The 62,311-nt window shown below is 35.5% G+C and overlaps 2 protein-coding genes and 2 pseudogenes across 2 annotated transcripts; 3 read left to right on the top strand and 1 right to left on the bottom strand.

Moving 5' to 3' along the window:
* The first annotated feature begins 30,963 nt into the window (after nt 1–30,963).
* Nucleotides 30,964–35,549, top strand: LOC116127524 (annotated as a pseudogene).
* Nucleotides 35,550–41,716: 6,167 nt separating this feature from the next.
* Nucleotides 41,717–45,008, top strand: LOC116127523 (annotated as a pseudogene).
* A 6,587-nt stretch (nt 45,009–51,595) lies between these two features.
* Nucleotides 51,596–54,736, top strand: LOC116127522 (COBRA-like protein 6). The gene is made up of 6 exons (XM_031413180.1): nt 51,596–51,656; nt 51,745–51,824; nt 52,304–52,754; nt 53,324–53,477; nt 53,563–53,826; nt 54,424–54,736. Exons 1-6 carry the CDS (start codon nt 51,596–51,598, stop codon nt 54,734–54,736), a joined length of 1,323 nt encoding a protein of 440 aa, XP_031269040.1.
* A 5,699-nt stretch (nt 54,737–60,435) lies between these two features.
* Nucleotides 60,436–61,855, bottom strand: LOC116127521 (phospholipase A1-IIbeta-like). Its single transcript, XM_031413179.1, has 2 exons — nt 61,169–61,855; nt 60,436–60,957 (listed from the first exon to the last, which is right to left on the bottom strand). Exons 1-2 carry the CDS (start codon nt 61,853–61,855, stop codon nt 60,697–60,699), a joined length of 948 nt encoding a protein of 315 aa, XP_031269039.1. The 3' UTR covers nt 60,436–60,696.
* Nucleotides 61,856–62,311: the final 456 nt, after the last annotated feature.

Raw genomic sequence — 62,311 nt, 5'->3', positions numbered from 1 at the left:
GGCAAGCAAGGAGTAATAGCTACACTGTCCACTGTTTTTGATAACCTTTACTTATGATGCCTTACTTTGTATAAAGAATGATTAAATGTATTAAAAGAAAATTGTGGGCCCATTTACTTTTGCTAATATAAATATATTTACGTGATGTATTTCTATACGTATCCTGGTACGAAACCAAACGAGACTAGAAGGAACATGGGAATTAGCACCATTCCTATGAGTGCTTTTGTCTCGAAGAGCCAACAAAGGGGCAGCCCTCTTTCTCTATCTCGGTCTCGGTTTAGCATCATCATATATGGCTTAGCCTAGTCTTGATGCCATTCAGGAAGTAACGGACACTTATCAAAAGTTCCTTGATGATGCTGATGGCATTTAATGCCTTATGTTAGCATCGATGACACTTGAGTTTATGGACGCTGCTGCCATTATTCTGCATCTCAATGAAATTTTCGAAAGAAATGCTCAACATGAGAGGTACAAGGTGTCGAGTGCGCTGTTTAGGAGCTGCATGACTAAAGGAACCCGAGTTGGCCCTCATGTGCTCAAGATGATCAAGCACATGGAGAGGATTGAGACTTTGGGGTTTGGGTTGGATGTAGACTTACAAGTGGATTTAATTCTGCAATCCTTACCTAATTCTTTTGCACTATCCATAATGAACTTCAACATGAACACATTGGTGAAATCCCTATCATAGCTTCTGAACATGCTAAGGACTACAGAGCAGGACATGAAAATGTCCAAGCCTGTTTTACTGGTTGGTACCAGTAAAGGGAAGGGTAAGGGAAAGGGAAAGGCCAAGGCCAAACCCAAGTCCAAACCTAAAGGACAGGATGCTCTTAGGCCTAAGAGTGGTGTTGGGAAGGGCAGGAAAGTAATTTGCTTCTATTGTGGCAACCTTGGCCACTGCAGGAAGCACTGCAAGGCTTTCCTCGCCAATAAGAAGAATCGAAGGCTTCAACTTCAGGTAAGTTCATGATTAAGATTAACTTCTCTCCTTCAACATCTTGGGTCATTGACACAGGATGTGGTACTCACATTTGCACTAATGTGCAGGGACTAAGGCAAAGTAGATCGCTCGCCAGGGGAGAAGTGGACCTACGAGTTGGAAATGGAGCACATGTTGTTGCATTGGCTATAGGAACTTACTGTTTATCTTTGCCTACAGGCTTGTTGTTGGAATTTCATAACTATCATTACGTACCTTCTATTTCCAAAAATATTATTTCAGTGTCTGCTTTGGATAATATAAGTTATCATTTTGAGATTTCTAATGGATTGTTGTCCTCTAGTTTGAATAGTATTCTATTTGGAATTGTAAGGTTATATAACGAGTTATATGTTCTTGATTTAAACAATAAGGATATTCTCAATATTGAAACCAAGAGAGCTAAACATAGCAATCAAAACTAGACATACCTCTGGCATTGTAGATTAGGTCATGTTAACCAGACTCGCATTACAAAACTTCAAAGGGATGAAGTTTTGAACCCTTTTGACATCCAGTCATTTGAGGTATGCGAATCATGCCTTTTAGGCAAGATGACCAATTCTCCTTTAACAGGACAAAGTGAAAGGGCTACTAAACTATTAGGCATCATCCATAGTGATGTATGTGGTCCACTAACAGTTGAAGCCAAAGGTGGATATTCATACTTCATTACATTTACTGATGATTTCAGTAGATATGGTTATGTCTACCTTATGAGACATAAATCTGAAGCCTTTGATAAATTCAAAGAATTCAGAAATGAAGTACAAAATATGTTGGGTAAAAGTATTAAGGCTCTTAGGTTAGATCGAGGAGGTGAATATTTAAGCTCAAGTTCTCTGGATACCTGAAGGAATGTGGGATAGTATAACAATTTACTCCTTCATACACACAACACAATGGAGTGTCTAAAAGGAGGAATAAGACCTTACTTGATATGGTTAGGTCCATGATGAGTTTTAGTGATCTACATGCATCATTCTAGGGTTATGCCCTAGATACTGCAACTCACATATTGAACCGTGTGCCGTCAAAGTCTATGGATAAGACTTCATATGAGCTATGGAGTGGGCGAGAGCCCAAATCGTCTTATCTAAGGATTTGGGGTTGTGAAGCTTATGTCAAGAAATTGACTTCGAATAAGCTACGCCCGAAATCCTGCAAATGTATATTTGTGAGATATCCTAAGTAGACCAGAGGATACTATTTCTACCATCCAGAAGCGCGTATAATTTTTATCGCTCGTACTGGTGTTTTCTTAGAAAAGAAAAATTTTCTAAGAAGTTCTAGTGGGAGAAAAGTAGAATTCGATGAAGTTCTAGTATCATAAGATACATTAGACGAAGGATGAGAAGATGTGCCACAAGAGATGGTTGAACATTGTGAGGAGGTTACTGCACAATTTGTGGATCAAAGTGAACCACCTCAAACAGGACATGAGCTACGTAGATATGGGAGAGTACGTCATAAGCCCGAGAGATATGGTTATCTCATTACTCAACATGGTGACGTACCGGTCTACCAAGACAATGAACCCAGAACCTACGAAGATGCTATATTGGATTTAGATTCTATTAAATGGCTTGAAGCCATGAAATCTAAGATGGGCTCCATGCACTAGAACCAAGTGTGGTTTCTAGTGGATCCACCTGAAGGGGTAAAACCCATAAGGTGTAAATGGGTCTTCAAGAAGAAGTCTGACAGGGATGGCAAGGTGCACACTTATAAGGCACTCCTAGTTGCCAAAGGTTTCAAACAAATTCATGGTATTGACTATGAAGAAACCTTTTTGCCAGTTACCATGATTAAATCCATTCGGATTATGCTTGCGATTGCTGCATATCATGACTATGAGATTTGGCAAATGGATGTCAAAATAGCTTTCCTGAACGGAAACCTCAAAGAGGATGTGTATATGACAGAACCTGATGGTTTTGTCCTTGATAGGCAAGTTGATAAGGTATGCAAGTTGTAGAGGTCCATTTATGGACTCAAGCAAGCTTCAAGGAGCTGGAACATTCGTTTCGATGAAGCTATAAGAGAATTCGGTTTCATCAAGAATTAAGATGAACCCTGTGTTTACAAGAAAGTGAGTAGGAGCACAGTGGCATTCCTAGTGTTGTATGTCGATGACATACTTTTGATAGGGAATGATATGCCAAACTCACAGTTGGTAAAGACTTGGTTATCCAAGTGCTTCTCCATAAAGGACTTAGGAGAAGTAGCCTAGAGTATGTACATTGACAAGGTACTGAAGAGGTTCAATATGGAAGAATCCAAGAAAGGATTTCTTTCGATGTCACATGGTGTCTATCTCTCTAAGGATATGTGTCCTAAAACAGAAGAAGAGAGAGATAGGATGAAAAGGATCCCATATGTCTCGGCAATTGATCCATTATGTATGCCATGTTGTGTACTTGGATTGATGTCTTATATGCATTAAGCACTTGTAGTAGATATCAATAGGATCTAGGTGAGCGTCGCTAGATGTCTTTCAAAAACATTCTTAAGTACTTAAAGAGGACTAAGGATATGTTCTTGGTTTATGGAGGGGAAGATGAGCTCACTATATGAGGATACAGTGATGCTACTTTCCAAATGGATAAGGATGATTATCATTTGCAATCTGGGCTTGTATTTTGTCTCAATCGGGCTGTAGTGAGCTAGAAAAGCTCCAAGCAAAGCACTGTAGCAGACTCTACAATAGAGGTTGAGTATATTGCATTATCCGATGTGGCCAAGGAGGTAGTCTGGATTAAGAAGTTCATCAGCAAACTTGGTGTGGTTTCAACGATTGTTGATCCGATAAACGTCTATTGTGACAACAATGTAGTAATAGCTCAAACAAAGGAACCACAGTCTCACCAGAAGTCCAAACATATACTCAGATGATTCCATCTCATTAGAGGAATGGTTAGAGGAAAGATGTGCAGATCAGTAAAGTGTATACTGATGACAACCTCGCAGATCCACTAACAAAGCCTTTGTCACACTAGAAGCATGAACAACACTTGAGGTCATTTGGTATTAAATGCATGAATGATCGGCTATAGTGCAAGTGGGAGATTGCAAGAGTAGGTGCCCTTGAGCCAATCAATTATTGTAGAATTGACTCTTTGTAATAATGATCATTGATCAATAAAAGACATTTTATTCTATATCATGTAAATTATATCTATATGTATTGATATATGTCCTTAGAATGGTAGAACCGTAATGAGGGTATCAACTATTTCAAATCTTGATAGTGAGAACCCCATAAGCACATATGGTGGCCATTCTAGAAAATGTCCATAGCCCCAGTATTATTCTAACCAAGGGCACAAATAATACAGTAAGGCTCTCATAGTGTTGAATGACCATGTCGAAAGGTAGTGACTGATTTCACTTGCCAAGGCTGTTCGTCGACAACCTGGTGCAACACATGGGTCCTTGTTGTAGGCAAGATCACTAGACTCTACTAAAGGATTCCATATAGATGGTAACCCCGGTGTTTGTGGAACAAATCCTCTAACGAATGGTGGTGCATGTGATCCTTAGACTTGAGATCACCAGAGCGCCTTGTGCACTGATTGGTGCAGTTTGACACTTGCCCAACGCAGTTTTATTCAAAGCTGTCAATAGGGTAAAGATTGGTTACATCGAGGAGTGTATCAAGACTATGCTGCATGGACAGAAGATTCATCACTTTCGGGTATGGGAGAAGTTATCTTACTACGCAATTCAGTAAATGGCAATGACACTAAAATTGTGGCCACGATGGGATTGAGTTGTTGCTCAATCTAATTTATTATTCCAGTCATTAGTCAAGTAACTGAATACAAACATATTGAGAGTAACTTAGGTTGACCTATTTTTGTACCTCTGTCTCGATGAGATAACAGATGATGAAAGGATTTAATTGCACGGTAACCATATCGTTGACAGGTAGCTATTTCACTGAATCCGAATCTATCGGGTGGCCATGATGCCTTACTGGGGGCCAGCTTGGTCTGTGTGTAGTAAGATGATTAATTGGTGTTAATCGCAATACTACTCATTGTTGGTATGATGAGGGGCCTAAGGGTCATATACATAGAAGACAATTTGTGCGAAGGGCATTTTTGCCTTTTAGGACGAAAGGGTATTTTGGTAATCTCATAATGCAGTTAGATTTGCTGAGGTTGTTGCCTGGATTTAATATTAAATTAAATCGGTGAGATTATAATTAAATATATGTACGCATATATTTAAATGAATTATTATTATTATTAAATGTTAATAGTTTTATAAATATATTAATTGATTTTAATTACAATAATAATAATTAAAATAAAATACAAATTGAGAGTGTTTGGACACAAGGGCTAATTTGGGTTGGAGCTCAATCCTAATCCCTAATGGGATTAGGGTTTTACACATGCACTATATAAGTGCATGTGTATTGAGAGAAAATAATCTTAGTTCATTTGTTCATTCATTTGATTGAAAAAAGGCAGCCTTCTCTCCTATTTTCTCTCTACTCTCATGCCACCCCTTTAGCACTTGAATCAAATTTTTTCTTTGATTCAAGTTGATTCTTGAAACCAAAGAGGATCTAGCAAATCATCTTTAGTTCTTCGGGTTATATTCGTGTGGACCACCGCTGGTTCGATTCTATTTTGAATCGGTAGTGAATCTGAGTCACAGACAAAGTGAAGGAGCCTCCAAACATGCGTACGATCTCTGATCCTTATCTTAATCATTTATATTTCTGCATAATTTTTTGATTTAATGCATTAACTATATAATCTGTACTCTGATCTTGGGTTTTAGCATAATCAATTTATCCTCTAAATTTTTGTTTTTTTCGCTGCATTGGGTAGATCGATTCCTAACATGAAAACCCTAATCCCTTTAGGGATAGGAATGGGCTCCAACCCAAAATAGCCCTTATGTCCAAACACTCTCAAATTGTATTTTATTTTAATTATTATTATTGTACTTAAAATCAATAATATATTTATCAAATATAGTAATATTTATTAATAATAATAATTCATTTAAATACATGCTTACATATATTTAAATATAATCTCACTGATTAACTTAATATTAAATCCAGGCAACAACTTCAGCAAATCTAATTGCACTGTGAGATTACCAAAATACTATTTCATCCTAAAAGATGAAATTGCCCCTTACACAAACTGATTCTTAAATTATCTTCTATGTGTATGACCAGTAGGCTCCTCATCATACCGGCAGTGAATAGTATCATAATTAACACCTATTAATCATCTCACTACACACAGACCAAGATTGGCCCCTAGCAAGGCATCATGGCCACCCGATAGATTCGAATTCAGCAAAATAGCTACCTGTCAACGATATGATTATCGTGCGATCAAATCCTTTCATCATCTGTTATCTCATCGAGACTAAGGTATAGAAATAGTGTCAACCTCAGTTATCCTCGATATGTTTGTATTCAGTTACTGGACCAATGACTGGAATAATTAGATTGAGCAACAACTTAATCCCACTATGATCACAGATTTAGTGTCATTGTCATTAATTGAATTACGCTGTGAGATAACTTCTCTCGTACCCAAGAGTGATGAATCCTCTATCGATCCACCATAGTCTTTATACACTCCTTAATGCAGCCAATCACTACCGTATTGACAACTCTGAATAGAACTACTTTAGGCTAGTGTCAAACTACACCAATTGGTGCACAAGGCGCTCTGGTAATCTCAAGTCTAAGGATCACATGCACCACCTTTCGTTAGAAGATTTGTTCCATAGACATTGGGGTTGCCATCCATATGGAATCCTTTAGTGGGCCATTCTAGTAAAATTGCTTACGGCAAGCACCCATATGTTTCATCAGGTTGTTAGCAAACAACCTTGACAAGTGAGATCAGTCACTACCTTTTGACAGAGTCATTCAATACTATGATAGCCTTGCCGTATTATCTGTGTCCTTGGTCAGAATAATACTGGGGCTACGAACATTACTAGTATGACCACCATATGTGATCATAGGGTTCTTACTATCAAGATTTGAAACACTTGATACCCTTGTCACTGTTCTACCATCCTAAGGACATATATCAATACATACAACTATTATTTACATGATATAGTAGATAATGCCTTTAATTTATTAATAAACATTATTATAAAGAGTCAATTCCACAATAATTGATTGGCTCTAGGGCACCTACTCCAACATCTTACATAACCCCATTAGTGATTTGATCCATCAGATTGCACAGATAAAAAGGTGGGGATTATGAGTTGGGTACTCTAAAATCTTCTTTTGCAACAACCCATATAGAGAAATATAAGCATGCTTCTCCAAAAGGGACTGATAATGTACACATGCTTTGAACATTAATTGCATGATTGTCTTACAAGTCAAAATGCAACTACTCTTACATAACTCATTAGTGATTTGATCCATCAGATTGCAAAGATAAAAGGGTTGGGATTATGAATTGGGCACTCTAAAATCTTCTTTTGCAATAACCCGTATAGAGAAATCTATACATGCTTCTCCAAAAGGGACCAATAAGGTACATTAGATGATGGACTTAAAATCACTAAGTGGCAAGTCTTTTCACAAAGATGGAGAACATGTTCAGTTCATATTTAAGATTTGGACTGCATGTTAACATATAAAAGACATTTTGTTTGATAAGTATATGCATGTATCTTTGAATGGTTGTTTTAATTGAAGAAAAGTCAAAATGATACTATCCTGTGATTGACATCAAGTTTGACACTTTTTCTCAAACATGAAAACTCCCAAGAGATTAGAATATCAAAGATATTTGTTTTTAATGATGTTCTGAATGTGAATGAAAATCAATTTTTTTCAAAGCTGTCTGAGTTGGAACGATCATGCCTAGTCAGTGGAATGATTATGTGTATTGAATTCATTGAGTCATTTTTTAAAAACCAACACACGACCGTGTTGAGCATCATGTACGACCGTGCATGAGTTGGATTGCTCCAACCCTAATCTTTAACATTAGTGGAACAATTGTGCCTGAAGGTTGCACGACCATGTTGCACGTTTTCTATATAAGCATCAACTTATTTTTCAATCAAAAAACATTTCAAAAACTCTCTAAACTCAAATTTTTTAACTCCAAATCACTCTAAAGTAATCCCAAATCACTCTACACGCAAACCAATCACCCAAACACCATAGTGACAACATGAAGAGAGAGAAATAGTAATGAATCAAAGTCAGAAGAGCTAAATTGGCCAAATGGAATTGTTTTCAAAGACTTTGAGCAGCAGAGAAGATTCGAAACCATGGAAGATAGTTGCATGTTCCTTGGTAGAGTTTCGATTGGGAAATATTAGAAAATCTAGAGTTGATTCAGCCGATTCTAGCATGGTAGATAACTTGAGTTGACAAAATTGGTTGGAATAAAAATGGATGGGTATGAGCATCTCGTTTATGAGTTCTTTAGTAGTCTTGAAGTTATTGAAAAGTATGATGGTGAAAATCCTCCTTATACCATGTCATTTAGATTGAAAAATTTAGAGTATAAAGTGTTAGAGTAGATGCCCTAGAGCCAATCAATTATTGTAGAATTGACTCTTTGAAATAATGTTCATTAATCAATAATAAAAGGGATTTTATTCTATATTGCGTAAATCATTATTATTGCAATATGTATTGATAAATGTCCTTAGAATGGTAGAACCGTGACGAGGGTATCAAGTGTTTCAAATCTTGATAGTGAGAACCCTATGAGCACATATGGTGGCCATTCTAGAAATGTTCGTAGCCCTAGTATTATTCTGAAGTGAGGGCACAGATAATACGGTAAGGCTATCATAGTGTTGAATGACCCTGTCAAAAGGCAATGACTGATCTCACTTGTCAAGCTTGTTTGGTGACAATCTGGTGCAACACATGGGTGCTTGCTGTAGGCGATTACACCGTAGCAAGTTCACTGGACTGACCCACCAGAGGATTCCATATGGATGGTAACCCCAGAGTCTATGGAACAAATCCTCTAATGATTGGTGGTGCATGTGATCCTTAGACTTGAGATCATCGAAGCGCTTTGTGCACCGATTGGTGTAGTTTGACATTAGCCTAACGTAGTTCTTTTCAGAGCTGTCAATACGATGGTGATTGGCTGCATCAAGGAGTGTATCAAGACTATGGTGGATTGACAGAGGATTCATCACTCCCAAGTATGGGAGAAGTTATCTCACGGTGCAATTTAGTATATGGCAATGATATTAAAACTGTGGCCATAGTGGGATTGAGTTGTTGCTTTATCCAGTTTATAATACGGTCATTAGTCTAGAAACTGAATACATAATATCGAGAGTAACCAAAGGTTGACACTATTTCTATGGCTTCGTCTCGTCGAGATAACGGATGATGAAAGGATCAAATTGTACGGTAACCATATCATTGACAGGTAGCTATTTTGCTGAATCCGAATCTATCGGGTGGCCATGATGCCTTGCTAGGGGCCAATCTTGGTTTATGTATTAGTGAGACGATTAATTGGTGTTAATCGCAATACTATACACTGCCGGTATGATGAGGAGCCTATGGGTCACACACATAGAAGATAATTTAAGAGCCAAGAAGAAAGAAGGGCGTTTTCGTCTTTTTAGGCGAAAGAGTATTTTGGTAATTTCACAGTGCAATTAAATTTGCTGAGGTTGTAGCCTTTATTTAATTTGTTAGAAAAATTAAATAAGTGAAATTACGTTTAAATATGTGTTCGCACATATTTAAATATATTATCATTATTGTTAAATGTTAATATTTATTAAATATATATTAATTGATTTTAATTGAGATAGTGATGGAAAATAAAATATCAAATTGGGAGTGTTTGGTAACATGGGGTGTTTGGGTTGGAGCCCAAGCCTATTCCATATGGGAATAGGGCAACTTGATTTACTATAAAAAGAAAAGTGTGTGTTAATTGAAAAACAAGAATTGATTTCTCTTTAAAACTAAAACACACAGCAGCCCCTCTCATTCTCTCCCATGGCAGAAACACTTTTAGCCTAAAATCAAATCAATTTGATTTCCTTTCTTCTTAATCTTAAAGCCAAAGAGGATCTAGCAAATCCCTCTCTTGTTCTTCTGTGATTGTCTTCGTGTGGACTACATGGGTTCGATCCTATACTTGGGTTGGTAGCAAAACGTTCAAAGACAAACGTGGTGGAGCCTCCAAACGTGCGTATGGTTCTAAACTCATGAATAACCTTTTGTACAGATTTTACTTTAATATAAATTATAAAATTATACCCTTGATCTTGGCTCATGTAAACGATCCTTATATTATATTTTTCATTGTTTCCGCTGCGTATATGGGACCGTTTGCTAACATGACCCACCAAAGGATTCCATATAGATGGTAACCCTAGTGTCTATGGAATAAATCCTCTAACAAATGGTGTTACATGTGATCCTTAGACTTGAGATCACCGGAGCACCTTGTGCACCGATTGGTGTAGTTTGACACTAGCCTAACACAGTTCTTTTCAGAGCTATCAATACGGTGGTGATTGGCTGCATCGAGGAGTGTATCAAGACTATGGTGGATAGACAGAGGATTCATCACTCCCGGGTACAGAAGAAGTTATCTCATGGTGTAATTCAGTATATGGCAATGACACTAAAACTATGACCACAGTGGGATTGAGTTGTTGCTCTATCCAGTTTATAATACAGGTCATTGGTCCAGAAACTGAATACATAATATCGAGAGTAACCGAAGGTTGACACTATTTCTATGCCTTCGTCTCGTCAAGATAACGGATGATGAAAGGATCGAATTGTACGGTAATCATATCGTTGACAGGTAGCTATTTTGCTGAATCTGAATCTATCAGGTGGCCATAATGCCTTGCTAGGGGCCAATCTTGGTCTATGTATTAGTGAGACGATTAATTGGTGTTAATCACGACACTATACACTGCCGGTATGATGAGGAGCCTATGGGTCACACACATATAAGATAATTTAAGAGCCAAGCAGAAAGACTGGCGTTTTCGTCTTTTTAGACGAAATGGTATTTTGGTGATTTTACAGTGTAATTAAATTTGTTGAGGTCGTAGCCTTTTATTTAATTTGTTAGAAAAATTAAATAAGTGAAATTACATTTAAATATGTGTTAGCATATATTAGCATATATTTAAATAACAAATATTTAAATAAATTATCATTATTGTTAAATGTTAATATATATATTAAATATATATTAATTGATTTTAATTGAAGATAATTATGAATTAAAATAAATATTTAATTGTGAGTGTTTGGAAACGTGGGGTGTTTGGGTTGGAGCCCAAGCCTATTCCATATGGGAATAGGGCAATTAAAAACAAAAAGTGTTAATTGAAAGTAAGTGATTTTTTCATTTTTCATTCATTGTAAAAGGAAAAGCTATAGCACCCAAAACATTCTCCCATGCCAGTATTGGTTTTTGCCTAAAATCAATTTCTCTTCATTTCTTCTTGATTCTTAAGGCTAAGGGGAATCTAGCAAATCCCTTCTTAGTTCTTTGTGATTGTCTTCGTGTGGACTACATCGGTTCGATCCTACACTTGGGTCGGTAGCAAAAACGTTCAAAGACAAATTTGGAGGAGTCTCCAAATGTGCGTATGGTTTCTTAAACTCTAGATTTATTTTCTGTAGATTTCTACTTTAATATAAACTGTAAAATTATACCTTTGATCTTGGCTCTTTGGAACGATCCTTGTATTATGATTTCTTGTTTTCCGCTGCGTATATGGATCGTTTCCTAACATAAAGTGACTCCTGTATTACTTGGTGAATGGTTAAGATGCAGTGCTAAAGGCCCAGTTGATTCTCTAACTCACTGATAGTGATGGATTCGATTTAACTAGGTGCATTTTGCTTGTTTATCTCCATGAAGGTTGATCCTCCTTAGCCTTAAGAATCAAGAAGAAATGAAGAGAAATTAATTTCGGGCAAAAACCAATACTGGTGTGGAAGAGTGTTTTGGGTGCAAATCCCTCGTTAGTTCTTTGTGATTGTCTTCGTGTGGACTACGTCGGTTCAATCCTACACTTAGGTCGGTAGCAAAAACATTCAAAGACAAATTTGGAGGAGCCTCCAAACATGCGTATAGTTTCTTAAACTCTAGATTTATTTTCTGTAGATTTCTACTTTAATATAAACTATAAAATTATACCTTTGATCTTGGCTCTTTGGAACGATCCTTGTATTATGATTTCTTGTTTTCCGCTACGTGTATGGATCATTTCCTAACATAAAGTGACTCCTATATTACTTGGTGAATGGTTAAGATGTAGTGCAAAAGGCCCAGTTGATCCTCCAACTCACTGATAGTGATGGATTCGACTTAACTATGTGCATTTTGCTTGTTCATCTCCATGAAGGTTGATAAATACCCTAGAGGCATAGTAAAGTAGTGCACTTAAAGATGCATAAGAGGACATGTAGTGTCCAACTCACTGATCTGAAAGTTACACTTAAGGACAGTGGTTGATATCATTGGATTGTGTAATCAGTTGTTGGCTTGATTTACATTTGAGTTTAATAGTTGTTGCTATTAGATCATGTAGATTAAAGTTTGTTGACCTACCTAATCATTCTATTTTAACTTGTTCACCCCTGTAACGATTGAAATAGAAATGATAGGATTTCGACCCACTAGGAAGACCAACTGGCCTTCCCGAGTTTAATAGTGAGGGCTATTGAGCTTCAATAAAATAGTAGGAGTGATTGATGAATACAAGGCCTTATTAATTAACATAGTATTAACTCTGTTTAAATTTTTCATTTATAGACTCACTTTCATTATGACTTCATCTACCCTATCACTACGATCAATCATTGACAAAGAAGTAGGTTCGATGGTACGAACTTCACTAACTGGTATCGAAATCTAAGGATTGTACTAAAGAAAAGAAAGAAGTTTTACACCATCAATGAACCTATTATAGAAGCGCCTAGACCTGAGGATACTTAGAAAGCAAGAGATGATTATAAAAAATATATCGATGATGCTGACATTGTTCAATGTATCATAATGGCATCATTGACACCTGATCTACAAGAGCAACATGAGAATTTGGATGTTGGTTACATCATCACAAATCTCAAGGAACTCTTCCAGAAGCGTGTAAGACAGGAGCATACGATGTGTCGAGGGCATTATATAGATGCCAAATGGTTGAGGGAGCCCTATTCAGCCCACATTAGTCAAGATGATTGGCTACATTCAAACGTTTGAGACTTTAGGATTCATCATGGATGTAGAACTGTCTATAGACCTTGTTCTGCAATCCTTGCCTGATTCATTATCCTAGTTCATATTAAACTTTAATATGAATTCTATGAAGAAGACTCTCTCAAATCTGCTGAGTATACCAAAGACAGCGGAGATGGACATGAAGAAGTCCAAACCAGTACTACTAGTTGCTACTGTACATGGAAATAGAAAGGGTAAACAAGGCAAAAGAAAGGTCAAGGCCAATCCTAAGTTTAAGCCTAAGACCTAAGATGTCCTCAAGCTTGCTGGAGACCTGAGCAAAAATGGAAGGGTTGTTTGCTTCCATTGTGGCAAGTCAGGCCACTAGAGGAAACATTGTAAGGCCTTTTTAGCAAGCAAGGAGAAGAATTATGCATCTTCTTTTAAAGGTATGTTTATGATTGAAATTAATCTTTCTCCTATTGGATCTTGGGTCATTGACATTGGATGTGGTTCTCATGTTTGCACTTCTCTGTAGGAACTACAGCAAAGTAGATTTCTTGGTCAGGGAGCAGTGGACCTATGAGTTAGAAATAGAGCGTGAGTTGCTACATTAGCTGTAGAGATTTATTATTTATCTTTGCCTTTGGGCCTTATATTAGAACTCTCAGATTGTTATTATGTTCCTTTAGTTTCTAGGAACATTATTTTTGTGTCCACTTAGACAATGTTACATATTAGTTTTTGATAACTAATGGGTCATTATCTTTTAGTTTGGGTTATATTCAATATGGAACTGCTGGATTGCATAATGGTTTGTATATTCAGATTTAAATAATAATGATATATTCAATCTTGAAAATAAGAAAACCAAGAATGATGGCTTTAATCAAATGTATCTATGGCATTGTAGGCTGGGTCATGTGAATCAGACTTGCATCGCAAACTCCATAAAGACAAAGTTTTGGACCCATTTGACTTCTAGTCTTATGAGGTATGCAAGTCATGGCTATTAGGCAAAATGACCAAGTCACCTTTTACTAGACACAGTGAAAAGGCAATGGAACTATTAAGCACCATCCATAGTGATGTATGTGGACCACTAACAGTACAAGCCAGAGGTGGATACTTTTACTTTATCACGTTTATTGATGACTTCAATAGATTTGGTTATGTCTATTTAATAAGACATAAATCTGAATCCTTTGACAAGTTTAAAGAATTCAGGAATGAAGTACAAAAGGATTGTGAGATAGTATTTCAACTCACACCTCCCTATACATCTCAAAACAATTGAGTGTCTGAAAGGAGGAACTATACCTTGTTGGATATGGTTCGACCTACGATGAGTTTTACAGATCTACCTACATCATTCTGAGGCTATGCGCTAGAGGCCACCACTTATACACTAAATTGTGTACCGTCTAAGTCTATAGAGATTGTTAGCATAGGTGTACTAAAGCCAATAATATTAGGACATTTGTAATAATATTATTGAATATCAATGAAGATATAACTTCTATATCATAGCATTCATTTATATATTCGTAGATATATTGATATATGTCCTAAGAAGTGTTGGCACGTGACGAGGGAATTAAGTGTTTTAAATCTTAATTATGAGAACTATGATCACATATGGTGACCATTCTCAAACTGTCCATAGCCCTATTATTAATCTGACGAAGGACACAGATTATACAGTAAGGCTATCATAGTATTGAATGACCCTACCAAAAGGTAGTGACAGTTCTCACATGTCAAGGTTGTTAAGTGACAACCTAGTGTGACGCATGGATGCTTATTAATGACAAGTTCACTAGATCGACCAACTGGAGGATTCCACACAAGATGGTAATACCAGTGTCTATGGAATATGTCCTCCAATGGATGGTGGTTCATGTGATCCCTCGACTTGAGATCACCAAAGTGTTGTGTGTAATTATTGGTGTAATTTGACACCAGCCTAATGTAATCCTATTTAAGGTTATCACTACAGTGGTTGTTAGTTACATCTAGAAGTACACTATGGCTATCATGGATCAATAAAGGATTCATCACTCTTGGTTACAAGAGAAATTATCTTGCTGAGATATTCGGTTAGGAACTACGATCGCAAAATCTGTGGCCATAATGGAATCGAGTTAGTACTCGAATCCAATTTATATGGTAGTTGATTCAACAACCGAATATAAACATATTCAGGTGAATTGACCAAAGTTGACACTATTTCTATATTTCAAACCTTGATGAGATAAATGATGGTGAAAGGATTTGAATTGCATAGTAACCATACAGTTGAAAGGTAGCTACTTCGCTGAATCTTTACTTGTTGGGTAATCATGATGTCTTGCTAGAGGCCAATCTTGATTGGTGTATGGAACACCGATTTGTTGTTTCTTAATTATAAATTCGGTCACTGCCAACATAATAAAGAGCCTATGGGTCACACACATTAAAGGCAGTCTTACTGAGAATGAAGATGGAAGGGTAATTTCGTCTTTTAGATGAAAGGGGTATTTTGGTAATTTTGCTGTGCGATTAAATTCGCTGAGGTCATTGCCTAAGTTCAATATTCGTACTAAATTAATTTTAGCAAAGTTATAAAGCATTAATATTAAATGAGGAATATATATATTTATATTTAACTGAAATAAATATAGTTTAAAATATAAATATTAAATAAAAATACCAAAAGGGAAATAAATAAATATGAAGATATTTTATTTATTAAATATTCCCATAGGGGAATGAGAATAATACTATTCCTATTTAACTTTAAGAATATTCCCTACTATAAAAGAAAGGGCTAAGGAGAAACAAAATAATAGTTCATTATTTTCTCCCAAACCAAAAAACCCTAGCTGCCCATTAGGTTTTGAGACAGGAATTCTTTCTCTCAATTGCATCTTCTCTCCTCTTGCAAGAACTCTAGCAAACTTCCTTGTATGTGGATTATCATCCCTGCCTTTGTGTGGACTTCTCAGGGCAATTCCATCTTGAATCAACTAGCAAAAAGTAAATCGAAGAACCCAAAGGAGCCTCCAAACGTAGGTAATATCAACAAACCTTGTATGTGTTGTTTATGTTCTAAAACGGATTGCATATATCAATCCTGATCGTGGGATTAACATGTTAATATTGAATAAATTTTTGTTATTTATTCTTCATGTTATTCAATAAAATCCTACATAGAGGCCCGTTGTATTCGCTAGGAATTTTTAGTAAGCCTGCCACCCTTTTCTATGTTTTTTTTTATTTTTTCCTAATGTAATTATAATTTGGTTATTAAATTTTCCTAATTTTTTCTTTTTACTAATCTTTTTTTGTTCTTTTTTATTTTTTAATTTTTTCTATTTTTTCCCTTGTTTTTAATGTATTATTGGAGAGTCCAAGATGAGGGGATGGGGAACAAAAATGATTGCCCCACATCTACCTTGTTCGCCAGAAGAGCCTACTTGAAAAAGGAACACAGTAGTTCTCGCATGAGGAATGGCACATTCACGTGCCCCACTGGAAATCTCATGGCTGCGAATGTACCTACCAACATCTTGGCATATACTAACCCTCGTTTATGGAGGGAAAGTACGGGTAATCTCTTATTTGGGTGGAGACTAATCCTCGTGGGAAAAGATCATGGAATCTTAGGACTCTACATCTTGATATGTCGTAACAAGTCAAGCAAGCCTCACATTCTACACATTCAACCCGATGAGTTCTTCTATAAGGAAGGCAATGCACTCACTCCTGTCACAAAGAACGAGACGCAAATCATCCACGTCCTTTTGGTAAGCTGCATGACCTGAAGCCATAGCATCCCTCAACTACACAAGCTCCTTTTTGTTGAAACCACAAAAAAACACACGAAATAAAATAAGAATAGAAAAGTAAAAAAGGACATTTGATTTACCCTAGTTTGTTTCATTTAAGGAACTACGTCCAACATTCAAATAGAGATTTTATTGAGTTTCGGAACTCTATAGCAATTACAAATCAATAATGAGGGCAGCTCACTCTCTCTAATTTCTTATAACCCTAGGTTTCTCACTATTACATTATATAACAGGAAAACCCTTCCCCATTTGGGCCTACCTAAATCTAACCTGGCCCAAGCCCAAAATTAGTAAAACAATAACAAGTCCAATTACTAATTGGACATACGGTGAAGGGGGCAGTTTTACAAGTCCAATTACTAATTGGACATACAGTGAAGGAGGCGCTGCCCCCTCTCCCCTTCCCATTCACTGGCAAGTGAAACCCATAAATGCATCTACGTAGGGGTCAAGACTATGCAAAGTATGAACCATATCCAACAATCTCCTACTTGGTGAATACTTGCAATCAATGCATGAGTCTTGCCAACTTCATTCTTCATCAAACCCATCTCAGAAGTACACCACTCGAACTTCGCTGTACTTACCACTTTGGTTAAGAAATTCGCACTATTAGTTGTTGTATCAAATTTTTCTAAGTAAACAACCTTTTATCAATCTTCTCTTTGATGAAGTGAAATTGGATATCAATGTGATTGGTATGCGAATGAAATGCCAGATTTTTAGCCAAAAATATGGTATTTTGACTATCACATCCTAACCTTACTGCTCCCTGCACAAAACCAAGCTCTATACACAATCTCTGAATCCAAATGGCTTCCCTTGTAGCATGAGTGAGGGCCATATGCTTTGCTTTTGTACATGATAAAGCAACTGTATTCTAACGTTTACTCATCTAGCTCATAACACCACCAAATAATGAATAAACAAACCCACTTGTGGACCTCCTATTTTCAATATCTCTAGCCCAATCGGCATCAACCACACCTTTAAGATCAAGAACTTTATTATTTTTAAAGTTCTCTCTTTTGCCATAGCACAATTGAAAGTTTGAAGCACCACAAAAGTAACGTAGTACTCTTTTGGCTGCTATCCAGTGCTCTTTCCCAAGATTAGACATATACTTACTTGAAACTCCCACTGCTTGGGAAACATCAGGTCTAGTCCATACCATTGCATACATCAAACTCCCCAATACACTTGCATATGGCACACGCTTTATTTCTTCAGCTTCCTCTTCTCTTTTGGGACACTTATCTATTGACAAATTAGACCCCAAAGCTAAAGGCTTGCAATCAGACATGTTGAATTTTCTCAATATTTTCTCAATGTACTCTCTTTGAGTTAACCAAAACTTTCATTTCTCACGATCCCTCTTTATTTGTATCCCCAAAATAAAGTTTGTTGGCCCTAGATCTTTCATGTCAAATTGTTTAGCCAACAATTGTTTCACAATGCCAATCATCTTCCTACTATTACAAATTAACAGCATATCATCAACATGTAAGGTCAAAATAATGAATTCAGAGCCTAACCTTTTTATGTATATGCAGTGATTAGCATTGCAGCATGAGAAACCAATCTGAAGAGCATATATGTCAAACTTTTGATACCACATCTGTGGTGATTGTTTCAGGCTGTAAAAGGATTTTTTTTTTTTTTAATTTACGCACGTACTCTTCTTTACCCTTCCCTTCAAAGCCCTCAGGTTGCTTCATAAATATTTCTTTCTCTAAATCTCCCTATAGAAAAGTTGTCTTCACATTTAGTTGATCAATTTCTAAATCATAGGCAGCAGCAATAGACAACACACATCTGATGGAATTTAATTTAGCAACCAGAGAGAAAAACTCACCATAATCAACTCCCTCTATCTATGAGTACCCTTTTGCAACCAAACGAGCCTTGTATTTTTCCACCTCTCCATTTGCATTAAACTTCCTCTTCAATATCTACTTGCAACCAATTTCCTTTCTATCCTTAGGCAATTTAACCAAATCCCAAGTTTTATTGCAATGCAGAGAACTCATTTCCTCTTTTAGTGCTTTCTCCCACTCAATTGCATCTTCCCAACTTCTTGCCTCATTAATGGTATAGGATCATCACTAACTGAATTTTCAGAGCATACAGAAAATGTGAATCTCTCAGGTGGCTTCCTAGCTCTAGTAGATCTTCTCAGAATTGGCTCAAGTGGGATATCATCTTCTGAATTAGACTCTACCACTTCATCCTCAACATCTTAATTGAATTGTTGAGCTTCAATTTCATCATTGTTAGAATCAAAATTTGACTCTTCTTGTGTGCACTCTAGTTGGTCTCTAACAACTCAAACTGAACTATCTCTGGTTGTTCAAACTCATGAATGGACTTGTCTTGACTAAGTTCTTTGAATACCACATCTCTTCTATACACAACACTCTTGGTTTCTAGATTCGACAACTTGTACCCTTTGACCCTATCTTTATATCCGATGAAAATACACTTTGTACTTTTACTATCCATCTTGCTTCTCTCTTCTTTTGGTACATGGACATATGCATCACACCCAAAAACTCTCACTTGAGACAGACTCGGTTTTCTTTGACACAAAGCCTCAAATGGTGTCTGATTTTGTAATGCTGATGACGGAGACCTGTTCTTTAAATAACTGATTTTGTAGCAACTGCTTCAACCCAGAAATCAACTGATAAACCAACACCACTTAGCATACTCCTTGCCTTCTCCATGAGTGACCTATTCAGACATTTTGCCACCCCATTCTATTGTGAGGTGTAAGGAGTTCTCTTCTGTCATACAATATCATTCTCCACACATAATTGATCAAACTTCTCCAAGCAAAATTTCTTATCATTGTCTGTCCTAAGAATCGTAATTTTTCTCTTTGTCTAATTCTCTATCATAGCTTAAACTCTTTGAATTTTTTGAACACTTTAGCTTCACTCTGCATGAAAAATATCCACGATTATCTCAAAAAACGTTAGTAAAAGAAACATAATAAGCAGAATTACTAAGAGACTTAACTAGAGCAGGTCCAAACACATCACTGTGGATTAAATTTAGGATCCCCTTTGCCCTTGCACCAGTTGTCTGAAAACTCACCTGATTCTATTTCCCTTGTAAGCAATGTTCACAGAACCTGAATCCCATAGAACAGTTGGGAACTCTTACAGCCATCTCCTTCATGGTAAGCACTTGTAACCCCTTTTCCCTAATATGCCCCAATCATTGATGCCACAACGTTGAGGTTTCATCTTTAGTGTTGGTCTTTTTCGTTACAAGGCTACTACTCCACTTACTTGGTATTGTACTTCCCTACAAATTGTATATGGTACCAGAACAAACACCTCGAGATATCACAATTGAACCCCAAGTCAACTTGCAAAAGCTTTTATCACAACTAAAATTAACACCAGCATTTTTCATTGCACTCACTAATATTAAATTTCTCTTTAAATCTAGAATGTGTTTCATGTCAGGGAGCATCTCCACTGTTCCATCATACATCTTCAGCTTCACCTTTCTAGGCCAACAACCTGAACTACAGAGTCATCTCCAAGCAGTACGTTTTCACCATTATATTGTTTATATTCATAAAACCAGTCTCTGTTTAATGTCATGTGAAATGAAGCACCAGTATAGATAATCCAAGCACTTTGATCTGTTTCTACAATACAAGACACAAAATACAAATCTCCAGGTTCTGTATCAACTTCTTTATTTTTCTAGTCAGAAGATAATGCTTTAGAATTCCTCTTCCCAACATTAGCAATCTTATTCTTACAATCGGTCTTGAAATGCCAGTCTTTCCACACTTCCAGCACCTTGCTCCTGACTTATCTCTACTCTTAGACCTCCATTTGGACTTACTCATATCATCAGCCTACTACTTTTATCAGTGCTCTGCCCTCTAACAACTAAAGCCTTCTTAGATGAACTATCCATGGACTATCGTCTAATTTCCTCAGACATTACAGTCTTAACAACACTCTGAAGTGACAGATCATTTGATCCACTACCAATAGCAACAATTAAGGTTTCCTAACAATCAGGTAATAAACATAAAAAAGTAATTGCTTTATCATCATCCATAAAATTTATAGCCACAGATAGCAACTACTCCATAAGAATGTTAAATGCATTTAAATGTGCCGAAAATCAATCACCTTCTTTCATCCGCAGATTATAAAATCTTTTTCGTAAAAACAGTTTGTTAACAAGTGACTTACTTTGATACAGAGATCCCAATTTGTCCCAAAGGCCTTTTGCGGCTGGTTCACCTAAGACATTCACCAACATAGAGTCAGCAAGACACATCCTGATCAAACCTCGTGCCTTTCGATCTTGACGATCCCATTTTGTTGCCTTTGTTGAGGACTCCTTACCTGTAGATGTTGTAGATTTATTGGCAGAAGTCGAAGACTTTACCACCTTTGGTTTTGGCTCTAAAATAACATGCCACAAATCTCTGTCCACGAGTTGATCCTCCATTTTCAGTTTCTATAGTTCAAAATTCTACCCTGCAAACTTTTCAATCTCTAAACATGCTTGACCAAATGCCATCCCCTTAGAAAACACATGAACCATTCTCAAACAAGGAAAGAATCCCAGTCATGAATCTTCGGCTCTGATACCAAATGTTGAAACCACAGCCAAACACATGAAATTAAATGAGAACAAAAAAGTAAAAAAGGAAACTTGATTTACCCTGGTTCATTCCAATTAAGGAGCTACATCTAACATTCAAATAGAGATTTTATTGAGTTTCAGAGCTCTACAGCAATTACAAATCAATAATGACGGCAGCTCAGTCTCTCTAATTTCTTGTAACCCTAGGTTTCTCACTATTACATTATATAATAGGAAAACCTTAGCCCAAATATTAATAAAACAATAACAAGTCCAATTACTAATTGGACTTATCGTGAAGGGGGTGATAGGCTTTTCGCAAGTGTACGAAATCGTGCAAGTAATAAAGCTCGAGTAAACGAGTGTCGAATCCCAAGAGAACTACTTACCAAGTACCAAACTAGTATATCTTATTGCTATTTGATGAAACATAATTTTAAGATTGAATTTAATGAAAAAGAATATAAACTAAAAACTAAATAAAAGCAGACTTTTATAAATGCTTTGGTAGAGAAATCAATATGACTAAACCTAGGGCACAGATTTCACACCAATTTAATCCTATGCATTGACAATTATTACTAACCTAATTAAGCTTATTCTAAAGGCCAAACTCCCTAATATTCCACTAACTTTCTCTCGAACAATTAGCGAATTAACCCTTAAGCAATAACCCAAAATATCTCTAAGTTGAATTTAGAAGCTAACAGATCATTAAGTTCTATGGAATTTACTAGAGCCTCATAGATCGCGATAACCTATCTCTAGCGTTCGCTCAATCTATGGCTTTATTACCTTAGACTAATCAGGTTTCATCTCTCGATCTCAACCCAACCCATAAAATTATTCAACTCTCAGGCCCTTAAGAATTGAAAGCATTATGCACAATAATAAAAATTAGAATTAAAAGCTCAATAAGAATTAACAACAATTTAAGTCAATACATATTCATAAAGTGGGCTACATCTTAGCCCTAGAAAAGAGATTTAGTTCATAAATACAGTAATAAAAACAACCATTGTATTAATAACATGAGTTCAGGAAAGAAAAATAGAAAAACTTCTATAATTTGTGAACGAGAATCATAAGAATTCTTATCTCCAAAGTAGTAGTTGTCCTTTCTCCTCCTTCTAATCTCCCTTAAAACTACTTAAAGACCCTTATTTATAGTACTAGGGTTTGGAGGTTACTTAGCAAAAAATTAAATGCCTTCACCCATTTAGATTCAGACTAGGAGAATGTAATAACTTAAACAGGCCCGTGACCCATCGTTGCGGCGATAAGAGCCATCACTGCAGTGATCATTCTTTCTATCCAATGAGTCCGTGATATTCAGAATTTGGTAAAGTCATAAACATAAACTTTGTAGCTATCTGAACAAGATTTCCAACTCCATAAGAATCGTCAAATTCTGATTCCTACAGCTCAAGTTATGATCCAAACAGCAAAGCATGCTCATCTTGAAGAATTTTCAGATTTTACGTTGTATCTTCAACGCGTCACAACTTTGTTGTTTCAACTCCGATTTTTGCACCATTTGTTCCTACTCATCATGAATTCCATCGACGTCATTCTTTTTTCTTCACATATTGGTTTGAACCTGAAAATACTCAAAATAAACCCGTGATCCCATAAAAGGTATTTATAAAATAATTAATTCAAATTCCACAATTTAAACACATTTTGCTACAAATAATCCAATTAAATCACTAACAAAATATATACTTTCAAGCTCTTATCAGCTCGAGCGGGACCCCCGAATGTGTCTGTGTAGGGGTCAAGACCATGCAATGTATGAATCATATCCAACACCTTTCTGCCCTCTGAAACTGTTCGAAAAGTGCAACCTGGCTCTAAGGATTGGGAACCACACTCGAAGGCCTAGCATGGTCAAGGCAACCCGGCCAGGACACAACCTCATCGTCGCGATCCAGAAATTGGCAGAAAGGAACCCTGCCACCACTACTGCGAGCACGAGAATGGCTAATAGAAGACATTTACATAAAAATTGAGTGCGGTCAGAAAAAGCACAAAATCACGAATAACAGCAACAAAGCCAGAAAAAAGTGTCATACCAACCTTACTGAGTGATCTCAAAAACTTTATAAAAAAACCATCAAAAAGGGAGAATAACAAGTATTTTGCCTAAAGAAGAAGAGAATGGAGAGGATGGTTATCCCAAATTGTAGCCACCGTATTTGTAGGCGGAAAAGAAAACCAATTGTTCACCCTCATTATTACCACCGTTTCCTAATGCTTGCAAAAGAGATACGGCCGCTGCTTCGTTCCTCCCACCCATACTCATTTCCAATGCACCCATACGCATAGGGAAAGGAGGCGGGCACACAATCATTTGTTGCACTGTCAAAACCCTAGCAAAAAGACTGCTGATGTGACCTATCCAAGTAGGGGGTGAGGTGCCAGGTAGGACATGTCACATGGGTACCGCGTAATTGGCAAAGGAATCATAGCTCGCGAAGGAATCAGAGCTTGCGAAACCTACACTCCCATCTGACGTTTCAAGTCGTTAAAGAAAAGTTTTTAAAGTCCAAAACGCCCTTTAAAAACTAGAGGGTTAATGTTATGCCTAATTTTCGGATGGTCAAATTTGTACCACGTGTCCCTAAAGTGCATCAAGGATAGACGACTAGGATCCACCCATGTGTCATCTTGTTTGCGCTTGGCTTCCTTTACAAGGTAATTACTGCCATAATTAAATATGGGTTAAGCTACCATTAGCATGGCCCGACCTGTCAAAAGAGTGGGGATTACTGATCTAGATCTTAATTAAGGGGATTATGCATGCAAGCGACCCTGTAATACCAAGCCCACTAATCTCATGGCCATCCCTTTGTAACCTCATTAGACCTGTGACACCCCGAAGTAATAAAACAATAGTGGATGTAGATTTGGTCCTCATGACCGTCGAACCACTATAAAATCTCTCTTGTTCTTTGCTTTGTTATGTTGCTTCGATGACCTTGCTGATTAATTATCTATGATCATGCGCACATCTTACTCAATTTCCTCTGGGGCCGGTTGAGCATCTCTGGTTGGTATGATTTATTGCATCAACACATAGGAACCACAAGGTACACAAAAAAAAAAAAAAAAAAAAAATTATTCTTGTCTTTATATTTATGCCATGTGAATTAACCATAAAAGATTCGTAAAGGATGGGTATTCCGCTGCAACCCTTTACAAACATTACAAAAAATATTGAAGCAATGAACTGTTTGTCCAAAACTTCGTGTCATTTGACTAAAAGTGCCAATTGTTTCTTCAAAATATTTTTTTCACCTTTTGAATTGTTACATTTAATTGATAAAAATCCTTTTAGGGACAGAGATGTGAGATGGGTCATTGCATCGCTTATTTAAATTATAGCATCCACATATCGTGCCTCTACTATATTAATTTTTTTAATATAAAAGAATATACTTTTTTCCATATGCTATTTTTATATTATTATTCACTTAATGATCCATTGACGCAGGAGATTTATCATTCATTTACCAAATTATTTATAGTAATTATCTTATTTAGAATTTATCTTTTAGATTATTTTTTTTTTTAATAATGATCAATTCATCAGATATTAGCATAATAATAATAATACTTTATCACTTGTTGATAATATTTCATCACTTCATGTAGTCTTTATCTTAAACTAATAATATTCTTAAAATCCCAAATTAAAGTTATAATAATAGATGGAAAATTTACAAGAGTAGTGCTATTTGGATCGGTTGATTCGGACCAAAAACTTTTCTGGGAAGGTAAATTTATAAACTTACCCTTTAATAAAATAAAATTATTTTTGGCTCCTAAACCCTGCTTTTTGGAGGAAAAACAATTTACACCATTGACATTATGAAAGGATGAGAGAGAAGTAATTATTACTTCAATATGTCCAACAAAAGAGGTTTGAAAATAGGAATTAATTTATTGAAAAGTTGGAAAGTAGGAATTAATTTATTGTAATAATTAAATTGGTTAAAAAAACAAAATATGTAAAGGTACCCGTTTTATCTCCCAAAGTTGAAAGTGTAACACCTTATTGCAAGTACATGTTTTTTTTCTTATGTTAGACCTTTATCACCCAAAGTTGCAAGTGTAATCCCTTGTTGCAAGTGTAAGAACCATTTGCAGCACATTGATTTTCAACACATTTTCATGCAAAGGCACACCCTTTTATCTCATTTTTGCCAACAAATGAATATGCTAGTTCATATTGTGATAAAATAGCTACTGAATAAAAATTGTTTTTGTAGTTGATCTTAATGTTGTGTGGATAAAATAGATAGAGCTAGATAAAAAAGGTTTTATGTATATTTATCTGAATGTTGTGTGGATAAAAAAGAGAAAGCTGGATAAAAAAATGTTTTCTGTATATTGATCTAAATGTTGCATGGATAAAATAGAGAAAGCAATTAAAAAAAAAAAAATGTTTTTTGCATATCAATGTTTTATTTATACGTATTCTGAATATTGATAACTACATATTTTTTTCTTAAATACTTTTATTCACCTTAAATCATGATTATATATATCTATATATACAATATTATGTGTACAGAGTCTCGTATCGAATGTTTTAATATATATTTATACAGGTAATCAAGTATAAAGTCTGGAATAGAATGAGTATACCATGTTAATTTTAAAAATGAATGAAAATATTAATATGTTTATTGATCTCTATTCAGAGAAGTGACGCATCCTTTTACATAGATAGTCGAAGGGTATCAAGGCAATGAATGGTGGGCTACAGGCTATGCGTTGCTCCACCACTGCATTATTCAAGTGTTCATATATTTATTGATCTCTATTCAAAGAATGTGTTAGTAATTGATCTCTAATAGGCAGTAGAAAAATTAAAATAAATCAAAAATCAATTACTATTATGCCAAGATCAGGAATCTTACGCATGTTTAGAGGCTTCTTCGAGTGTCTCTGATTTTATTTCGCTACCGATTCAATATAGAAACGCATGTACATTGATCAACACGAAGATAATCTGAAGAACCAACCATTGTTTTGCTAGAACAATGGGATGGCTTCAACAATATAGTTTTTTCAAAGAATCAAGAAGAGAAAAATATTTCTCTTCAGTCAATAAGTGGGGACGTGAGAGAGAGAGTAAAAAGGGTGGCTAGGGTTTTTAATTGAATAACATTATTTTTGTTTTAATTTTTAAGTTGCACTTATATAGTGCAACAATTAAAACCCTATTCAAATAAAGAATAGTCATGGGCTCCAACCCTAATTCATCCTTATGGCGTGCTATCGTAGGCACCCAGAATTAAAACCTAAAAATACACGTAGTAGTGTAAGTCAGGGTCGATCCCACGAAGAGTGTCTAGCTGAATTTGCTGTTATGTGAACAAGGCTGGGGGGTTCTGTGGTAAAACAGGAAAGGTTCTTAGCAAAGACCAAAAACAAAAACAGTTCAATTCGAAATCAATTAATATAACGAAACTTGGTCTCCGTCAACATCCACCATCGAAATCTTACAACTGATTATTGATGCGAAGTTAATCAATTCACACATTGAATAGCACCGTTGGAACTAATTTCCTATCTCTCCTAATTGTAATTAATCAGGAAACAAGCGATCCTAATAATCTTACCCTAAACAACCCTAGACAAGCGCTCAAGATTAATCTAGTGGCAGCCTTAAGAATTAGAGAGATCGATGAAGCTAAACAACACAAACACAAGCGGTTGTAATTAATTTAGTTGAATGTTCTTCATAAGGTATTAATTCCTGAAGCAGAAATTACTAACCCTAATTGCTTCGCAAGTTGGAGGGATCAAACAATTACGGATTTGATATCAAACTTAGCGGTAGATTTCAACAAATAATACACTAGTAGGCCTCCTAGTAATTAAATGCATCAATCATGAAATATGCATAGATAACATTCAATACTCACATGAAATTGAACACTAAAATAACATAGATTAGATCTCACAGTTGGTTGATTCGAGGTCTCCGTTTCCGACGACCAAGTCACAAAAGTTTAGCCGCTCATGGCCATCACAAAAGCTCAAAAAAGAAAGAAAATTCCAAGAGGAAAAGAGAGAGAGGCGTGGTCCCCTCAAACCTAATCTGACTCCCTTTTAAAATCCAATTTTAGAATTCGAATCTCATCACATCCTAAAAGAATATTCTATCCTAAAATAACATAATCTAATTAATTCTAATCAGAAATAAAATAAATAGAGCCTAATAAAAAGGAAAGTGGTGTTTCCAGCTGTAATTTTCGTGCAGCATGTATGTCTTAAAACGTGCAATAATAGACTGACTTGTATAACAAGTCGAATGCTCCAGGACGTCGGCAATGCAGGTGCGTCAACTTCAAGCTCAATTAAACCTTTATTCAGCCATATCTCTAAAAACTCAAAACATGAAAGTTGTAGATCTCTTTCTTAGCGTTCCACAGAATTTTGAATCATCTCAATCGGAGCTGGATGAGAGAATTATGCCCAGAATACGAAGCAGTGGCGAAACTGTCCGAATTCTCCTAATTAATTCCGTTTTTCATAAAACCTCCATTTGCTTCCTAAACCAAAAAAGTAATAATGAGTACAATTAGGAAACAAATCATAAAAAGACTAAACATTAAGGGGGTTAAATATGACATTTTGCATTCCATCACCTTGCAATGAACCACCCTTTAATTGGTATTTTAAATTTAATTAATAATAATATTATTATATAAAATCAATGAATTAAAATTAAATACAGGAAACAATCTCAGCAAATTTAATTGCATTATGAGATTACTAAAATACCTTTCATCTTAAAAGATGAAAATACCCCTTTCACAAATTGATTCTAAATTATCTTCTAAGTGTGTGATCGTATGCTCCTTGTCATATCGGCAGTGAGTAGTATCGTGATAACATGAATTAATTGTTTCACTATACACAGACCAAGATTGGCCCTAGCAAGGCATCATGGCCACCGATAGATTCAGATTCAGCGAAATAGCTACCTGTCAACGATATGATTACCGACAATCAAATTCTTTCATTATACGTATCTCATCGAGGCTGAGGTACAGAAATAGTGTCAACCTCAGTTATTCTCGATATCTTTGTATTCAGTTACTAGACTAATGATTGGATGCTACGACCGAGGGTATCCTCTATCTTGCCACCTTCGGGCTCAAGGGCTTTCCCACGCTGACAATAAAAAAGACCACAAAGCGAAACAAAGTCTAGAGGGTTCGAAGGAGGCGTGGTAGAGGACCAAGCTGACCATACCGTGGAAGTGTCCAGCGTGCGGGAAAGCCCTTGAGGAAGGCGGCGAGATAGAGGATAGCCTAGTGTGACAATGAAAAGGCACTTTTTATTGTCACGACCGAGGGCTATCTTTTATCGCCACCTTCAACTCAAAGGCTTTCCTCGCGCGTTAGATACGTCTAAGGTATTGTTCGCAAAAGTCCTTCTGGCCACGCCTTCTTCGGACCCTCACGGCTTTGTTTCACTTTTGGGATTTTTTCCACTTTGCAAATGCCTCCCCATGCTTGAACCTGGACTTATACCTTGGCCAAGTAACTGAGTACCATTGGGCTAAAGCCAAAGGTGGCGAGATAGAGGATAAGCCCCGGTCGTGACACAGGATAAATAAACTGGATTGAGCAACAACTCAATCTCATGTGGCCACAGATTTAGTGTCATTGCCATTTACTAAATTGCGCAGTGAGATAACTTCTCCCGTACTCAGAGTGTGAATTCTTTATTAATCCACCACAGTCTCAATAACATCCTCGATGAGCCAATCACTACCGTATTGATAGCTTTGCATAGAACTACGTTGGGCTAGTGTCAAACTACCTTAATCGGTGCACAAGGTGCTCTGGTAATCTAAAGTCTAAGGATCACATGCACACCATTCGTTAAAGGATTTATTCAATTGATACTGGGGTACCTGTTGAGATTCAAGCATTTTGGACATGGAAATAAAGAGAAAATGATGATCAGATGATGGACATAAGTAGAAAACAATAATTAAAACATGAATTATAATGTAAGAAAATGATAGAAAATTACAACTCTTTTGCTATTAAAGCTGATGTTGAAACTTGGAGTCTAGATTCTTCAAAGAGAATGAAGAAACTCAAAATGAAATCCACCCAAGCCAAAGATGAGAGAGGTCGAGAGAGTGAGAGAGAAAGTGAGAGACTGCTTTTGTTTCAATTGAATAAAATGGTATAATACTTAATTTATATACCATGGGCACAAAGTGTAATTTTAAATTGTTTGGGAAGGCCTCAAACAATTTAAAATTAACTTTGAATTAACATTTATGTCAAGTCCTTGGTTTCATGGTTAATTCATAATTAGACCAAATTTTAATTCCATTAAATATTCTAACCCTTTAGAATAAAACCATTAAACCAAGCACTTTTGCCCCCATCATTGAATCCAATTCAATAATAATATTAACAAAATCTATTACCCTTGGTTAGTGCTAGCTATCTATGGATAATCATTTCTCACCAACATTAATTCGGATGTAACCGTTTATGTAAATATCATTAATCTATTATGATATGTATTACTCTCACTCCTTAAGCTTGGTTTTATGTGAGACCATTTTGTTCACTGTGATCTAGTCGTGGGCCCAATATCTAATTTTGATATGTTTCGTTATAATTCTTTATAATCGAAACTCCCACTGATTATGGTAGACGTCTAGCAATGTTCCAAACCCTTAAACCACAATGAAGTGTAAACTCCAATGAACTCATTCTGGACGTACGTACTGTGTAGTCAAATCCCCGTTATCTAATCCCGATTAAGAATGGTTCATGATAGTCAAAACCTTTAACTTAATCTTTAATCGAATTGTCAATCGATACAATGGAACTCGTTAACATGAAACTACTTTCATCTGACATCATAATTCTTTGGCTAGAGATTTCCCTTTTCCAATGTTTATTGACATTCGTTGGGAACTCGAGATTGGACTATTTGAGTTAACGGATCCCATCTTGACCATCACTTGTCCTCATACATGAATAACATATGAACAAATCGGCTTATACACAGACATGACTAGTTGTGCTTATACATAATATGAACCAATGCATCCTATGTTGAATCCAACTGTGATGTCTCAGGTCTAAGGATCAGTGGTACACTAGTAGACCCTATGATGCATCATTGACCACATCCATGTGATTCATCGTAATCGGTCGTATTCGATAAACAGTTCACTAACCGTTTATCTATGTAATGCCTTAATGACATACCTCTTATAATCACCCACACTAATACCATCACATGATATTCAATGGAGACATTCAACATGTCTAGTATGCAATGTTATGCCCAATAACATTTTTTGCGTAGGGAATTCTTGATGATTTGATCTTCTGAAGATCCGTTCATCTGGACATTTCACATACAATATTAAATGTAATATAATATAAATGAAGCAAAAAATCAATTGTGAAATAAGAACACTTTCTTTTATTCATAATACATACAAAGATATAATGTCCTGAAACGACAATACGATTGGTTCCTAGGGCACACACTAACATTACCATTATATGGAATCCTTGGTAGGTCTGCCCAGTAAATTTGCCCACAGCGAACCTATGTGTTGTACCAACTTGTCGGCAAATAACCTTGACAAGTGAGATTAGTCACTATCTTTCGACAAGGTCTTTCAACACTGATAGTCTTACTGTAATATCTGTGTCCTTGGTTTGAATAAAACTGGGGCTACGGACATTTCTAGAATGACCATCATATGTGATCAAGGATTCTCACTATCAAGATTTGAAACACTTGATACCCTCAATTCTACCATCTAAGGATATATATCATTACATATAACTAGATTTACACGATATAGATGAATATGCCTTTTATTAATAAATAAAACATTATTACAAAGAGTCAAATTTAATAATTTGGTCTTTAGGGAACTTACTCTAACAAAATGTTCATAGATTTTGTGCAAGAGATTATTTTATCTATGCACAAACAACTTAAATTCAATTAAGCCAACCATTGTAATCCAAGTGTTAGTATTCGGTTGGTATGGTTTTCTTTATAATAAGTGCTAATTTTCAAAAGAAAAGCATTATTCATTGTTTGATTTCGAAGAGACTATGGAATCCGGAGCGAGAGCGAATAGGTATTGAAGCAATTTTCGGACATAAAGATATGTTGAAATTGATTTTATCACAAATGTCTTGATTATAATTAAACTTAAAATTGTTGGCATCAATAAAGTGTATAATAACTCTTACTATAATTAAATTAAAATATTGAATTTTGGTAACAATCCAATGTTTTGAACCTCTCATTGAAATTTTATTTTCACACTTATGATGAGAGAGAGATTGAATGAAATTTGAATTATTCTCTCTTTCACAATTAAATTATTTTTTTTACTTTCACAATTAATTATTTTTTTACTTTTTAATTACTAAGTCAAAATGTTTTATACATGAATCACTTATGAAAAGTCAAATATATATGTTTTATCCGATCAATTGATCCAAGTCCAACAAGCAATTTTGAATTTAAATAAAAAAATGTTGAAGTTTATGAAATTAATGGCCTGGCTGAAATCCAAACGGCACGCCCAAATGCCTGGCCATAGAAAACGCGTGTACTTTGAATAACAATAATTTTAATTAATACTCATTCTTAGCCAAATATGGCAAAATTCATGCAACAAATCACTTTTCTCTCTTTCCATTAATTATTTATATTTCAATTTCTTTTTCTTTTTTTTGCAGAAAGATATACTCTCTCACTCATCTTTTTCTTGTCTTTTTTCAGTTGAGTAAAAAACGAACAAAAGAAAAACAAAGCCTGCCACCTTTTCTAATTTCTTTCTTTCTTTTTTTTTTTTTTTTGTAAAAAATCATTGAGTTTTAATTGTTTAAGAAGATTTAAGAAGATTCTTGGATCAAAAGATCGATGAGAGTAGTTTTGGTTTGATCTTCTTTTATTCTGTGATCAGTCTATATCACCTTTATGTAAGTTTTTTTTTTTTTTCTTTTTTGATGTTGTAAATGTGTATTTGTAATATGTTTTTTTTTTTTTTTTTTTTTTTTTTTTTTTTTTTTTTTTTTTGGTGATTTGCAGATGGGTTTGATCCTTTGGACCTCATGCCAATTACTATTAAATGGGACTCATGCAATCATCCTGATGCCAGTGATGTAATTCTTCTCTCTTCTCTGCTCATTATTCTATCGTTATTATTCTTTTTCCCTTCTGTTCTGGATCATGAGAGGTCATATGCTGATAACAAATTATATTTTAAGATTTGGATTTGGATCATGAGAGGTTGGTGGCTATAAAGTTTATTTGACTTCCCTAATAATGGATTTTACGTATCCAAGGTAACGTTATTTCGGTATTAATCTTTAGAATAATTCTAAGTTGACTGAAAACATAATCTATGGTTAAAGACGAGAATAACGTTACAAACAACATCTACCTTTTCTTGTTTTGTTTTGGCTAGTTTTATTTCGAACCATTGTTCAGCACAGTCATTATTTAGAGGTATTAGTGACTTTTCCTCGTTAGGGATCAACCATGGAACTGGATCCTATCAAATGTTTGCCCAAATGGAGATAAGCAAACTTCAGTTTCATGACGCAAATTTGATAATATATGCAGGTAAGAGTATCTCTATTCAACTTCCAATTGTATCGCCATATCGATCAACCTGGCTGGAGAATGAGCTGGGATGGACGGCGATGAGGTGATATGGAATATGTGGGGAGCCGAGACGACGGAGCAAGGCAACCACAAAATTCAGCGGCACACAGCTGCCTTATTGCTGTGAAAAGAGCCCTGTGATTATGATCTTATGCCTGGAGCCCCTACAATTTGCAGACTGCCAATGTTGCAAAGGAGGTGTGTTGTCTTCAATGACACAGGACATTTCCAAGTTTGGTGCAAATTTTCAGATGAATGTTGCAGCTTCTACTAACTCTTCAGACTTTGTAATGCCTCATAATTTCACTCTTGGACTTCTGGTTATTCCTGTGGAGAGCCATTTGAGGTGCGCGCCGAGCAGTTTTTGTAGATGGAAGTCGAAGGCGAACGCAAGCTCTTAGTAAGACTCGTTTTTTCAATATCTGTGCCTTTTTGCAAGCTAGTTTCGCATTTGTGTAAACTGTAACACCGACGATTCTCGACATCCTAAGGTATAACGTAGAGTGGTTACTAGGCACTGATGTTGAACACAAGTCAATACACTAACTTATGAAGATGTAATTAACAATTAACTATATTATTTTTTCCTACTAATGTTTGCATTCTTTTACAAAATAGGACAAATAAATGTTTACTAACATTTACATCATGATTAGTGATATATTATAAATGAGTTTCTACTCCTGGTTTTGCAAAAATGCAAATATCCGCTGAGGGAAATCCTTCTTTCCTTGCAAACTAAGTTTCGCCTTTGCGTAAACTATAACACCAAAGATTCGACACTCTTGATGTATAACGTAGGTTGATTGTTAGGCTTATGAAGATGCATATAACAATTTCTGGTGATTTTTGCAGGACACATGGAATGTGACTTGTGCCTAACTCTCAATTCTAGCATCATCGAATCCAACATGCTGTGTTTCTCATCTGCATTCTATAATAACACCATTGTTCCTTGCCCCAAATGCAGCTGCAACTGCCAGATATCCCACACAAAATGTGGAAGTAATACTCCCTTTAGCTCCTTCATCCTCTACCATTTACCGAAACTTTCAGTTGAGAATTACTATCTTTCTGAACTGTCAGGCCCGGTGAAACACTTCTCTGCTGCGACAAAAACATGATCCGAATGAAGCGCCGCGCCCTAGTAATTTGCTCGGAGCACATGTGTCCAATTCGGTCCATGGCATGTAAAGCAGAGTTACAGAGAGTATGGAGAGCTAAAATGACAGTGACAAATCTGAATGTCATGAAAAAATATTCTAACTGGAACTTGGTGGTGTGCACCCAAATTTGGAAGAGTTAGCACAGGCTTTCAGCTTCAATTACAGGGCCCTTGATCAGTATGGTTATATAAGTAAGCTAGAAACAAAACCCTTTTGTTACTGGTAATACTCTGTCAATTTTATTATTCAAAAGAAATTTCTTCTGTAGCTGAAGATGCATTTTAATCCTGCTAGTAGCTCTTATTGCATTGTCAAATTTATAGGTTACTTATAGCACAAGTCTTGGTGGAAAGCTCTATTTGAGCATTTTAATATGTTCATCCTTGAGCGCAACTTTAGTATAATTAGAGCACAAAATTGTCAATAGGGGAATGTTATATGTAGTTGAGCAGTCGGGCATGTAATATTCTCTCTTGGAATCTCATTTGATTCCTTTCTAGAATGGTTAGACTTGTAGTTTCTTTTCACAAAGTTTGGTGTTCGAGCCTCCTCATGGGCATCTGCATGGCCAAATCCATTATTTTCCGTTTACCAAACAAAAAAGTAATAGTTTACAAAGAAAAAAAAAGTAATACTTTATCTTCCTGAAAGTTCGAGTATCATAAATGAGTTTTGGGTTATAGAAAGACTCGAATGTAAATGGAGTTTTACGAGACTATCTCTATTTCTCTTGCTATCATGTTTCTCAGATGGTACGGGGATGCTTTGGGGGATTGAGACTACAACGATGTGTTACTTCAAGCGGGTGATAAAGGGAATGTACAAAACAGAAATGATACTACACAAGATCCAGGGACAATCACTTTCCGAGAAGGATGGGCATCCTAGAAGAATTTTGTTCAATGGAGATGAATGTGTGATGCCTTTGCCAGATGATTACCCCAGGTGCCCAACAGTGGGCACTCTGCTTGGCAAGTTTTTGACATTTCTTTTGTCATTGTTGGTTCTTACAACTATTATTTGAAATGAGTTTCTCATTAGAGAATTTTTTTATACAGTGTAAGCAATTGTTTATTGATCATAAATTTTTGAATCTGTTAAATCTTGCTTAGGATTATAATGGTAAAATTAAAAGAAATAGGAACTTACTATTATCATTAACTAGCATGCATACACTCTTGAAACATTGAAAATACAGTTTTCTTTATATAAAACTCACACAGAGTTTAAGGAAAAATTTTGTCATACTTTTAATATGAATCGTAGATTCTATAATTAATATAACAAAATGTTGATAATTTTATCCAAAATCTTGTACTATATAAATTTAAATTAATCTTGGACACTCAATAGGACTGTTGTACAGAAATACTTCACTCCTGCTACATGATTGCAATTAATTGATTCCTAAATAAGATTTAAACACATACTTTTCTCTTTCATTATTTCATTTATATTTATAAGCATGTGTTTAATAAAGTTTAATGCTCCATGTTATGCAAACTTATGTCAAAGCTCTGGGGCAGTGAAATTGAGATTATGTAGGGGATAAAGACATTTTATGCCCATCTCTAGCATCATTTTATTAGATTCAAATTTCCACTTTAGGCTTTGTTATTTTATATATTTCATTTAATTGAAAATGTTATATTTTTTTACTTTTTCACTTAAGACTAGTTATCTCACTGATTTGTTTAATTATTACTGACAGTACTATCTCATCATTATTTATAATTACATCCCTACCCATTTAAATAAGCTTTTTAATTTTTTCTTGTACGTCAATATTTTTTACTTCAAAGTTTCATATATTTTCTTTTCAAAGTTTATGTTTTTATTATCGTTGAACTCGTAATCAAGTATATTAGTTCAACTAGAAATTGGTTTTAAATATGTTTTCTAAGTATTGAATTAATTGAAAAAAAAGGAAATATTGATTTTGATATATTAGTGCATATTTGTCAACTTATAGCTCTTTTTATTTGAACTAATAAAGCTTATAACGTTATTAGTAAACATATTATTTAATACGAAAGGGAATATATGTCAAAGTGATAATTTAAGATGTTTTTACACGCAAAAAACAAACAAATTAACACTTGTAATCGGACTTGAAAAAACAGAAGAAAAAAAGACATATATTATGATTAACTATTCAGATCTATTTATTTTATAAACCGATTCAGTTCTCTTCAACTTTCTAGATAAAAAATAATTAAAAAAAAAAAAAAAAAAAAAAAAACAAATGCCACCTCAGTTTTCTATAATGGTATGCCATCCAATTAATTAAACAACCCAACCAATCATCACTTGAATTGGGCTTTCAGGATATTTACCATGCCTAGAGCCTATATTGTATTTATATTAATTCAATATTATGTAATTTTCAGCATAATTAATTGAAAGTACCATTGGAGAGATTTAATTATTGGCTATCATTTACAGAGAAAGCTAGGTTTTATAGGTTTTTAGACCCACATTACCTTAAACATATTTCTTCTATTGTATAATATGTTAAGGAAATCAAAAAATATAACGATTTAAGGCGTGTATGAACATTTTCCTCAAAGTTTATTTGCCTCCACTCTAAGAATATTGCTAAAAGATTTGAGGCAAATTAACCTCCAGGATACAACAATAGTACAATTAGCAGTAAGAAACATGTATGAATGTAGGAAAAGGATAAAATTTGGGAAGAGAAAATTTAGAGACAATCGTAGAAGGAATCAGAGAGATTCAAAGCTGTGTCAGGATATAACTCATTGGTTCCATTATTACTATTTTACACAACCTTTCACATAGGTTATGACTCTTCATTGTACCTATTCAATCACCGTACATAGGTCATATACTTTAATTAAACCTCTTCAATAAGTCATTCATCAAATAAACTCTTTTATAAGGATGTGTGCTTTTATTCAAATAAAAGAGACTATCCTTTTTATTATGTCTTTTAAGTTCTCTTAATTTTAACACATAACATTACAATCTAATATTAATTATAACTAGTAGAAGTAACAATCCCCACTAGATTGTAACTGAAAGTTTTAAACCTTTTACCAAGTTGTTAAAACTTAAGCGGAATGGGTTTACTTGTTCATTTTGTGCTTTATGAGTTGTTTAAAAGATAATCAACATAAGTAAATCATCCATGACAGAAAATAAAGAACACGACTCATTTTTATATGGTTCGACAACTTGCCTACATTTATGGGACCAAAGTCCAGAAGAAACTAATCCACTATGAAATACTTATGTGTTCAAATACAAAGCTAAAAACAAGTATTAGTTGCAAAACACTCCCTGTTTAGTTAACACTTCAATCTTCACACTTTGGTTGAACATCAAGCCACCATAGCGAGCTTCGCTCTACAAGATCATATGGCTACCCTCTGAGCTCCTCTTGAGGTTCAATGCCAAAAGAGCACCTTAGCTTCAACAGCTTGAACTCGTCCAAGTAGCAACCATGGAACCACATTCCAGAAGATAACTCAACAAATAATAGTTAACAAGGTTATTTAAGCCTAACAAAGCATAATGAAACCTAGACCAAAACAAAAGAGCCTCAGCAAATATTCAAAGAAAGTACAGAGGTATATCCAAGCTTCGCAAATTGAAACACATTGACAAAGAGAATATATAGAAAACCAGCGCACGATGCTAGGGGACAAATTAAGCAGCCAACAAGTTCCTTTTTGGTTTTGCCTTTTTTAGGAAAGTTCACGCAAACTTTGTTGGGACCAAAGACAAGCAAAATGAATCTTCTGGTATGCCTTATGAAATAATGAAAAGTGTACTTAGACCATAAACACAAATCTTCATCAAGAATAAAATCGCATATTTGAATAAAAACGTAACATGTGTACATAAAATATCTAGCTAGGCTCATGTCATCATACAGACAATGAGGGTAGTGACACCAGAAAAACATGGAACGATTGTGCATAAACAAAGTGATGTCACGATATAAAAAATCAGTGTTACCACACTAAATTCATAATTTGACAAAAATACATACAATAGTGTTATATAAAATACATTCATAATGATATTTTCATGCATAATTGAAGGTATCTTTCGGTTTGGACCTTCAATTAGTAATAGTAATCAAGGTTTTAATGAAGTCACGTGTTGTCGTAGCATTGAAGAGAGTCTCCTTAATGTTAAAACCAAAAATACTTCCCACATAATCCTATCTTATTTCCTTGAGATGTTTTGTAATTCTTTTAGCATTACTATGGCCTTGTCCTTGATCCTGGTTTCATGAACATTTACAAAATAAACTTTTTCTAGAAGCGATACCACTTCAATGTTCAGTAGGTGAAGTTCCAATGACATAATGTCCCTGCTAGCTACTACTTTACACATCCAACGAATTATAATGAACTTCATTAAGAGTTTTATAACTTATTCTCTCAAACGTAGTAGTAAATACTGTCATCCTGGAATGGTTCTTTAATAAATATAGTGGTCTCACAATCACATATCAGTAATTTGTTATTACTGATTGAACTTTTCACTAGTGGTATTCTAGTTTAAAGTTGGGTTCCCATTGCGGGTGATATTCTAGTATGAAGGGTCTCAACCCTATTCTACCAGATGTGATCCTTATTAAATCTCTCAAGAGTTGTTTAGTCAATGGATCTGCCAAGTTATTACTTGACATTTATGATGTTAATAACACCATCCTTTACCAATTTTTTGACATATTCATGTTGAATGCTAATATGTCGAGGTTTTCCACTACACATTTTACTATATATTAAATAACATATTTCTCAGCCACTCAGCTTCGTTGTCTTACTGCCACTAGTGCTATAACCCAAATTTCATAGTAGAATGTGAAGTGCACTTTTGTTTCTTAGAAACCCATGAACGGCTTCTCCACCAATATTAAAAACCCATCCACTTGTGGATTTGTTGTCACTAGCACTAGTGATCCAACTAGCATCTATGTATCCCTCTAGTACTGCTGGAAAAGCAATATGAAATAAACCCAAACTAACAGTTCTTTTAAAGTAACCAACAACTTAACAATTGCTTTCCAGTGTTCTGTACTAGGATTACTAGTATATCTTGAAGCTCACATGCTGCAAATGTTATATTTGGCCTTGTACAATGCATAGCATACATCAAACTACCTATTGCACTTGCATATTCTAGTTTTGCAAATAATCTGCCACAATTTTCAAGTAATGTGATACGTGAATCATAAGGAGTACTTGCTTCTTTTATCTGCAAATGGATAAATTTAAAACCATTTTCTCTATATAATGAGACTGACTCAATGCATAACCCCCACTATGCTTTTTTCACTTAAATCCCCAAAATAGTATCTACTTCATTTTAATCTTTCATTTTAAAATTTGAAGTTAGATACTTTTTTGTCTCAATTATGCCTTCCAAGTTTGTTCCAAAAATTAGCATATCATCAACATGAAGGCAAACAATTATACTTTAAAATTTATTCTCTTGCTTGAATGAATTAGTTTTTATAGACTGGTCGCTGGGTAAGCTGGTTGGAGAATAATCAAGCCAAAAGAATTAGCAAGGGTGCCACAAATCTAGTTCTACACTAGAAAAATCAACTCAATGGAGGAGGAAGGATTGGGGAATAACATATGAACCAAATCGGCTTATACACCGACATGACTAGTCTTGTGCTTATACATATATGAACCATATGCATCCTATGTTGAATCCAACTGTGATGTCTCATCTAATCAGTGGTACACTATACCCCCTATGATGCATCATTGACCACATCCATGTGATTCATCGTAATCGGTCGTATTCGATAAACAGTTCACTAACCGTTTATCTATGCTAATGCCTTAATGACATACCTCTTATAATCACCCACACTAATACCATCACATGATTTCAATGGAGACATTCAACATGTCTAGTATGCAATGTTATTGCCCAATTAACATTTTTTGCGTAGGGAATCTTTGATGATTTGATCTTCTGAAGATCCGTGTCATCTGGACATTTCACATACAATATTAAATGTATATATATAAATGAAGCAAAAATCATATAGTGAAATAAGAACCTTTCTTTTATTCATAATACTTTCAAGATATATATTCCTGAAACCGACATACGATTGGTTCCTAGGGCACACACTAACATTACCATCTATATGGAATCCTTTGGTAGGTCTGCCCAGTAAATTGGCCCACAGCGAACACCTATGTGTTGTACCAACTTGTCGGCAAATAACCTTGACAAGTGAGATTAGTCACTATCTTTCGACAAGGTCTTTCAACACTATGATAGTCTTACTGTAATATCTGTGTCCTTGGTTTGAATAAAACTGGGGCTACGACATTTCTAGATGACCATCATATGTGATCATAGGATCCACTATCAAGATTTAAAAACTTGATACCCTCAATTCTACCATCCTAAATATATATCATTACTATAACTATGATTTACACGATATAGATGATATGCCTTTTATAATAAATACATTATTACAAAGAGTCAATTTATAATAATTGATGGCTTTAGGAACTTACTCTAACAAAATGTTCATAGATTTTGTGCAAGAGATTATTTTATCTATGCACAAACAACTTAAAATTCAATTACCAACCATTGAATCCAAGTGTTAGTATTTCGTTTGGTATGGTTTTCTTTATTATAAGTGCTAATTTTTCAAAGAAAGCAATTATTCATTGTTTGATTTCGAAGAGAACTATGGAATCGCGAAGCGAAATAAGGTATGGAAGCATTTTCGGCACAATAAAGATTGTTTGAAATTGAATTTTTATCACAAATGTCTTGATTATAATTAAACTTAAATGTGTCATCAATAAAGTGTATAATACTCTATCATATATTAATTAAAATATTGAATTTTGGTAACAAATCCAATGTTTGAACACACTCATTGAAATTTTATTTTCACACTTAATGATGAAGAGAGAATTGATGAAATTTGAAATTATTCTCTCTTTCACAATTAAATTATTTTTTTTACTTTCACAATTAAATTATTTTTTTACTTTTAATTTAACTAAGTCAAATATGTCTTTTTATACAATCACCTTATGAAAAGTCAAATATATCTGTTTTATCCAGATCAATTGCTCAAGTCCAACAAGCATTTTGATTATAAATAAAAATGTTGAAGTTTATGAAATTAATGGCCTGGCTGAAATCCAAACGGCACGCCCAATGCCTGGCCATAGAAACGCGTGTACTTTGAATAACAATTAATTTTAATTAATACTCATTCTTAGCCATATGGCAAAATTCATGCACACAATCAACTTTTCTCTCTTTCCATTAATTATTTATATTTCAATTTTCTTTTCTTTTTTTTGCAGAAAGATATACTCTCTCACTCACTTTTTCTTGTCTTTTTCAGTTGAGTAAAACGAACCAAAAGAAAAACAAAGCCTGCCACCTTTTCTAATTTCTTTCTTTCTTTTTTTTTTTTTTTGTAAAAAATCATTGAGTTTTAATTAGTTTAAGAAGATTTAGAAGATTCTTGGATCAAAAGATCGATGAGAGTAGTTTTGGTTTTGATCTTCTTTTATTCTGTGATCAGTTCTAATCACCTTTATGTAAGTTTTTTTTTTTTCTTTATTTTTTGATGTTGTAAATGTGTATTTGTTAATATGTTTTTTTTTTTTTTTTTTTTTTTTTTTTTTTTTTTTTTTTTTTTTTTTTGGTGATTTGCAGATGGGTTTGATCCTTTGGATCCTCATGCCAATATTACTATAAATGGGATCTCATGCAATCCACTCCTGATGCCAGTGATGTAATTCTCTCTCTCTTCTCTGCTTCATTATTCTATCGTTTATATTCTTTTTTCCCTTTCGTCTCTGGATCATAGAGGTCATATTGCTGATAACAAATTATATTTAAGATTTGGATTTGGATCATGAGAGGTTGGTGGCTATAAAGTTTATTTGACTTCCTAATTAATGGATTTTTACTGTATCCAAGGTAACGTTATTTCGGATTAATCTTTAGACTAATTCTAATTTGACTGAACCATACTATGGTTAAAGACGAGAATAACGTTACAAACAACATCTTAACCTTTTCTTGTTTTTGTTTTGGCTAGTTTTATTTCGAACCATTTTCAGCACGTCATTATCTTAGAGGTTATTAGTGACTTTTCCTCGTCTAGGGATCAACCATGGAACTGGATCCTATCAAATGTTTGCCCATTGGAGATAAGCAAACTTCAGTTTTCATGACGCAAATTTTGATAATAATATGCAGGTAAGAGTATCTCTATCAACTTCCAATTGTATCGCCATATCGATCAACCTGGCTGGAGAATGAGCTGGGATGGACCGCGATGAGGATATGGAATATGGGGGAGCCGAGACGACGGAGCAAGGCAACTCCACAAAATTCAGCGGCACACAGCTGCCTTGCGGTGAAAGAGCCCTGTGATTATTGATCTTATGCCTGGAGCCCCTTACAATTTGCAGACTGCCAATTGTTGCAAAGGAGGTGTGTTGTCTTCAATGACACAGGACATTCCAAGTTTGGTGCAATTTTCAGATGAATGTTGCAGCTTCTACTAACTCTTCAGACTTTGTAATGCCTCAAATTTCACTCTTGGACTTCCTGGTTATTCCTGTGGAGAGCCATTTGAGGTCGCGCCGAGCAAGTTTTTTGTAGATGGAATCAAGGCGAACGCACTCTTAGTAAGACTCGTTTTTTCAAATATTCTGTGCCTTTTCTTGCAAGCTAAGTTTTCGCATTTGTGGTAAACTGTAACACCGACGATTCTCGACACTCCTAAGGTATACGTAGAGTGGTACTAGGCACTGAATGTTGACACAATCAATACACTAACTTATGAAGATTTAATACAATTAACTAATTATTAGTTTTTTCCTACTAATGTTTGCTTCTTTTTACAAAATATGGACAAATAAATGTTTACTACCATTTACATCATGATTAGTGATTATATTATAATGAGTTTCTACTCCTGGTTTTGCAAAATCAAATATCCGCTGAGGGAAATCCTTCTTTCCTTGCAAACTAAGTTTCGCATTTGCGTAAACTATAACACCAAAGATCGACACTCTTTGATGTATAACGTAGGTTGATTGTTAGGCTTATGAAGATGCATATAACATTTTTCTGGTGTATTTTTGCAGGGACATGGAATGTACTTGTGCCTACTCTCAATCCTAGCATCATCGAATCCACAGCTGTGTTTCTCTATCTGCATTCTATAATACACCATTGTTCCTTGCCCCAAATGCACGTCAACTGCCAAGAATTATCCCACACAAATGTGTGAAGATTACTCCCTTTAGCTCCTTCATCCTCTACCATTTTACCGAAACTTTCAGTTGAGAATTTACTAATCTTTCTAACTGTCAGGCCGGTGAAACACCTTCTCTGCTGCGACAAAAACATGATCCGAATGAAGCGCCGCCGCTGTAGTAATTTGCTCGAGCACATGTGTCCAATTCGCGTCCATTGGCATGTAAAGCAGAGTTACAGAGAGTATTGGAGAGCTAAAATGACAGTGACAAATCTGAATGTCATGAAAATTATTCTAACTGGAACTTGGTGGTGTTGCACCCAAATTTGGAGAGTTTAGCACAGGCTTTCAGCTTCAATTACAGGGCCCTTGATCAGTATGGTTATATAAGTAAGCTAGAAACAAACCCTTTTGTTACTGGTAATACCTGTCAATTTTTATTATTCAAAAGAAATTTCTTCTGTAGCTGAAGATGCATTTTAATCCTGCTAGTAGCTCTTATTGCATTTGTCAAATTTATAGTTTACTTATAGCACAGTCATTGGTGGAAAGCTCTATTTTGAGCATTTTAATATGTTCATCCTTGATGCGCAACTTTAGTATAATTAGAACACAAAATTGTCAATAGGGGAATGTTATATGCTAGTTGAGCAGTCGGGCATGTAATATCTCTCTTGGAATCTCAAATTTGATTCCTTTCTAGAATGTTAGACTTGTAGTTTCTTTTCACAAAGTTTGGTGTTCGAGCCTCCTCATGGGCATCTGCATGGCCAATGCCATTTTTTCCGTTTCCCAACAAAAAAGTAATAGTTTATCAAAGAAAAAAAAAGTAATACTTTATCTTCCTGAAAGTTTCGAGTATCATAAATATTTTGGGTTATAGAAAGACTCGAAGTAAATGGGTTTTACGAGACTATCTCTATTTCTCTTGCTATCATGTTTCTTCAGATGATACGGGAGCTTTGGGGGTTCGAGACTACAACGATGTGTTACTTCAAGCGGGTGATAAAGGGATGTACAAAAAAAAATGATACTACACAAGATCCAGGACATTCACTTTCCAGAAGGATGGGCATTTCCTAGAAGAATTTGTTCAATGGAGATGAATGTGTGATGCCTTTGCCAGATGATTACCCCAGGCTGCCCAACATGGGGCACTCTGCATTGGCAAGTTTTTTGACATTTCTTTTGTCATTGTTGGTTCTTACAACTATTTTTGAATGAGTTTTCTCATTAGAGAATTTCATTTTATACAGTGTACCAATTATGTCTTATTGATCATAAATTTTTGAATCATGTTAAATCTTGCTTAGGATTATAAATGGTAAAATTTAAAAGAAAATAGGAACTTACTATTATCTTAACTAGCTGCATACATTCTCCTTGAAACATTGAAAATACAGTTTTCTTTATTATAAAACTCCACACAGAGTTTAAGGAAAATTATTGTCATACTTTTATTGAATCGTAGATTCTATAATTAATATAACAAAATGTTTGATAATATATATCCCAAATCTTGTCTCTATATAAATTTAAATTAATCTTTGGACACTCAATAGGACTGTTGTACAGAAATACTTCACTCCTGCTACATGATTGCAATTAATTGATTCCTAAATAAGATTTAAACACTACTTTTCTCTTTCATTTATTTCATTTATATTTCATAAGCATGTGTTTAATAAAGTTTATGCTCCATGTTGCAAACTTATGATCAAAGCTCTTGGGCATTTGAAATTGAGATTATTGTAGGGATAAAGACATTTTATCGCCATCTCTAGCATCATTTTATTAGATCTAAATTTCCACTTTAGCTTGTTTTATTTTATATATTTCATTAATTAAAATGTTATATTTTTTACTTTTTCACTTAATGACTAGTTCTCACTGATTTGTTTTAATTATCTTGACAGTACTATCCTCATCTATTTTATAATTACATCCCTACCCATTTAAATAAGCTTTTTAATTTTCTTCTTGTACGTCAATATTTTTTACTTCAAAGTTTCCAAATTTATTCTTTTCAAGTCTTATATTTTTTATCTTTAACTAATCAAGTATATAATTATTATCAAATAGATTGTTAATTAATAATGAACTGTAATAAATTATATAGAATAATATGATTAATAGTATGAAAAAAAAGGAAATATTGATTTTTATAATTTGTGCATATTTCACTTATTGCTCTTTTATTATGAACTAATAAAGCTTATAACGTTATTTAAGTAACTATTATTTAATACGAAAGGGACATATATGTCAAAGTGATAATTTAAGATGTTTTTACACGCAAAAAACCACAATTAACACTTGTAATCGGACTATGAAAACAGAAGAAAAAAAAGAACATATCATTTATGATTAACTACGATCTATTTATTTTAAACCGATTCAGTTTCTCTTCAACTTTCTAGATAAAAAAATAATTAAAAAAAAAAAAAAAAAAAAAAAACCAAATGCCACCTCAGTTTTCTATATGTATGCCATCCATTAATTAAACTAACCCAACCAATTCTCACTTGAATTGGGCTTTCAGGATATTTACCATGCCTAGAGCCTATATTGTATTTATATTAATTCAATATTATAATTTTTAGCATAATTAATTGAAAGTACCATTGGAGAGATTTAATTATTGGCTATCATTTACAGAGAAAGCTAGGTTTTATAGGTTTTAGACCCACATTACCTTAAACATATTTCTTCTATTGTAAATATGTTAGGAAATCAAAAAATATAACGATTTAAGGCGTGTATGAACATTTCCCTCAAAGTTTTATTTGCCTCCACTCTAAGAATTTGCTAAAAAGATTTGAGGCAAATTACCTCAGGATACAACAATAGTACAATAGCAGTAAGAAACTGTATGAATGTAGGAGAAAGGATAAAATTTGGGAGAGAAATTTAGAGACAATCGTAGAAGGAATCAGAGAGATTCAAAGCTGTGTCGGAATAAACTCTATTGTTCTATTTATACTATTTTACACAACCTTTCACATAGGTTATGACTCTTCATTGTACCTATTCATCACCGTACATAGGTCATATACTTTAATTAAACCCTTCAATAAGTCATTCATCAATAAACTCTTTTATAGGATGTGTGCTTTTATTCAATAAAAGAGACTATCCTTTTTATTATGTCTTTTAAGTTCTCTTAATTTTACACATAACATTACAATCTAATATTAATTATAACTAGTAGAAGTAACAATCCCCACTAGATTGTAACTGAAAGTTTTACCTTTTACCAAGTTGTTAAAACTAAGCGAATGGGTTTACTTGTTCATTTTGTGCTTTATGAGTTGTTTCAAAAAGGGGGTTAAATATGACATTTTGCATTCCCATCACCTTGCAATGAACCACCCTTTAATTGGTATTTTAAATTTTAATTAATAATAATTATTATTATTATTAAAATCAATGAATTAAAAATTAAATACAGGAAACAATCTCAGCAAATTTAATTGCATTATGAGATTACTAAAATACCCTTTCATCTTAAAAGATGAAAATACCCCTTTCACAAATTGATTCTTAAATTATCTTCTAAGTGTGTGATTCGTATGCTCCTTGTCATATCGGCAGTGAGTAGTATCGTGATTAACATGAATTAATTGTTTCACTATACACAGACCAAGATTGGCCCCTAGCAAGGCATCATGGCCACCCGATAGATTCAGATTCAGCGAAATAGCTACCTGTCAACGATATGATTACCGAGCAATCAAATTCTTTCATTATACGTTATCTCATCGAGGCTGAGGTACAGAAATAGTGTCAACCTCAGTTATTCTCGATATCTTTGTATTCAGTTACTAGACTAATGATTGGATGTCACGACCGAGGGCTATCCTCTATCTTGCCACCTTCGGGCTCAAGGGCTTTCCCCCACGCTGGACAATAAAAAAGACCACAAAGCGAAACAAAGTCATGAGGGTTCGAAGGAGGCGTGGCTAGAAGGACCCATAGCTGACAATACCGTGGACGTGTCCAGCGTGCGGGGAAAGCCCTTGAGCCGAAGGCGGCGAGATAGAGGATAGTCCCTAGTCGTGACAATGAAAAGGCACCTTTTTATTGTCACGACCGAGGGCTATCTTTTATCTCGCCACCTTCAACTCAAAGGCTTTCCTCGCGCGTTAGATACGTCTAAGGTATTGTTCGCAATAAGTCCTTCTGGCCACGCCTTCTTCGGACCCTCACGGCTTTGTTTCACTTTGTGGTATTTTTTCCACTTTGCAAATGCCTCCCCCATGACTTGAACCTTGGACTTATACCTTGGCCAAGTAACATGAGTACCATTGGGCTAAAGCCAAAGGTGGCGAGATAGAGGATAAGCCCCGGTCGTGACACAGGATAAATAAACTGGATTGAGCAACAACTCAATCTCACTGTGGCCACAGATTTAGTGTCATTGCCATTTACTAAATTGCGCAGTGAGATAACTTCTCCCGTACTCAGGAGTGATGAATTCTTTATTAATCCACCACAGTCTCAATACACTCCTCGATGTAGCCAATCACTACCGTATTGATAGCTTTGCATAGAACTACGTTGGGCTAGTGTCAAACTACCTTAATCGGTGCACAAGGTGCTCTGGTAATCTAAAGTCTAAGGATCACATGCACCACCATTCGTTAAAGGATTTATTCAATTGATACTGGGGTTACCTGTTGAGATTCAAGCATTTTGGACATGGAAATAAAGAGAAAATGATGATCAAGATGATGGACATAAGGTAGAAAACAAATAATTAAAACATGAACTTATTAATGTAAGAAAATGATAGAAAATTACAAACTCTTTTTGCTATTAAAAGCTTGATGTTGAAACTTGGAGTCTAGATTCTTCAAAAGAGAATGAAGAAACTCAAAATGAAATCCACCCAAGCCAAAGATGAGAGAGAGTCGAGAGAGTGAGAGAGAAAGTGAGAGACTGCTTTTTGTTTCAATTGAATTAAAATGGTATAATACTTAATTTATATACCATGGGCACAAAGTGTAATTTTAAATTGTTTTGGGAAGGCCTCAAACAATTTAAAATTAACTTTAGAATTAACATTTATGTCAAGTCCTTGGTTTCATGGTTAATTCATAATTAGACCAAATTTTAATTCCATTAAATATTCTAACCCTTTAGAATAAAACCATTAAACCAATGCACTTTTGCCCCCATCATTGAATCCAATTCAATAATAATATTTAACAAATCCTTATTACCCTTGGTTAGTGCTAGCTATCTATGGATAATCATTTCTCACCAATACATTAATTCGGATGTAACCGTTTATGTCCAAATATCATTAATCTAATTAATGATATGTATTACTCTCACTCCTTAAGCTTGGTTTTATGTGAGACCATTTTGGTTCACTGTGATCTAGTCGTGGGCCCAATATCTAATTTTGATATGTTTCGTTATAATTCTTTATAATCGAAACTCCCACTGATTATGGTAGACGTCTAGCAATGTTCCATAACCCTTAAACCACAATGAAGTGTAAACTCCAATGAACTCATTCTGATCGTACGTACTGTGTAGTCAAATCCCTCCGTTATCTAATCCCGATTAAGAATGGTTCATGATATGTCAAAACCTTTAACTTAATCTTTAATCGAATTGTCAATCGATACAATGGAACTCGTTAACATGAAACTACTTTTCATCTGACATTCATTATACTTTGGCTAGAGATTTCCCTTTTCCAATGTTTATTGACATTCGTCTGGGAACTCGAGATTGGACTATTTTGAGTTAACGGATCCCATCTTGACCATCACTTGTCCTCATACATGAATAACATATGACCAAATCGGCTTATTACACAAGACATGACTAGTCTTGTGCTTATACATAATATGAACCATATGCATCCTATGTTGAATCCAACTGTGATGTCTCAGGTCTAAGGATCAGTGGTACACTAGTACGACCCTATGATGCATCATTGACCACATCCATGTGATTCATCGTAATCGGTCGTATTCGATAAACAGTTCACTAACCGTTTATCTATGCTAATGCCTTAATGACATACCTCTTATAATCACCCACACTAATACCATCACATGATATTCAATGGAGACATTCAACATGTCTAGTATGCAATGTTATTGCCCAATTAACATTTTTTGCGTAGGGAATTCTTTGATGATTTGATCTTCTGAAGATCCGTGTCATCTGGACATTTCACATACAATATTAAATGTAATATAATATAAATGAAGCAAAAAATCAATATGTGAAATAAGAACACTTTCTTTTATTCATAATACATTTACAAGATATAATGTCCTGAAACCGACAATACGATTGGTTCCTAGGGCACACACTAACATTACCATCTATATGGAATCCTTTGGTAGGTCTGCCCAGTAAATTTGCCCACAGCGAACACCTATGTGTTGTACCAACTTGTCGGCAAATAACCTTGACAAGTGAGATTAGTCACTATCTTTCGACAAGGTCTTTCAACACTATGATAGTCTTACTGTAATATCTGTGTCCTTGGTTTGAATAAAACTGGGGCTACGGACATTTCTAGAATGACCATCATATGTGATCATAGGATTCTCACTATCAAGATTTGAAACACTTGATACCCTCAATTCTACCATCCTAAGGATATATATCATTACATATAACTATGATTTACACGATATAGATGAATATGCCTTTTATTAATAAATAAACATTATTACAAAGAGTCAAATTTATAATAATTGATTGGCTTTAGGGAACTTACTCTAACAAAATGTTCATAGATTTTGTGCAAGAGATTATTTTATCTATGCACAAACAACTTAAAATTCAATTAAGCCAACCATTGTAATCCAAGTGTTAGTATTTCGTTTGGTATGGTTTTCTTTATTAATAAGTGCTAATTTTTCAAAAGAAAAGCATTATTCATTGTTTGATTTCGAAGAGAACTATGGAATCCGGAGAGCGAAATAAGGTATTGGAAGCAATTTTCGGCACAATAAAGATATTGTTTGAAATTGAATTTTTATCACAAATGTCTTGATTATAATTAAACTTAAAATTGTTGGCATCAATAAAGTGTATAATAACTCTTATCATATAATTAAATTAAAATATTGAATTTTGGTAACAAATCCAATGTTTTGAACACATCTCATTGAAATTTTATTTTCACACTTAATGATGAGAGAGAGAATTGAATGAAATTTGAAATTATTCTCTCTTTCACAATTAAATTATTTTTTTTACTTTCACAATTAAATTATTTTTTTTACTTTTTAATTTAACTAAGTCAAATATGTCTTTTTATACATGAATCACCTTATGAAAAGTCAAATATATCATGTTTTATCCAGATCAATTGATCCAAGTCCAACAAGCAATTTTGAATTTATAAATAAAAAAATGTTGAAGTTTATGAAATTAATGGCCTGGCTGAAATCCAAACGGCACGCCCAAATGCCTGGCCATAGAAAACGCGTGTACTTTGAATAACAATTAATTTTAATTAATACTCTTAATTGAATATGCAGACTCATTCTTAGCCAAATATGGCAAAATTCATGCAACAAACCAACTTTTCTCTCTTTCCATTAATTATTTATATTTCAATTTTCTTTTCTTTTTTTTGCAGACAAATATACTCTATCACTCATCTTTTTCTTGTCTCTTTTCAGTTGAGTAAAGCGAACCAAAAGAAAAACAAAGCCTGCCACCTTTTCTAATTTCTTTCTTTTTTTTTTTTTTTGTAAAAAATCATTGAGTTTTAATTAGTTTAAGAAGATTTAAAGAGAACCCGTTTATGTTCTTGGATCAAAAGATCGATGAGAGTAGTTTTGGTTTTGATCTTCTTTTATTCTGTGATCAGTTCTATATCACCTACATGTAAGATTTTTTTTTCCTTTATTTTTTGATGTTGTAAATGTATATTTGTTAATATGGTTTTGAATTATTTTTTTTTGGTGATTTGCAGATGGGTTTGATCCTTTGGATCCTCATGCCAATATTACTATTAAATGGGATCTTATGCAATCCACTCCTGATGCCAGTGATGTAATTCTCTCTCTTTTTCTTCTTCATTATTCTATCGTTTATTATTCTTTTTTCCCTTTCTGTCTCTGGATCATGAGAGGTCATATTGCTGATAACAAATTATATTTTAAGATTTGGATTTGGATCATGAGAGGTTGGTGGCTATAAAGTTTATTTGACTTCCCTAATTAATGGATTTTTACTGTATCCAAGGTAACGTTATTTCGGTATTAATCTTTAGACTAATTCTAAGTTGACTGAACCATAATCTATGGTTAAAGACGAGAATAACGTTACAAACAACATCTTAACCTTTTCTTGTTTTTGTTTTGGCTAGTTTTATTTCGAACCATTGTTCAGCACGTCATTATCTTAGAGGTATTAGTGACTTTTCCTCGTCTAGGGATCAACCATGGAACTGGATCCTATCAAATGTTTGCCCAAATTGGAGATAAGCAAACTTCAGTTTTCATGACGCAAATTTTGATAATAATATGCAGGTAAGAGTATCTCTATTCAACTACCAATTGTATCGCCATATCGATCAACCTGGCTGGAGAATGAGCTGGGATTGGACCGGCGATGAGGTGATATGGAATATGTGGGGAGCCGAGACGACGGAGCAAGGCAACTGCACAAAATTCAGCGGCACACAGCTGCCTTATTGCTGTGAAAAGAGCCCTGTGATTATTGATCTTATGCCTGGAGCCCCTTACAATTTGCAGACTGCCAATTGTTGCAAAGGAGGTGTGTTGTCTTCAATGACACAGGACATTTCCAAGTTTGGTGCAAATTTTCAGATGAATGTTGCAGCTTCTACTAACTCTTCAGACTTTGTAATGCCTCATAATTTCACTCTTGGACTTCCTGGTTATTCCTGTGGAGAGCCATTTGAGGTCGCGCCGAGCAAGTTTTTTGTAGATGGAAGTCGAAGGCGAACGCAAGCTCTTAGTAAGACTCGTTTTTTCAAATATTCTGTGCCTTTTCTTGCAAGCTAAGTTTTCGCATTTGTGTAAACTGTAACACCGATGATTCTCCACACTCCTAAGGTATAACGTAGAGTGGTTACTAGGCACTGAATGTTGAACACAAGTCAATACACTAACTTATGAAGATGTAATTAACAATTAACTAATTATTAGTTTTTTCCTACTAATGTTTGCATTCTTTTTACAAAATATGGACAAATAAATGTTTTCTACACATTTACATAATGATTAATGATTCTATAATAAATAGGTTTTGCAAAAATACAAACATCCGCAGAAGGAAATTCTTCTTTTCTTGCAAACTAATTATCGCATTTCTGTAAACTATAACACCAAAGATTCGACACTCTTTGATGTATAACGTAGAGTGATAGTTAGGCTTCTGAAGATGCAATTAGCAGTAGACTCATCGTTAGGACTTTCCTAAAGATGTCTGTCTGTAATAGAGGTTTTATTCCTAATTTAGATAAACAGAGACGTCCGCAAAAGAGAATTCTTTCTTTATAACATATTTCTGGTGTATTTTTGCAGGGACATGGAATGTGACTTGTGCCTACTCTCAATTCCTAGCATCATCGAATCCAACATGCTGTGTTTCTCTATCTGCATTTTATAGTAACACCATTGTTCCTTGCCCCAAATGCAGCTGCAACTGCCAAGAATTATCCCACACAAAATGTGTGAAGTAATTACTCCTTTTAGCTCCTTCATCCTCTACCATTTTACAGAAACTTTCAGTTGAGAATTTACTAATCTTTCTGAACTGTCAGGCCCGGTGAAACACCTTCTCTGCTGCGACAAAAACATGATCCGAATGAAGCGCCGCCGCCTGTAGTAATTTGCTCGGAGCACATGTGTCCAATTCGCGTCCATTGGCATGTGAAACAGAGTTACAAAGAGTATTGGAGAGTTAAAATGACAGTGACAAATCTGAATGTCATGAAAAATTATTCTAACTGGAACTTGGTGGTGTTGCACCCAAATTTGGAGAGTTTAGCACAGGCTTTCAGCTTCAATTACAGGGCCCTTGATCAGTATGGTTATATAAGTAAGCTAGAAACAAAACCCTTTTGTTACTGGTAATACTCTGTCAATTTTTATTATTCAAAAGAAATTTCTTCTGTAGCTGAAGATGCATTTTAATCCTGCTAGTAGCTCTTATTGCATTTGTCAAATTTATAGTTTTTTGTCAAATTTATAGTTTACTTATAGCACAAGTCATTGGTGGAAAGCTCTATTTTGAGCATTTTAATATGTTCATCCTTGATGCGCAACTTTAGTATAATTAGAAGCACAAAATTGTCAATAGGGGAATGTTATATGCTAGTTGAAGTCGGGCATGTAATATTCTCTCTTGGAATCTCAAATTTGATTCCTTTCTAGAATGGTTAGACTTGTAGTTTCTTTTCACAAAGTTTGGTGTTCGAGCCTCCTCATGGGCATCTGCATGGCCAAATGCCATTATTTTCCGTTTACCAAAGAAAATAAAGTAATAGCTTATCAAAGAAAACAAAAAAAGTAATAGTTTATCTTCCTGAAAGTTTCGAGTATCATAAATGAGTTTTGGGTTATAGAAAGATTCGAATATAATTGGATTTTTACGAGATATCTCTATTTCTCTTACTTGCTAGCTATCATGTTTCTTCAGATGATACGGGGATGCTTTGGGGGATTCGAGACTACAACGATGTGTTACTTCAAGCGGGTGATAAAGGGAATGTACAAACAGAAATGATACTACACAAAGATCCAGGGACATTCACTTTCCGAGAAGGATGGGCATTTCCTAGAAGAATTTTGTTCAATGGAGATGAATGTGTGATGCCTTTGCCAGATGATTACCCTAGGCTGCCCAACGGTGGGCATTCTGCATTGGCAAGTTCTTTCACATATCTTTTGTCATTGTTGGTTCTTACAACTATTNAAGAGTCACGTTACGGGTGACTTGCTCCCGTCAGGGCAACACGCACACGTCAGATCTGCAAAGTAATATGGAGCTCACACGCGTCCATTCCTCTGTAGCAAGTCGTGCGAAATCAGCTTGGAAAAAGGAAAATGGGACGTAATGCCGGATTACACCCTGACAACCACACCAACCCATGGATTTAATGATGATTACACGCTCCAATTTGATATAAAACAAAGAAGACCCCTCCATTAAGGGGATTCGGCCATTTTGTACAAAAAACGACTCTCTCTCTCTCTTGTAAAAGAAAACACTTACTTTTCATAACTTTTGGTACGTCAGTGCGCTTCGCGACCTGACCCACACTAATATCAATACAACTCAGTGGACGTAGGACTTGCTACCTTAGCATCCGAACCACTTTAAAAAGTTTGCTCTGCATTTATTTCATTTCAGATTTCCATTATCACGTGCATTAATTCATCAAAGAGCAAAACCCACGTGACAATTGGTTGGTGCCGAAAACGAGCATCAACAATATTTTCCACTATTTTTCTATGAAATGTATAATTTTTATTTCATAATACAGTATACAGAGTGTGTATATTTGTCAACGGCGGTAAATATTCACATAGGCTGACAGGCAAATATGTTTAACAAAGACTAGCTATAGTATTAGTAGCTGAGTAGTTGCGGTAACTAGTACCCGGTAAAGGTAGTAGCTAGGAATTGAATTAGAACGTGACAAACTAGATAAACAAAGTCATCAATTTTTATTTTATTCATCTCACCACACAAGGCAGCAGTTTTTGAAGATGATAACTAATTAATGAAAGAAAGGAAACAAAATTTAATATTATTATGACTGATGTAGTTTTTTTTGAAAAGGTAAATTTCATAAAGAAAATTAATTATACAAAAACTAGAGACATACCCCCAAAAGAGGTTTAAAGAAGACCAGAGTAAGTATTGTTGGCGTGAGTTGTATATTAAAGGAATTAGAGTAGTTATAGGAAGTTGGATGGAAAGAAATTATCTCCTTCATACGGTTAGCGTAATTATAGGAGAAAAATCTGTATAGAAAATATATCTTGATATATACTTATAAAACAGAATTGTAATAGTAATAAAAATATAATTGATAGAGAACTTTTTGACATGGTATCAGAGCCTAACCCTGGTACCCACCTACCCTAAACTTCCCATCCCTCACCTTGCCCGTCAAACTCTGATACAGAACCCCCGATTGGTGAGTCTCATTCCGATTCTCTCTTCTCTGACTTCACGGCTAAGATGACCGAAGCTCTCACCAAAGTCCAAACCCCAACCATGACCACCGAACCCTCTGCTGCTCCGATCGGCATCAAATTGAATGAAACCAACTATGCTCTCTGGTCCCAAGTTGTCGAGATGTATATCTCTGGCAAAAACAAGTTGGGATATATCAATAGTGATATTCCACAACCATCTTCGACATATCTAACATTTCGCAAATGGTGTACGGACAATGCCATTGTCAAAGGTTGGTTGATAAACTCCATGGATCCCTCCTTGATAGGGAATTTCATTCGGTTTCCTACGGCTAAGTTGGTGTGGGATTCCATTGCTATCACTTACTTCAATGGTAATGACACATCTCAGGTCTATGATCTTCGACATCAAGTGACGCGGTTGAAACAGGCTAGAGGCTCCCTTGAGAAATACTATAATGACCTCCAAGGCTTATGGCGTGAGATTGACTTCCGACGGCCTAATCCTATGGAGTGTGCTGTTGATATCCAACATTATAATCTTATCCTTCAAGAAGACATAGTATATGTTTTCTTGGATGGTCTGGATGATCGACTCAATAAGATCCGGGGTGACGTGTTGCAGTTGTGCCCATTCCCTACCGTGAAGCAAGCATATGCCCATGTCCGCCGTGAAGCCCTACGTCAATCTGTTATGATCACTGGTAGTGTAAATGGTGTATCTGGTGCTGTTCTCGCCACCAACGGACCCAGACTTGGTTCCTCTGCCCACCCTCCTACCATGCACAATGGCAAGCATAAATCTCGTGCATCTTCATACTGTTTAAAGTGCTTTCATTGTGGCAATTCGAGACACACTTGTGACACTTGCTTTAAACTGCATGGGTATCCTAATTGGTGGAATGATCTCTAGGCTAAGAAGGGTCGTGACCTTGGCACTAAGGATGTAGGCTCTGGTCAAACAACCGTGGTTACTGCCGAACCTCAACTCTCCTTCACACCATAGATGACACTGGTTCCAGACTCAGGTAACTCTGGTTTTGCTTGTTATACTTCGACTAATGATGCTAATAGTGGTGCATGGCTCTTGGACTCCGGCGCCATTGACCATATGACGTTTTCTGCTATAGATTTCATCACGACTTTCCTACCAAAACGCACGAATATTGCCAATGCTAATGGCGTTACCTCTCCGATCACTGGAGTGGGCACTGTGGCCTTATCTCCTATGTTACAGCTGCATAACACTTTACTTGTTCCATCTTTATCTCATAAGCTTCTCTCCGTGAGCCAACTAACCTCTGATCTTAACTGCATGATGTTAATGTATCCTACTTTCTGTCTTCTCCAGGACATTCTAACGAAGGAGATCATTGGGCGTGGTACTAAGAGCGGGGGACTCTACTATATGGAAGACGTGAGTGTGGGCCAAGCACATCATACGCATCATTCTCTTGGTGTCAAAGAAAATGAACTTTGGCTTTGGCACCATCGGTTAGGACATCCAGATTTATTTTCTCAGTTGAATAATTTTGATTTTCAATGTGAAACTTACATATTAGCAAAAAGTCATAGGGCTTCTTTTCCATTAAGTTTGAATAAAAAAGATATTCCATTTGCTTTGATCCACTCTGATGTGTGGGGTCCTTCCCCAATTACTACTGTATCTGGCTTCAGATGGTTTGTGTAGTTTGTTGATGACTGCACTCGCATGGCTTCGCTGTATTTGCCCAAACATAAAGATGAAGTACTCGGTGTGTTTAAATCATTCCATGCTACGGTGCAAACACAATTTTCTGCTAAGCTTCAGGTCCTTCGATCGGATAATGGTGGTGAATATGTCAATCACCAATTTCGTGAGTACTTTCAACAACATGGCATTTTTCACGAGACTTCATGCCCTCAAACCCCTAAAAAAAACGGCATTGCTGAGCGGAAAAACCACCATGTTCTTGAAACCGCTCGAGCTCTCTTAATTGGTTCCTATGCTCCTAATCGATTTTGGGCTAACATCGTCACCACTGCCGTTCATTTGCTCAACCGGATGCCCTCTAAGTTGTTGGATTTTAGAACTCCATTACAAGCCCTCTCAGGCTACACTCTGGTGCTTGCAGTCTTGATGCTTCCTCCACGTGTATTTGGGTGCGTAATGTATGTCCATCTCCATAAAAACCAATGGACTAAGCTAGACCCTTGTGCTCGTCGATGTTTTTTTCTAGGCTATACTTTTCATCAAAAAGGTTATAGATGCTATGATTCTACTTCTGGTCGCACCTATATTACTATGGATGTCACCTTCATGGAAATCGAAATATTTTTTCCACCCACTTCTCCTCTTCAGGGGGAGACTAGACAAGAAGAGTAGAATTGGATGGAATTAAATTGGCCGAACTTATTTGAAACGCATGTGGAACCAAGGCAAACAGAACATATCTCTTCAGCTAATGAAAACTTATCTGAAACGCATGTGGAACCAAGACGAACAGAACATATCTCTTCGGGGTGAACATAACATATCTCTTCGGCTAATGAAAACTTATCTGAAATGCATGTAGAACCAAGGCGAACATAACATATCTCTTCAGCTACTGAACACCATGAAAATGATCACGAAGTGCATGTTTCTTCCCCTTCTACAGAACCCGAAGACCCAACTCCTAAGAACGATCTTGAGGTAATCCCCTTTAACACAAATATTGTGACATCTCCTATTAGTTATGTTAGGCAAAATCGTGGCAAGCCCCCAAGCCGCTACTCACCATACATTGAGGAAAGAAGATCAAGATACCCTATTGCCAATTATGTGTCCACAAAGGAGTTGAATGATCCTCTCAAGACATTTGTGCATAGCCTGTCTGTGTGTCATGTTCCAACATGGGTGGAGGAAGCCTTAGAAGACCCGAAATGGACTTAGGCAATCAAAGATGAAATGGAGACACTAATAAAGAACAAGACATGGAACCTAGTGCCATTACCGGAAGGAAAAAGAATAGTGGGGTGCAAGTGGGTGTTTTCCATTAAACACAAAGCTGACGGATCTATAGAAAGATACAAGACAAGACTCGTGGCAAAAGGGTACACTCAAACATATGGTATAGACTATCAAGATATTTTCTCACCAGTAGCAAAATTAAATACTGTTAGAGTGTTGCTATCTCTTGTAGCAAATTTAGGATGGCCACTACATCAGTTAGACGTGAAAAATGTCTTTCTTCATGGTGAGCTTGAAGAAAAGGTTTATATGGACATCCCTCCAGGCTACTCAATGACCACAGGAACTAATGAGGTGTGTAAGTTACAACGAGCCTTGTATGGGTTAAAACAATGACCACGAGCTTGGTTCGGGCGATTTAGCTTGGCAATGAAGAAGTACGGTTTCCAACAGAGCAATGCAGACCACACCTTGAAGAAATCTCACAGCTCCAACGGCAGTTGGCTAGCGAATTCAAAATGAAGAATCTAGGTGGGCTCAAGTATTTCCTTGGGATAGAAGTTGCTAGATCACCCCAAGGCATATTTTTATCCCAAAGAAAATATATCCTAGATTTATTATCTGAAGTTAGATTGTTGGAATGCAAACCAATGGATACCCTAATTGTCCAAAATCATAAACTTGGGGTATATTCGAACCAGAAACCAACTGACAAGGGAAGATATCAACAATTAGTTGGAAAACTAATTTATCTCTCTCATACTCATCCAGATATTGCTTATGCTGTGAGTGTAGTGAGTCAATTTATGCATTGTCCAAGTGAAGAACACATGGAGGCTGTAATTCGGATACTAAAGTACTTGAAGTCTTCTCCAGGAAAAGGGCTCATGTTTTCTAAGAATGATCATGTGGAAGTTGATGGCTATACCGATGTAGATTGGGTTGGGAACATCTCTGATAGGAAGTCAACGTCAGGGTATTTCACATTTGTAGGTGGAAACCTTGTGACATGGAGAAGCAAGAAACAAAAGGTGTGGCACTCTCGAGTGCAGAGACAGAGTTTCGTGGGATGGTCAAAGGGTTGTGTGAGCTCCTTTGGTTGAAAAGACTATTATTTGAGATTGGTTTTGCTCCCAAGTTTGAAATGAACCTCTTTTGTGACAATAAAGCTGCTATAGACATTTCACACAATCCGGTTCAGCATGATCGAACCAAGCACGCAGAGGCTGATCGACACTTCATCAAACATAACCTAGAGAATAATATAATCCAATTCCCATTTGTCAAATTTGAGGACCAGCTTGCAGATATACTTACCAAAGTCGTGTCCAGCAAAGACTTCCACAACTCACTGATCAAGTTGCGCATGAAGGATCCGTATGCATCAACTTGAGGGGGAGTGTTGGCGTGAGTTGTATATTAAAGGAATTAGAGTAGTTATAGGAAATTGGATGGAAAGAAATTATCTCCTTCATACAGTTAGCGTAATTATAAGAGAAAAATCTGTATAGAAAATATATCCTGATATGTACTTATAAAACAGAATTGTAACAGGAATAAAAATATAATTAATAGAGAACTTTTTAGACATATGGATGGGAACAAACGCCCAAAAGAAAGCATGCAAGCTCCAAACAAAAGAAAGAGATGGGCATAGACGCTTTAGTAAAGCTCGCAGGCTCAAACTAAACAGAGAAGAGAAAACGGGCATCGGCACTCGACAAGAGTGCACAGACTCGGAACAAACAAGACGAATTGATTATTAATAATTTGCATATTATCACATGAAAGTTCATTGAAACCTTTAATTATTGGATTACAGTCTCTTGGGGTGGAACAAATTATCCGTGGATCCCAAGCGAGTGGCGTTGACATAATCTTGGGTAGAATGAGCTGATATACCGGGGGCTATCAGTCCGATTACTCTAAACACTCTGAGTAACCCTCCTTCTTTATAGTCCGGGCCCTTTGTGAGCCATAAAGTAAAGCTTCTTATCAGCTCCCAAACTGCATTCATCATCATGATTATTGTCTCCAATGGTGAGAAGTAGTTCTTATTTGGAGCTTCTGCAACTACCTGCATGCGTACGTTAAAAGCACCTTTCAATGTTTGAGTCTCGCATTGATGAGTTAATCTAAGATTAATTTGACACATGTTTAGATATTTTAAGATTAGAAAAAAAACCTATTTTAAACTTACTTGCACTCATTAATTATTGAATAATTTTAAAGTTTGGTGCAGTTAATAATATTCATTTTAATGTGATGGTGATATTGAAAATACATACCTTTCCCTGATAGAAGCTGTTGTAGTAGATGCACTGCCCAAAGTGTTTGAACATTAGCTCAGAGTTATCAAAAGGCAACCTAGGCACAATATCATAACTGTAAACAAACCTAATGTAATTAACGGCGTTCTCTTTTAACTTCTTTTTCATGAACTCAACAAACTTTTCATCTCCTACCCTGGGTTGCCCAAATGTGTAAACACCCTCTAATCTCTCCAATAACTCTGTCTCCTCATGCAATGCCAAAATCGCTGCAAAGAGAATAGCCAACGCACCGCCTAAACTGTGGCCTGTCACTATGTATTTTGCTCTGTCATTTTTGCTTAAAAGTTCTTTTAACATATCCCTGATCGCATAGTATGCTAAGGGCGCAGGGCGGTTATCCTTTTCCTTATCGATATCTTTGGGCCAACCTTTGACCTTTAGTAAACCTAGAGCCTTCATGAAACCACCATGAATCTTGCCTATGCCATCGATCTCATACCAAGAGAGATCAAAGTCAGAACTCCATGCGTCTGCATCAAAAGTTTCAGTACCTCTAAAGGACACAACAATAGTATCCTGGCCAGACTCATTTTTATCAGAAAGCATAAAGGCTTGTGTCGTGGCTTTTTCTTGAAAATCTGCCATATTAAATTGAANAACTTGGACCCCCTGAAACTCGAAAAACTGATTTTTGCATCCCATAACTATGAAAACTACCAAGAACACCCCCTGTCCATTTTATGATTTATTAATAACTTGACCTAGTTGTGAAAGGTCAAGATTGCCCCTTCCTGACCTAGCATAAAATATTACGCGATGGCAGAAATTTTTGTGCTACTCACGTTATTTAAGCTAGGTGTGAAAGGTAATTTCATACCTTTTCCAACCCAGCATAGAGAACCACGTGAGTAGTACTGTAAAAGCTTTTGTCCACTCGCGTAATGATTTCTAGCCTACCGTAATGGTTTACGCTAACTGGGAAATAGGGCAAAATTGGCCTATTTTGACCTAGCATAAATCACTACGCTGGTCCAATTTTTCAATTGAGTTTGTATTTTAGCCATTTTGATTTATTATCTTTAATATATTCATTACTTATCGTACATCTCATACATTTATTTGTAGAAAACAGAAACAAGCAAGATGAGGAAAAGAGAA

This window comes from Pistacia vera, unplaced genomic scaffold, assembly GCF_008641045.1.
Source record: "Pistacia vera cultivar Batoury unplaced genomic scaffold, PisVer_v2 Contig192, whole genome shotgun sequence".
NCBI lineage: Eukaryota > Viridiplantae > Streptophyta > Magnoliopsida > Sapindales > Anacardiaceae > Pistacia > Pistacia vera.
Note: the sequence above shows the minus strand (reverse complement) of the source record. Positions and strands in the feature narration are given on the sequence as shown.